Below are 72,089 nucleotides of genomic sequence, written 5' to 3' on the forward strand. Positions count from 1 at the left end.
AAAAACAAAGGAAAAACAAGCTTTAAGAAATACTCCCCATTGAAGGTCCAGCTTACATTGAAGAGAAGGCTGTGTGTCCTCTTGAGAGGGTTTGCCCCCAAAGAGCAAATTCCTGACTGTTCCCTCTGCTTGTCTGATGCTTTAATACTGTTGACATTAAAATAGGGCCAGTGAAGCAACTTCCATTTTCATTGACCCAGTCTTTACAATTCACCATAGATTCTAGAAACATACTCAAAATTATTTTAGCAGACAGTTCTTATTATGCATGCTACATGCATAACAACATTTCCGTATCAGAGACTTCTACCCCATGAGCAAATATTTTCAACCCAAATCCAGCATAAACAATCTAGCAAGAATTATTTTTCCAATAATAGACATTATGGTCTGATTTGTTTCCCCCACTCTGCAGTAGCAACTACACTATATTTTCTTGCTGATGTGGACAGGGAATGTTGCCTGCCATTCCAGTAAACAAACACTGTTGCCTACCATTCCAGTTCTACTAGGATCAAACCATCAGACACTGCAGACACGCCCCACCCCTCCTGAGGGTGTACCCTGAGGGGAATTCAGGATGGAGAAACACAGGAAGAATTCTGTGCTTTGGATACTGGCCCTAGATAGTTTGGATGCATATCTAAGGAATAATTTCAATGAGCCCATATTCTTGCATCTTTCCATACATGAAAAAGCACTAAATTCATTAACTTGAGATGTCTGCTCTTTGTGATCAGCAGTAATCTTTTGATATTTGACTACATGTTTTTTCCCAGCAAAACTCCTCTATATCCTGGCTCCTCTCTTACTTTTTTGGAGTAGTTTCTCAGAGCTATCTGAGAGGCTGTCTCCCAGGCTATAGTCCTCAGTACGATCCCCAAACAAAACTTAACTCACAACTTTTAGGTTGTGCTTTTTTTTTAAAGTTGACATTGCCTATATCATGTTAGGCATGAAAGGGCTAATCAGTAAAACTTCTGAGCCAGTCCAGCCTCGAAGAGGCTAATGACGATACATATGAAGTGTCACGGCATTCTCATTTCTGTCCAATGAGGGAAATCTGCTTTCAGTTCATACCCCAATAAGAAAGCTACTCTTCCAGACCAGCTAGGCTAAATAACCCATCATGACAGCACAGAAGACAATGGGCCAAGATCCAGAGGAAGCCTGAAAGAGAAAGGCAGTACTACCAGCGGAGAGAGACTGTAAGAGCTACAGCATCATGCAAACCCAGCAAAAAGACATGCCCTTTTAATAAAAGCTCTTAACCCTAGGCATTTTGTACAGACAGACTGGGAGGGAAGCAAAGCTTCCTTAGCAGTACTCTGCTGCCCTCATAGCAGTTAGTGTGTGGCAAGCTGGTAGGAAAGTCACAGCTCTGGAAATAAATGGGGTGTTCTAGAAGAGAAAGTGCAGTGGAACTTGGGGAGCGCAAGAAGACAAAGAGACCAGCCTGGGTTGAACAGAGGTCAATATATTAACTGGATAAATCTAGCAAAGTATTTTCACCAGTTCTTCAGTGAAGGGGCACCAAAAACTAACTGTCAATCTATATACTTGTACATGTATGTTGCTTATATCATGTGTATTAAAACAAAAGCATAATTCTCAAGCTATATTGTACGTTCAGCCATTGTCAAAAAATGCTCTTGTTTTCTTAGAATTTAATCATAGTCTTCAATTATCTGATTTATTTATGGTGTGTGCTTCCTGATTTTCCCTCTCCTGTATTAGAATGTAACTGCGGACTGGGACAGAGGCCTTCTCTGTCTTGTCCACCTTGATGTCCCCAGAATAAAGAGCAATGCCTGACACAGAGAGGGCACTCAGCAAGTATTTGTACTACAATATGTGCAGGTGTTCTTTTCAGTCCTTTAATCCTCACATCAATGATATGATTTAGGGTCTATTATTAGCCCCATTTACAGATGGGTAAATAAAAGAATAGAAAAATGAAGTCATTTGCCCAAGCTTAGGTGCTAGTAAGTGGCAGAATCAGGATTTGAACTCAGGCAGTCATTCCCTACCACTCATACTCCAGCAACTAACTTCTAGTGATTATGTATCTATTCATATCTGTATGTTTTTATTGCATAAGTAAATGAAAACTTATTTCTGCCTGGGTGCATAATACACAAAATTATAACTAAATCCTTTTGAATATAATTCAAACTCTTTCTGACCATAGACAAAGTAATGACTCATAATAGACATAATGATTATCCCATCACACACACATTGTACTGCATCAGTTTTTTTTGTTTCTTTTTTTTTTTTTTTGCAACCTCAATTATACCACTTTTTTACTATCATGATTTTTAAGAACTTTATGACTGGAAAAGGACCACATTCATAAAGAGTTGTGCCTCATATATGCTACATGTTCAGGCATTTTCATGAGTAGTTAAAATTTTTTTAAGGCAGCCAGATTGCCCCTGATTTGCGATTTCACATCTTTTGTGTTGCAACAGATTTTGTGACTGGTTCATTTTACAATGTTTACTGACTTAATTCAGTCAGTTATTGTTTTCTATAAATTAGAATTTGGGGGACACTTCATAGAATATGGAAAATCTGGAACTGAATATTTGAAAATAGAAGTACCTGAGAAAATCCATGGTGTTTGTACATTCCTGACATAAATCTCACAAAGAGTGACACATTTTCTTTCCTTGTCAAGTCATGCAACCAAAGTCACACTACCACCAAAACTGACTGAAAATTTAAACATTTAGATAATCGGTTTGGTGGATGCTTCACCAAATTTTCTGAACTACCAGTTACTTACCAACGAGTTACAGAACAGCAGTAGTTTAACATGATCTAGGGCTCCCCTGGTGGTGCAGTGGTTAAGAATCCATCTGCCAATGCAGGGGGCATGGGTTCGAGCTCTGGTCCGGGAAGATCCCACATGCCACGGAGCAACTCAGCCCGTGCACCACAACTACTGAGCCTGCGCTCTAGAGCCGGCGAGCCGCAACTACTGAAGCCCGTGCACCTACAGCCCATGCTCCACAACAAGAGAAGCCACCGCAATGAGAAGCCCACGCACCACAATGAAGAGTAGACCCCACTCGCCGCAACTAGAGAAAGCCCGCATGCAGCAACGAAGACCCAACGTGGCCAAAAATAAATAAATAAAATAAATAAATTTATTTTAAAAAATAATAAAATAAAATGATCTATACATCATTATTATGTAGAGGATCAAGTAATCATGCATCCAGACAACACCAGGTGTGACAGATAAACCTGCCCCTTCTTCCAAGACAGTCCCTGAGGGACTGGACAGCCCCAGAGCATTGTTGGAAAAACACTGAAGTAGATTTTAAATTCCTTTTCAGTGCTAAAGTTTGAGAAGCCCTCAAACTTGGAACAGTAGGTCATACAGATTAAGCTTAAAGAGTAATATACTGTAATTCATTGATAAATGGCTCTTGTTGTTCATTCAATGCAAACAGGTTTTAGAGCTAAATTCATGCTTTTGTGAATGGACTTTTGCACACATTAAAACATTTAGTTCAATGGCTATATTCCTGTCTGAGTAAATCATAGAATCCATTAAGCTCAACAATTTAATTAGTATGTCTCAAACTCCATCACTCATCACCTGGGTGGCCTTGGTTCAATTACTTAACCACTCTAAGCTACAGTTTCCTCAACTATAAAATGGGAGAAAAATCATAACGACTCATAAGGTTGTTAAAAGGATTAAATAAATGATGCCTGTGCCCTACCTGACAAGTAGTAAGTGCTCATTAAATGTTCATTAATAGAAGAACCAGTGGTAGTAGCTACCATATTTAGAGAGCCATCAACTCTGTTTTCCAAGAATTCTGTTAGTGGGAATTATGTTTTGTTTTGTTTCTGTTGCATTGCTATATACAAGAATGCAACTTCCATCTTTAAAATTACTCAAATAGTGAGTCAGGGAAAAATAAACTTAAGTCAAGAGTTTGACAGTCTGAATTGGCTGAAAACCTCTAAGGAAGATAAAACTGCATGCACTTTTTTGGTTGTTTTAAAGTAGATTTTGGACAAGAGAAAGAAATGAAGAGGTCCCTCTCAAAAGAAAGCCCAGTTTGGCGGTGAGAAAACTTTGGGTACAGCTGAGTAGAAGGAGAGTCAGCAACTGACTTTCTCTTTGTGTGGAAGAAACACTAAGAGCCCATCCAGAACTGGGGGACAAGAGAGGAGGGTGGAGGGAAGACCAAAGAAGAGGCAAACAAGGGGCTGTCACCATTCACCACTTCTGCTCTGAATACCTTTGAAAAATAAAGTTGTAGGAACAAGGAGAAAGAGAAAAGTCACCATTTTATTCCCCCCTTGAGATTCCATTAGAGGAAAACATGCAGACTGCAATAACCCCAGGTTGGGTTCTCTCGGTGACAAATTTCACTTGGTTCTATGGATCTCTAAAGTTCTAGCCAGCTGCTGCCACTAGAAATAAAACATGTGGCAACAGTAGCCCAAGCCCTGGAGACCCTTAGGGAGTCTTCTAAGAGGGTTCAGTATAAAGTTGGAAGAGTCTAGAGAATTCATATTTGCTCAATTATTGGGAAAGAATAAACTGGGTTAGATACCACTTGTTCCTAGATTTTGCATTTGTCCAAGCTTCAAGTGAGATTTTCTTTCAAATTTTTATCAAGAATAATGAACATAATCTGTTTTGTGCCACTTCTATATTCCAGGCATAGTGCTAACCACTTTATTACATTTTATCTTATTTAATACTCACAGCTTCATTGGGCAGGTGGAATTATTAGCTCCATTTTATAGCCCAAGAAACCAAACCTTGGAGATACCGATTAACTTGCTCAAATTCATACAGCTGGTGACTGGCTGAAATGGGATTTGTACCTATTTGATGACATATTTGATGGTGAACATACCCTTTTATATTTTACAATAACTTTTCATTTAATTTTGTTTTATTATCTTTGAAATATATGTTCATTGCAATAAAAATACAGGTAAGCAAAATAAGTATATCTTTGCATTAAGGGTTTAATTTGCTTACGAAAAGTTATTTATTTCAAAATCCTACGTAGCAGTTTTGCAACACTTCTCTTCCTGTGGAGGGTTAACTTTTTGAGGATTTTCTCTTGTTTACCCGCTATTCCTAGGATAGTTCTCTGCCCATCATGGGCAATCAAATGTATGTGGACCAAATAAATCCAAGAGAAAGCTGCTTGTTGGGGTTACCACCCCAGTTGAGATCACATTTCCTAACTGTAGTTCCCAGAGTTGGGTGGTAATAGTTGCCCAACCATCCCAATTTTCTGGATACAGAGCACTGCGATGTTATAACAGCATCACAAGTGCTATCAGAAAATTTGGTTAAGAGTGAATATCATGGAAGTGTTGCTCCATTTTTTTTTTCTCCTCTCAAAACACCTTTGAGCAGTAACTTATTCACAGATAAAAATGTTTTTCTCTTCAATTTTTTCTTTTCTTTTTGAATACTGTACTTGGTTTTGGGGGAAATATGCTCAGTGAAAGAAAGAACAAAGAGCATATAGTTGACAAAGACTAAAATAATAAAAAGTATCAAACTTAGAAAGTTTAGGTTCGGGAGTTTTACTCTTTGGGTGGATCCTTATTGAAAAAATAATTAGACGATAAGAGCAAAAATAATAATAATAATAATTAGAAAGGAGAAGCAAAAGATGAAAGTGTCCAAATAAGATTCCTCATCAGCTGTTTATTTTATTGATATATTTTATCATGTATTTGAGCTACAATATTTATTTATCAGGAATATGAACATTTTAATCATAAAATTATATAACATCATTCCAACATTGGATCTTGTTATTTTCTTCACAGGTATGGTGGAGAGTCATTCCTTTGCACGTCCAGATAAGATCTTTGCTGTCTTGGGGAGCTGCTCCTCTCACATTCCAAAATATGGTCCTCATATGGGGACCATATGACGGGGGCTGCTGATCACATTTTCCCACCCCCCAGGATGGGGCCTGGGTGCCAGACTGGGATCCATCACATACTTTTCCATTCTAGTCATGGCAATTAGCTGACAGACAGATGTAAGACTCAGGCGAATCGGAGTATTTTCATGAAATTTTTCTAACGGAATCTGGCAGGAAATAGCTTTGTTCCTTGTTAGTTACAAGGCTATAAGAATATAAGCCCAGAACTACCTGCTACCAGCTCCTGCCTCATGGAGATCACAGGCCTAAGATGATGAAGACAACAATCAGAAATGGGAAGAAGTGTGTGTGTGTGTGTGTGTGTGTGAGAGAGAGAGAGAGAGAGAGAGAGAGAGAGATCCACTGTCTCTGAAGCTAAAACTACTTTCCAAGATTTGCCTTTCAGAACAAATACACTGCCCATTTGCAGAGTTAGTTTGAGCTGAATATATGTTGTTTAACTAAAAGTCCTGACTGATAGCCAAAACTCAGGGTGCTAAGTAAACAAAGTCTGCAAGACATCTATTTTCTAGCTTCTATTCCCCTTGACATCTGTCCTGAAAGATTTATATAGGAAATGTTGAAGTCTTTTTGGCAAGTGCATAAAAATTATATTATTCAACAAATGTATTCCATGCCTCTTTGAGGCCAGGCATTGTGCTAAGTAGTAGAAATACTAAAGAAACGGGCAAGAAAGTACCCTATATCCATGGCAGAGGCATACATCAAAGCCAATTATTATAGAACTGTGTAAGAAGGGCTTTAATAGATGCCTGTGGAAAGTGTCATGGAAACTCAAAGGAGCAAGCAAGTTCAAATACTTGAACTCTGAGTATATTTTGAAGAATGGTAGAATTTTCCCAAGCAGAGAACAGAGAAAAGGGCACTGTGGACAGCAGAAATAGCATGCTGAAGGGCATGGACAGATGAAAAAATACATGCCACGTTTGGGGAATAACAAAACCTTTGATGCAACCACAACATAATGTTGTGGAGTTCGGTAATAGTGAGGGATTTGGCTAAACAATCAGGCAAAACTCAGATTCTAACAAGTCTTAAATGCCATGCTAAGGAGTGGACTTTTTACTGTAGGCTATGAGAAGCCACCTGAAGTTCTCAATCAGATGAATGACACCATCTAATTTGGATATACATGTATATAATGAACTCCCATGTACCCATCACCCAGTGAACAATTATATCAACTTGTGCATGAGGTTGGGCAACTTTTCATTCAGTTAAGAGTAATTTTCATATCTTTTTCTATGAATTTTCTGTAGATCAGTTCTTGGCCTTTTTCATCTCAGTTTTTAGAAGCTCTTTATATATTAGAGATACCTTTGTATTATATATCATTACACCTTTCACTGTATATTTTGTAAATATTTTTTCCCAGGCTCTTATTTGTATTTTTTACTTTGTGTCTGGTATGGTATTTTTACCGTGAAAAAATTTTTAATTTTTATATGATAAAATTTGTCAATCTTTTTTCTCATTGCTTCTAGATTTTGAGTCATATTTAGGAAAGCTTTCTCGTTCCCTGATTATAAAGGAATTCACAAGTGCTTTTTCAAATATATGCATGGTGCTTTTTTATACCTTTGATTTAAATATCTGATCTGCTGGGAATTTATCCTGGCTTATGGTGTAAGAAATGGATCCAATTTAATTTTTCTCCATATGGCTACTCAGTAATCAGAACAACACTTATTTAAAGGTCCATCTTTTACCCAGTGATGTGTGATGCCACCTATAATGTATATTAATTTCCATATGCAATTGGATATATTTCTGGATTTTCTCTTTTTCCTTCGGTTTGTCTTCTTATTCATGTGCTAATATCGAATTGTTTGAATTACAGAGGCTTTACAGTACTGTAAGTGGCTTTTTCTCCCAGCCCTTAAGTTAGGGAAAACTGACATCTTCATGATGTTGGCCTCTCTTTCTCTCCCAGAATTGATATGTCTTTCCATTCATTAAGATCTATTTTTTTCCAAAAGCAATTTCCAGTTTTGCTCATATAAGTTTTGGACATTTCTTGTTAACTTTATGTTAAAGTATTTTTTTTTTTTTTTTTTTTTTTTTTTTTTTTTTAAATTTTTATTTATTTATTTATTTATGGCTGTGTTGGGTCTTCGTTTCTGTGCGAGGGCTTTCTCTAGTTGCGGGGAGCGGGGGCCACTCTTCATCGCGGTGCGCAGGCCTCTCACTATCGCGACTTCTCTTGTTGCGGAGCCCAGGCTCCAGACGCGCAGGCTCAGTAGTTGTGGCTCACGGGCCCAGTTGCTCCGCGGCATGTGGGATCTTCCCAGACCAGGGCTCGAACCCGTGTCCCCTGCATTAGCAGGCAGATTCTCAACCACTGCGCCACCAGGGAAGCCCCTGTTAAAGTATTTTTTTCTCTTTATTTTCTATCATAAATGGGGTCTTCTCTTTAATTATATATTCAAACTATTTTTTATTTATACAAATAAATGTTTATGTATAGGCTTGTAAACATATATACATACATATGCTATTCATTTTTATATCCTTATTTTATAACCTGTTATTTTATCCAGATTCTCTTGTTGATTATTGTATTTTTCCATGGATTCTTTTGAATTTTCCAGCTATATAATCACATCCTCTCTTAATAAACATAGTTTTACTTCTTTGTTTCCTATTCATATTTCAGTAATTGCTTTCTCATGTCTCATTGCACTGGTTAGTATCTGCAACATAATGATAAATGTTATGGATATGGTAGGTACCTTTGCTCTTGACTTTAGAGGAAAAAATCTACAATATTAAATATTAAACAGTAAAGTTTTCCCATCTTTGGGGAAACTGATTTAGGGATGGTAATGTATTGATTTGTAAGATTTGGATCTATCATCTTAAGCTTTTTGTAAGACATCAGAGTGAGGATCTCCATTGTATATGGCCCTATTTTCTGAGAAAAAGCCCTAGATGGAATATTTATTAGGTCCTTACTTTTTGCCAGATACTGTGCTAAGTGCATTACATGAATTGCTTCATTCTAACCTAACAACAAGATTTAGAATTATCATCATTCTAAAATTCCAGGACAGGAAACTAAGACAATGAGGTTAAGTAATTTATCAATATCACCTAACCATTAAGTGGTCAAACTAGTATTTGAGCCTAAGCAGTCTAATGCCAGAGCTTAAATATAACCCCTATGTGATGCTGACTCAGGATTTAGAGAGAAACTAGTTATTCATTGCAGCTGAAACATTGGTAATGAATTAAATGCTCAAGGTTTTATAGAGCAATAGTGAAGAGTGATAAGAAAAATGTTGAGAGCCAAAGAATTAAAGAAGAGACAGAAGAGGAACCCAGGGAAGAGACTGAGAAGGGGCAGGCAGAGAGATGGGAGGAAAATAAAGGAGAGAGTACATATCATGGAATGAGAGAGGAAAGAGTGTCAAGGGTGATGCGGAATTCCAGTAGGGAATATGGTTTATTTTCTGACCCTGATTCTTTATTTTCAAGTTCCAAAATTTCCCATCACGTTAATCAATTCCTGTTTTTTCACTATTTTCCAAAAAAAAAAAAAAAAAAGATACCTGGTATGAAATATTGCAGGATATCCACAGCTATCTTAATAAAATGTTCACAAAATAGTCAAACAGAAAAAAAAAAAATCTCTTTATCATAAGGGAAGAACAGTACTTGCATTACCTTAGGAAAATTACAAACTTACAAAGGTTCACCTTTTGCTTAAATATATTTCAAGTTATCAGTCAAAATATAAGTATTATAATGTGCAACCGCACAAAAGGAATTTGATTAATTAGAATTATAATCTCTAGCAGATTCTAAAATTCAATCTTTGTATGTGGGGGACAGCATTAAACTCTGCAGATAACATTATTCTAACAGCTCTGGTTTCTTCCTCCTCACTGTACTCTTCAATTGCAACTGCCATATAAGGAACAAATAACCAACATAGTAATCAAATGAACAAACAATTTATCAAAGTTTTTAAAAAATCCTCTGTAACTAGTTTAACATAGCAGTAAATATATTAGCTTTGCTCTGTGATCTTTATTTACATCATGTCCTTCTTTGTAAGATACAAAATGCAAGATCAATGTGGTTATCCATTTGGCCTTGGTTGAAAACATTCCAGTACGACACTGCCATTCATCTTCATAGTCGTTTAAATGCAATTTGTTACTCAGTTTTGTGATTTAATATTATGTTTTATGGAGCTGATAGGATTCCAGAATTGCTTTCTGAATTATCCATCTTGTATATGTATACGGGAAAGCTTTTTCAAGCCCCCAAAATGAGCTCTTCAAGAGCAGGAAGGGTGGGGAGAACGAATCAATAGGGTTTTACGTTTCTGCAAAATCATAATTTTAAGTGATCTTATATCCAGTTTCAAGTAACGATTTGTTGACTATGGTAACATCTGCCATCTAGTGGCTGACTTCAGGTACTACAGACTGAACTCAAAAATTTTATTTTTACGGTAATAATAATAAGGAGGAGGGCAGGGTTTTGGTCGTTGTATTTCAACTACATTTTTTTATGTTGCTAGCAAAGTAGGAAACATACATGTTTTTTATTTAACAAACTGTTTTTTTAGTGCCAATTTGATCTAATTATAATTTACTCCATTTTGTGTAGGCATCTTGAAAGTAAAGGCGAAAAATAAAAACAGAAAGAAAATAAAGAGAAAGAAAAATAAAAGAGCATTTTTAAACCTGCCACAACAGAAGATATAAACAGTAATAATTTTAATTATATTTCTTAAATTGTTTCAGTTTTAGGGCGATTCCACTTTATCACTGAACAAATGCTAATTTATTCTCGAAACATAATTAGAATAAATACAGCTAATATATTTAAAAGAAAACATCACAGATAAAAATGAGTGTATAAACCTCCCCCTTCATTTTTACTATTGTTAAATTATTATACACGTATACATCACCATCTCTGACAGAATTGACTTTAACTGGATAGTCTCCATGCCAAAGGTAATGATCGATTTTCTGTTCTTATCTCACTCAATTCTCAGCAGCATTTGACATAGTTGACAGATCCCTCCCTCCTCCTGGAAGCACTTTCTTCACTTGGACTCCAGGACTCCATATTCTTCTGGTGGCACCAGCTCCGTAATTTGTGAGCCCAGAGCAAGACGAAAATGTGGGCTCCCTTGTTCAAAAAGCAAGGAAAAAAGGCCCTAAGGTAGTAAATCATAAAGCTTTTTCTTTTCTTCCACTGTCTCTCCCTCAACTTGTCATTTTTTTAAAAAAATTTGCTTTCTATGTTGTTCATAAATAAAGAAAAATTTAGAATTTAAATTATCGACATGAATTTTACCATTCAAATTTATATTATGCAATGCCAGATTTAATGAAAATATAAGAGCATTGAACTTGTATGAATCACACAGTTCATATTTTGTAGCCCATGCACGCATATATATTTTTTATTTTTTACAGAACAGTGGAAGTGCTGCACAAGACTAATCTAGATATTTTTATTTCACTTCTTGAGATGCCTGCATTCTATTAATACTCTCTATCCTTGGCTTATGGATGAGAAAGGAAAAGTCTCTATGGGCTCCTCTATCTTTCCCTCTCCTTCTACATTTCCCATTTCAGGGTGAGTGGTTGGCTAATACAGGGAAGTAATGTAAGCAGCTCTTTGCAGGAAACGACCCTCAGCAGGAAGTCCCTTTTCTTGTCACTTTAACAAAGCTATATTGTAACTAACTTTTAAACCAAGCACCTCCATGCTCTACTCATCTCTGGCCCTAGCATCTTCCCTAGCCCGGGAAGATGCCACAGAGCAATTAAGCCCGTGCGCCACAACTACTGAGCCTGCGCTCTAGAGCCCACGAGCCACAACTACTGAGCCCATGTGCCACAACTACTGTAGCCCGCGCGCCTAGAGCCCGTGCTCCGCAACAAGAGAAGCCACCGCAGTGAGAAGCTCACGCACCACAACGAAGAGTCGCCCCTGCTCTCCGCAACTAGAGAAAGCCCGCACGCAGCAACGAAGACCCAACACGGCCAAAAATAAAAACAAATAAATAAATTTATATATATAAAAAAATACCTTCCCTAACTGGTCAGTTCTTTCCGTAGATCAAAGAAGTAGAAATGAAGAATAAGTAATTAACAGATGACAAGATGTCTTCCCTAGCTTCCCCTTCAGTAATCTTCCAAACAAACTGTGTGAACAAGCTCTATGAACAAGATGATATCTAGAGGAAGATCACGAGGAGTGACAAGCCTGCACACAGTGGGGGATGGCGATGACTCTGACCCCCATCTCAATGATTAACTGAGATTGCTCCCTTCCTTTCCTTTAAAACTTTCGAGGCCGAGCAGAATCTTCAGAGGCAGTTTTTGGGGAACACTGAGTCCACCGTCTCCGCAGATTGCCAGCATTCTGATTAAAAGCACCTTTCCTTTCTACCATCTGTCAGTATGTAACTGATTTTGTAAGCAGCAAGCAGCAGGACCCAATTCAATCATAGCAGTAACATAAGTAAGAAAGGATAGGATAGGGTTCTTTGGTGGTTCATGCTTCTTAGATCACCATTGCCTTCTGTCTGTCCGAAAAGCAAATTCTGGTTTGAACAGAAAGCACCACCTCTCAAGGCCGTCAGCACCAACACCACCACTTGCTCTGCTGTCGGAGCCTCATCGAACACCCATACCTCATGGGTCCCCTAGAACTCTGTGCTCATGGGGCATCAGGAATATGAGTGGGGTGTCAAGGAATGGCTCACAACACATACTGTGTGTATCTTCTCTCCTCGCTTGCATGCTCCATTGTCCCATCAGACTTCACCTACAAAACACAAGTTCAAAGATAAAATAAGTAAGAATTGGTGGCAGCTTAGCAACCAAGTCTGGGGCCCTTCTGAGGGCAAAGCACTGTGTGCTGCACTGGTAACATGCCCATGAAACCTGATCTGCTTCCTGGGTTTCTTCCTATATCACTGGCTGCACCTTCTCAAACTTTCTCATTGGCTCTAGATATTATGACTTGGGTCAGCGCTAAGCCTTATTTTATTTATTTCTTCTTTAGGTGATGTCATCCAGCCCCTAGGCTTCAAATGTCATCTATGTGTGAATTACTCCCAAATGTGTTCTTCCAGCCCTGACCTGTCTTCTGAGCTCCAGTTGTACATATCAAACTGCCTGCCTGGCTTTTCCACTTTGATGTCTAAGGGGCATCTTAGGTCATCTCAATTTCCCACAAACTTCTGCCTACACTTACTGTCTTAGCTCACTATTTACTAGTCACTTCATCACTTAAACACAGGAGTCTTCTTTGATTATTCTCCTTCAATTCCCTTAAATCTAAATCAAACACAAATCCTATCAGCTTTTCCTTTATAATATATCTCCAATTTAACCAGTTCTCTCTACCTACGTGGAGAGAAATCTAAGACACTGTTATTTATTTCCTGAACTGTTGTAATGGCCTCTTAACCAAACTCTTTGCTTCCATTTGTTTCTCTATGGTTCCTTCTCCACATGGTAGTTGGAGTGATCTTTCTAAGAAGAGAATCATTTCACAAACTTTCCCTGCTTAAATCTCTTGAGTGGCTTCCCAGCCAATTTTAAATAAAATCCAAACTCATCAAAGGATCCTCAGATCATGCCTCCCCTCCAGACCTTTTGTCCTACCACACTCTACCTGGTGCCCTGCGTTCCAACTTCCCTTTTTCTTTGCTGAAAACACCCCAAGCTCAGTCTCATATTAGAGTCTCTATATTTGCTGTTCCCTCTGGCTGGAATACCTCTCCCCTCTCCCAATCTTCAAATTGCTCACTTTTTCAGTTTTTTCAGTGCTCTGTTCAAATACTGTCTTCTCAGAGTGGACTTTCCTGGCTATTCTACCTAAAATAGCATCCTTTCCCTGCTCCCCGACCTTATATACTCTATACTATTACCCTGTCATCCTTGCCCCGCTCTCCAACATTATATACTCTATACCATTACCCTGTCTTTCACTTTTCAGAGCACCTGTCTGTAACTGTACTCCTTACCCATTTGTTTACTTGTCTGTCTCACGCACTAGAATATAAACTCCAAGAGCACAGACACTTTGTTCACTAACTGCTGTGTTTCTAAAGCTTCGAACAGTGTCTGGCATGTAGAAGGTGCTGAATATTTGTGGAATGAATAAAGGAATGCTTTATCTTTGAATCCCTGGAGCCTAGCATAGCACAATGTTTTGCTCAGTATAACCACTCAATAAATATTGTGGAAGGAAGGAGGTTGGAAGGAAGAATCTCCATTTCTCAGTTTATTAGTTCTACATAAAATGATAATTAGCTTACTTACTTCTATGTGATTGGCATCTAAAATATTATTTCAAAGTTAGATGAATTCTGCCAACATACTTAAATATAAAAAAATTTAAATATATCTTATTATACTACTAATATGGCTAAAAACTGCTCTTCATTGGAGGGTGAATGGGATTAGGGCTTAAACTGGAAGAATTTTTTTTCATGGTCCAGGATAGGAATTGTTAGTCTTTTTGTTCTTTTACTTTCAGCTCTGATTTACCCTACTAAAACGTATATACCCAAAACATTTGATTTTCTATTTAGTTGTAATAATCTCACGGGCAAAAGTCAAAATGAGGTTTGAATTATGCTTTGTTGACAGGTGACTGATTGCCTAATGAATACCTAAAAGACATTTCATTGCCTTTGTTGATAAATATGACATTGTATTTTCATCTATTATGCATGAAAACTGATAAAATATCATTTCTGTAACTTTTGGAAAACAAGCACTTAGAAGATCTCTTTAAGTGCAACAAAAGCAATATTACTTCTCAGTAAGACTAGCCCTGTTCTAATAGACATTCAGTAAACACATAGTGAGTGAATTTGTGTGGCTTTTTCATTTGAACTCAGAATACACACGTTTAATGAAATAGCTGTCTTTTATGAATAAATTCAGAATTTGGAACGTAGATATAGATAGGTAGATACTATATCTACCTATCTTAAGGTAGATAGGTAGATATAGCTAAATGAGTGTAGCTATAATAAAATAAAAATTGGTTTCACTTGTTTGCTTATCTTTTAGCAATCTCTTTCTGAACCACCACTCCACATTGAACTATACACCTGCAGGGATAGTCAGCTGCTTTTGGGTTAAGTTCAATAAGCATTTGTTAAATAGCTCACATCCGCAACAAGAACTGTGCAAATACTTGGGAATAGAATCATGAATAAGATACATTTTCTGTTTTTTGAGGTTCACAGCCTAGTGGGAAAACTAACAGATACCTTCTTATTTCAAAAAAATGTAAGATACAGGGCTACAATAAAGATATTGCCAAAGTAATAAGAAAGCAATGCGGACTAAATTATCTTGAAGGACAAACGGGACAGAGTTAGGCTGAGTTAAGGTATGTGGAGGGTGTCAGAGAAAGGGGAGTCAGAATGAGACACAACACATGTGCTCTGGAAATATTCAAAATGTTCACAACAGGCAACCACACTGAGGGCCTTAGATATCACCCTGTAAGTAATGGGAAACCACTGAAGGGTTTGAGGCAAGGGAATGATGTAGGATAGAGTTATCATATAGAGCTGGGCTTCTCAACACTTCAAAGTTTATACAAATTACTTGGGGATCTTCTTAACTGTGAATTCTGATTCAATATGTCTGGTGGGGCCTGCGTTTCCTATGAGCTCCCAGGTGATGTGCTGGCTGTTCACCGGTCTGTGGGCCACACTGTGAGTAGCAACATTTTAGGGAACTTGCCTTTAGGAGTACCCAATAGGGACAAACATGATAGTTTAGGTAAGAGACGATGAGGGTTTAGGCTAAAGCAGTAGCAGTCACTAAAGGTATTTTGGGGGCAAATTGAAAGGATTTTTTTCTAACACATTTAATGAAAAAATTTGAAACATTCAATAATGTTTAAAGTCTTTTACAGTCAGTACGCATATAACCACCACCTAATTCTACAATTAAAATTTTATTATACTTGCTTTATCACATACCTAGTCATCTATCCATCTCTCAATCCTTTCATCTATCTATCTTTTTTATGTATTTCAATGTAAGTTGCAGATACCAGTATACCTCCCCCCTGCAATAAAAAAAAAAAAATTTAAGATTGATTGAAAATGGGGGTAAAGGAGTGTGGGTTGTTTCCTAAGTTTATGCTTGATGAGGAAAAATGTAGAAATAAAAGTTTATGGGGTGGATTGGGAGATGCTGTGTTGAGTTCAACCCAATATCACTGAACTAGAGATGACAATTTAATATATATATTATGCATATATACGTGTAACATCTACAGCTCTAGTTATATTTCTCAGTTAAAGATATGGACTGGGAATCATTAGCTGGTAGTTAAAATGAGAGGAGTAGATGAGAACGCTCATAGAATGTAGAAATAGAAGAGAAGAGGCTCAAGGATGGTATTCTGAGAAAAATGACATTTAAGACATGTACAGGGGTAAATGATAAAATAAAGGAGACTAGGATGGGATTAGGGAGACAAAAGAGAATCAGCAGAGGGGAGAGGGACAGAAAACATTTCCTTGTAAATCTCCTCACTGCTTGGGAATATTGTGGTTTTAAAAATGCCGACATTACGCTTTATATTTATGATAGAATCTATCTAAAATATACACTTATATTTTAAAATGCTGACATTATACTTTTAGTAGTCAATCTCAACTTCACACCGCTTTATGTACATACCAGTGGAAGTAAAGAGCCATTCAAAGCAGATTATATTAAGTCACTTTCTCAATTCTCACTTACTGAAATGTCAATAAATGTTCCTTGTTTTGTTTGGAAAAGGGAAGGCAACTAACTGGACCCCTGATTCTCGTTTCTCAGGTGAGAGGTCCTTTTCGTTAAGGGTCACTGACCCACAGACATGTTTACAACACAGTGAAAAGTGACTTCCAATTAATTTTAGGCTCTTAGAGCTTTAGAGGTGGTGAGAAAAAAGAGGTATAGTTTTACTTTAGATTTAGGGAGGAATCTAAAATTTCATTTGATAAATTATTTTTAAAATATTATATTTTAGTTCCATGTTACGGCTATTTAATGGAGAAAGAAAGAGTTAAAAAGGATGAAAAATATGAGAAAGAATTATAGATGACAGGAAGGAAAAAATGGGATAAACCAAGCAAAAGAAACAGAAGAAAAAATAGAGACAGGAAAAGTAAAAGATCTTCCCAGGAGGAATACATTTGTGTTTCATTGGAGAACCATGTATTGTCCAAGGAGGCATAGCCAAACTTTTCTTATCAAGGATCAGAGAGTCAATATTTTGGCTTTGCTATAACTATTAAATTCTGCCATTGTAGCACTAAAGCAGCCATAGACAGTAAATTTTTAAAAAGCGTGTGTGTGTGTGTCTATGTTTCGATAAAACCTTACTTATAAAACTCAGGGAGCCATCTGGATTGGGCGGCTGGCATATTTTTTGCTGACCTCTGCATTAGAGCAAAGGCCAAAAAATGGGGTCAGCAAACTTATTCTATAAGGGCCACATATGCCTCTAGCTTATTCTTCCTTTTTACCAATGTTTGTTTGTTTGCTTTTACAACCCTTTAAAAATGTACAAAGCATTCTTAACTACAGGACCTACAAAAAGTAACTGTGGGCCAGCTTTGACCAGTGGGCAGGTGGTTGCCTGGCACTTGTCTAGAGCACACCTTTCTGTCTTATCTGATTCCAGTTTGATGGGAGGTATTTTACAACTCCGTGCTTTGTAAATAACTGATACAATGCAGAATAATTTTTGTCTATAGACACGACATGCAAATTCTGTTCCATAGAGGTCCAACTGACTTCCATCACTCACTGTGGAAGAAGCTAGTTTTGCTTCTATTTGCACATTCATTTTAATATTCCAGATTTATGAATATAACTGTTTAGAGTTCCCTTTAAACTGATTGTAACATCTTACCAGTTTATCATTAATGAGTTAAAACAATTTTTAACACACGTTCATTTTTAAATCTGTATGAGAATCATGATCTCACTTTTTTGTAAATTACCCTTTGAACACTGGCATAACCCTTATTTCCCACAACACCTCCCAGGCTTTCACTAGAGACCTCAGTAGTAGAGTGAATTTTGCCTGCTACCTTGAATCTGACCTTTTATGACTCCATCCATTCCCTGACACCTTCCTCCCTAGTACCTGGTCACTCTTCCACACACCCCTCCTCAAACCAAATTGTTTGTTTGAAAAACCATCTCCTTCTAAACTTTGACTTAATATGGTCTTTTCTTTTGTATATAGGCATAATCTCACTCATAAATTTCAACTTTGGAAAGGCAAAGATTATTGAAACAATTTTCAAAAATCTTGGCAATGAAATAAAATTGAATTTAAGGCCCACTTTGACTTGGGAAGTGAATAATCCCACTCCTGGGTCTATGTAATGACTTAAATGTCCATATACTTATGGACAATTATTCGGAAATGAGAAGGAACAACTGCCACTATATGCAACAATATCAGTAAACCTCAAATGCATTATAATAAGAGAAGGAATCCAGATTCAAAAGTCACATACAGTATGGCTACATTTTCATTACATTCTGGAAAATGAGAAACTATAGGGACAGAAAACAGATCAGTAGTTGCCAACAAATGGAGGTGGAGGGAAGAGATTGACTAGAATGATACAAAAAGGAAACTTGAGTTATCATAGAACTGCTTTCCTCTTTTTTTTTTTTTTTTTATAAGCAACTTTTTTTTTTTTTTTTTAAGATTTCTTTATTGACTGATTGATTGCTATGTTGGGTCTTCGTTTTTTTTTTTTTGTGCTATGGCTTTCTCCAGTTGTGGCAAGTGGGGGCCACTCTTCATCGCGGTGCGCGGGCCTCTCACTATTGTGGCCTCTCTTGTTGCGGAGCACAGGCTCCAGACGCGCAGGCTCAGTAGTTGTGGCTCACGGGCCTAGTTGCTCCGCGGCATGTGGGATCTTCCCAGACCAGGGCTCGAACCCGTGTTTCCTGCATTAGCAGGCAGATTCTCAACCACTGCGCCACCAGGGAAGCCCTGCTTTCCTCTTGATTGTGGTAGTGGTTACATGACTGTACGTGGGTTTTTTTTTTTTTAATAAATTTATTTATTTATTTTTGGCTGTGTTGAGTCTTCGTTTCTGTGCGAGGGCTTTCTCTAGTTGCGGCAAGCAGGGGCCACTCTTCATCGCGGTGCGCGGGCCTCTCACTATCGTGGCCTCTCTTGTTGCGGAGCACAGGATCCAGACGCGCAGGCTCAGTAGTTGTGGCTCACGGGCTTAGTTGCTCCGCAGCATGTGGGATCTTCCCAGACCAGGGCTCGAACCCGTGTCCCCTGCATTGGCAGGCGGATTCTTAACCACTGCGCCACCAGGGAAGCCCAACTGTATGTGTTTTTTAAAATTCATACAACAGAACAGCCAAAAAAAATGAAGTTATTATATATAAATTATACCTCAATAAACCTGACTAAAAAATCTATCTATCTATCCACCTACCTACCTATCTTCTTCTTCATCATCATCATATATGTACTTTCCCGAAAAATCTGAAGATTTAATTTTTTAAGCCGGAAAACAATCTCTAAATATACAACTTACCACAAAATTACTACTTAAACTGATTTAAAAATTTACATTATAGAAATACTTCACTTTTCCTAGTTTACAGAGAGTTTTTATCATGAACGGTATTGGATTTTGTCAAATGCTTTTTCTGAATCCATTAATTTGACCATGTGGTTTTTCTTTTTCACCCTGTTGATGTGATGGATAACATTAATTGATTTTTCAGTGCTGAACTAACTTTACCTATCTGGGATAAATTTCATTTGGTTGTGGTATATAATTCTTTGTATATTTTTCATTGTTGGAATCAATTTGCTAACATTTTGAGAAATTTTGCATCTTTGTTCATGAGAAATATTGGTCTGTAGTTTTTTTTTTTTTCTTTTTTCTCATAATGTCTTTGTCTGGCTTTGGCATTAGGGTTAATGCTGGTGTCACAGAATGGATTAGGAAGTATTCCCTGTGCTTCTATCTCCTGAAAGAGATTGCACAGAACTAGTATGATTTTTTCTTTAAATGTTTGGTAGAATTCACCAGTGAACTATCCATGCCTGGCGCTTTCTGTTTTGAAAGGTTATTAATTATTGATTAAATTTCTTTAATAGATTTAGGTCTATTCAGATGGTCTATTTCTTCTTCTGTGACTTCTGGCAGATTGTGTCTTTCAAGGAATTGGCCCATTTTATCTAGGTTATCAAATTTGTGGGCAGAGAGTTGTTCATATTCTTGTATTATCCTTTTAACATCCATGGGATCTGAAGTGATGTCCCTTCTTTAATTTCAGATGTTAGTAATTTGTCTCCTTTCTTTTTTTTCTTAGCCTGGATAAAGGTTTATTGATTTTATTAATCTTTTCAAAGAACCAGCTTTTGATTTATTTCTTTTTTTCTTTTTTTAAATTAATTTTTATTGGAGTATAGTTGCTTTACAATGTTGTGTTAGTTTCTGCTGTACAGCAAAGTGAATCAATTTTATGTATACATATATCCCCTCTTTTTTAGATTTCTTTCCCATTTAGGTCACCACAGGGCACTGAGTAGAGTTCCCTGTGCTATACAGTAGGTTCTCATTAGTTATCTATTTTATACATAGTAGTGTATATATATCAATCCCAATCTCCCAATTCATCCCATTTCCTCCCGCGCCCCCCCCCCCCATATACAGCTTTTGGTTTTAATCACACTAAATTACCAAAGATGCCCAAATCACAATGCTCTCTCACCTCCAGCCTCTTGCCTGTGTTGTTCCTTCTCTGGAAACACTCCTATCATTTTCTTTGCCTACCTGACTCCTGCTCAACTCCCAGTGTCAGCCTAGATGCCAGAAAGTCATCTTTAACACTCTGCCATCCCAGTGCATTGTGTTCCTCCTAAGTGATTCCTAACTGTTTTATGGTTACTATTATTGTAGCACTTTTCATGCAAATTAATAGTTTCCTATTACTTCTGTCACCTTTACAAAAAGTTTCTTTTTTTAAGGGAGTCTGACTTGTTTACTATTGTACTTCTGTCACCTAGCATGATGCCTAGCACACACAGTAGAAGCTAAATGTCTTTTCTTATAAACCATGAGAGAATTTTTAATTAATCTGAAAAATAGTTTGTTTAAATGACAGCTCTTTATAAAAATTGATTTATCCTAAGGAGCAATGACCATTCAGCATTTTGGCCTTATTTACCATATTTATGCTGTCAAATTTTGCCATTGGAAACTATAGTGAACAACGAATCCTATTTGTTGAAGAAAATAAGAATAAATGTTTTAAATATAATTGAATTTTTCTTTGGTATTTATCATAATAATCCTTTTAAATCATTTCTCTCAGAGCTGCCAGGCTAAAGGGTGGTTTCAGTTAACTGAAATGATTTTAAATTCAATGAAATTACTTGATGCCTTTAGACTTATTTCTACCAGACTAGATATCTCACATTAAAACATAAAGCAAAGCATTCAGCACAGTAAAGCCAGAAATGGAATCTTACTGTTAGAGATTGTCACTAAGCACTTAGTAATTTTACTTGTAATGACAGGTTAATTGAATTCAAAAAGAAAAGTAACAAAAAATATTATGAGTTTTTAGGAATAAGTTGTTTTTAAAAAGTTGATGTGATATATGCCAACATCAGTATATTAGCCAAAATTTGGAGAACTAGAGTACAATAAAAGTATAGCATATACAGTGGTTTCATTAAATGTTGAACACCTATTAATCTCCTTTCCCCCAAAGAAGCAACTCATTATGACTGGGAAACATCAGTAATTTTAACAGCCATTGGCAAAACAAAGTAGAACTCTTGGCACATATTATATCATATTTTTTTGCAAATGTAAATTTTAAAAAATGAGTTTCATTGGCATTTGGCTAGTTGCTATTTCTACTGTAGAGAGTATAGTCTTTAGAATTTACCAGTTAGCATGTGTTAGGCTAAAAAAGATGATATATGCATGAGAAAAATTTTAATATTCCATGAATCAGCAGTGCAATAACATCAGATTTGAGGCAATCTCAAATACTATTTAGTTTATTCTCTTGCACCTTTTATCAGAACCATCCTGTACTCATGTTTTAGGTCTCTCAGAGTTGAGCTGTTAACTCATCCCATTATTTATCCAAAAGCAAAAAAGCCTTTCTTCATATTTCACATAAACCCCTTGTGTATACATGATGTTATCGTACTATAACACATGAGTTATATTAGCATGACATGCCCTATGGCCCTCTGTGAGTTTCAGGATGATAAATCCGCTAAATAAATAAAATGTTCCTACTCCATTATGCACACTCCAGCAGCCTGTTTCCTTCTTAGAATCAACTCCAGAGCAGTGACTGCCAAAGACCCAAAAATGAGTCTACAAGTGAGTATCAGCAAAGCCAAGAGCAAACAGGGAAAATAAAGAAAACATAATAGGGCTTTTTTTTTTAACAGAGACCTTTTGTTAATTTAATGCAGTATTTTTTATTTTAAGATAATTTTTTCCTATTTGGATTATTTAATAGATTTTTCATTTTAGAAATGATGATGAGGACTTCCCTGGTGGCGCAGTGGTTAAGAATCCGCCTGCCAATGCAGTGGACACGGGTTCAAGCCCCGGTCCAGGAAGATCCTACATGCCACAGAGCAACTAAGCCCGTGTGCCACAACTACTGAGACCACGAGCCACAACTCTGAGCCCATGAGCCACAACTACTGAAGCCCACATGCCTAGAGCCCGTACTCTGCAACAAGGGAAGCCACTGCAATGAGAAGCCCACGCACCGCAACGAAGAGTAGCCCCCGCTCACTGCAACTAGAGAAAGCCCGTGTGCAGCAACAAAGACCCAACGCAGCCATAAATAAATAAATAAATGAATAAATTTATATAAAAAAAGAGAAACAGAGTTACAGATGTAAAAAATAAACTTATAGGCGGCTTCCCTGGTGGCGCAGTGGTTGAGAATCTGCCTGCCAATGCAGGAGACACGGGTTCGAGCCCTGGTCTGGAAAGATCCCGCATGCCGCGGAGTGACTAGGCCCGTGAGCCACAATTGCTGAGCCTGCGCGTCTGGAGCCTGTGCTCCGCAACAAGAGAGGCCGCGATAGTGAGAGGCCCGCGCACCGCGATGAAGAGTGGCCCCCACTCGCTGCAACTAGAGAAAGCCCTCGCACAGAAACGAAGACCCAACACAGCCATAAATAAATAAATAAACAAATAAATAAAAAAGAAACACCTTGAGGAAAAAATAAAAATAAACTTATAAACATAGTATTTTTGTTGTTTTTAGTTACCACATTTAGAAAAAGAATTGTCAATTCAATGCCAATTAATTAATTTAAAAAATTTTGCATATTTATAAAAGACTCAAAATGGAAACTACTATTTTACAATATGACTCTGTAGTATTAGCTACTTTTAAGTAAATTAACTTTTTGATTAAAAATTTATATTGTATATAAACATACATATGCAAATATATATATGCTTATATAACTATGATAGAAGTTTCTTCATGAAGCAAGGATATTTATAAATTTATTTATTTATTTATTTATTTTTGGCTGTGTTAGGTCTTCGTTTCTGTGCGAGGGCTTTCTCTAGTTGTGGCAAGCGGGGACCACTCTTCATCGCAGTGCGCGGGCCTTTCACTGTCGTGGCCTCTCTCGTTGCGGAGCACAGGCTCCAGATGCGCAGGCTCAGTAGTTGTGGCTCACGGGCCTAGTTGCTCCGCGGCATGTGGGATCTTCCCATACCAGGGCTCGAACCCGTGTCCCCTGCATTGGCAGGCAGATTCTCAACCACTGCGCCACCAGGGAAGCCCGAAGCAAGGATATTTTAAAAGATCTAAAATGACAGAAACCTGACCTATCATCTCATGCTTTCTCTTAATCATTATTGCCTAATAACAATTTCTCTCAGTTTAAGTTTAGAACTCTCTTAGTCTGCTTTTTAATGGGTGCTGCTGAATTCTTTGTTCTGCCTATTTCTCTTTGGAGGTAAGATCTTGTTCTCAGCTAATTAGAAAAGTACTCTCTCGAAGAACTCCCAATTCCCTGGTTTCACCTCACCAGTGAGTACCTATTATGTGCCAGACCCTGGCCAGGTCCTCAAAATTTTGTTACATTAAGCACATAACTGTTCACACCACAGGAAAAAGAAAGGGCAAAACCTTAATTTGTCTCCAATTTAACCTTACAGGAAGGAAATGAACGCTTTTTCCATGATTATTTTCTCCCCAAAGAATAGAATGTGAGACAGGATCCATACATCTGTGTTAGAAATGCCGTGGAATTTTTCTCAGGTTTTCTCTTGTTTTCCGATCAGTTATTCTTCACATTCCTATAGGAAAATATGCACTTCCTTTTCTGAAGATTCCAGATCAATATGTTGGGAACTAAAGTGCATTTCTACTGAAAGAAGTCTCTTGAAATGTTTTCCATAAACAATGCCCATGTAAACACACAAACATTTTGCAGTAGTAACACTGTGAAGTATTCTCCAGTTTAATGACCACGTCTCAGCTGTGGACTGTTTCCATCTTCCGTATCAGTAGGATGACTCTAGACCCCATACTGTTGCTCATTCATTTAACCAATACTTATTTCATGCCTATTATATTCTAGTTACTGTGTTTGGCATAAGAGATATCAAGTAGTGAATGATGTAGACAGGGAACTTACTTATGGGTGTTAGTTACCTACTATAACGCGAAGACCATTATGCAGAAAGAGCAGAGGGGGGCTAGTTAGCTAGCAGTTCGCATATGTTTGTAAGATTTTGGTAGACGTGTTGAAGGCTATCCCCAAGTAATTTTGTTTGGTAGGTACTCATTACTGGGCATCATCTCCAAATCTACACTCTTCATCTCACGCTTCACTTCCCCAGAGCCCCTCGGCTTCCCACACTGCAGTTGTGCAAATTGGTTCACCCTTTCCTGGTACCATGTTCTGAGTTCATTTTTCCCACCATTCCCTTGTTTCCATTTTCATGGGAATTGCCAATGACTGATTTTAATTTTATCAATCTAAATCTTATGTAGAAACCCATTTATAAAATAGATAAAAGCACAACTCTGCCTAAAGTGTTGACAGGGATGAGGGAGCTCAGATGGATCACCTTGCCTGTCTAGGAATGCAAATCTCCACTCCATGATAAAGTCTGATAAGTCAAAATGCATCATCAGTACCTCTAGTAAATACACAGGTTCATTTTAGAAGGGTTTTCTGAGTATCAAAAAAAAAAAAAACAGTGTTTTTTCCAATATTTGTAAGCAATGCATCCCTGTAAAGAAATAACAACTTATGTGGAACTCTCATGTATAAATGAGATCAAAGCAGTAGTCCATTCATTTAATCTCATTTTAAAGTTCAAGTATATATTACCTATGAAGACAATCAGTGAGAAAAACAGGGCTATTTCCATGAACACAGAAATTTGTGACATGAGCTTACGTGTGACTGTTGTAGTTTTATTACACCTCCGCATCATTTTACTTCTCTTCTCATTCTCTTTCCTTTCTCCTTCTCCTCCTGCTTCTCCTTTTTTTCTTCTTCCTCTCTCTCTGTGGCTCTGTCTCTCTCTCTCACACACACACACACACACTCTTTCTCTCTCTCTGTGTGTGTGACTGACATATAATAAACTGCATGGATTTGAAGTATACAATTAGATACGTTTTGACATATGTATATGCCTGTAAAATCACTGTCACAATCAAGATAATATGCATATCCATCACCCAAAAATGTTTTTTTGTACACCTTCGTAATCCCATTCTTGCCCCTTCCCATAGTCCCTGCCCCATTCCCAAATAAACGTTGATCTGCTTTCTGTCACTATAGATTAGATTTCATTTTCATCATTAGTTAATTCCTTTTTATTGCTGAGTAATATTCCATGGTATAGATATATCATAATTTTTAATCCATTTACTTCTTTTGTTTAGACGTTTGGTTTGTTTCCAGTTTTTTAATTTTTTACAAATAAAGCTAATCGGACATTAATGTATAGATATTTGTATTGCATATGCTTTTATTGCTCTTAGGTAAATAACTAGGAGTGGAATGAATGGGTCTAAGGGTAGATGTACATTTAACTTGTAAAGAAACTGCCAAATTGTTTTCCAAAGTTGTTGTATCATTTTACATTCCCACGTGAAGTATAAGAGAGTTCCAATTTCTCCACAGTTGGTATTTTTAATTTTAACCATTCTAGTAGGTATGTAATGGTATCTTGTTGTGGTTTTAGTTTGCATTCCCTTAATGACTGATGAAGTTAAACATCTTTTCACGTGCTCATTCACCATCCACATATGTACTCTGGTCAAATTTCCTTTCAAATATTTTGCCAATTTTTTAGTTCTTTTCCCCCCACCTTGTTATTGAGTTTGAGCGTTCTTTATAAATTCTGGATATATTATATGTGTTATTTGCAAATATTTTCTCCAAGTGTCCTGTCATTTCATTCTCTCATGAGGGTCTTTTGAAGAGCATAAGGCCTTAACTTTGATGAAGGCTAGTTTATCAACTGTTTTCTCTTTTATGGATAATGCTTTTGCCTACATTCCTTGGCACATGGCCTCTTTCCATTTGCAAAGCCAGCAATGGCTGGCTGTCTTTTTCTGACACTGATTCTCTTTCCTCCCTCTTATACTTTTAAGGACACTTGTGATTACATTGGGTCCACATGGATAATCCACAAAATCCCCCGTCTTGAGGTCAGCTGATTACCAACCTTAATTCCATCTGCTACCTTATTCCTTTTTGCCATGTAAGGTAACATATTCCCAGGTTCTAGGTATTAGGATGTGGACATCTTTTGGGGGGGGTGGATATTATTCTACCAGACACAGGAGGGATTGTGAGTCCTTCCATTTAGTGACTTACTTTTTTTTTTAAATAAATTTATTTATTTATTTATTTATTTTTGGCTGTGTTGGGTCTTCGTTTCTGTGCGAGGGCTTTCTCCAGTTGTGGCAAGCGGGGGCCACTCTTCATCGCGGTGCGCGGGCCTCTCACTGTCGCGGCCTCTCCCATTGCGGAGCACAGGCTCCAGACGCGCAGGCTCAGTAGTTGTGGCTCACAGGCCTAGCCACTGCGCGGCATGTGGGATCTTCCCAGCCCGGGGCACGAACCCGTGTCCCCTGCATTGGCAGGCGGATTCCTAACCGCTGCGCCACCAGGGAAGCCCTAGTGACTTACTTTGTTTCATAAGACCCTAAGATTTCCCTTTTCTCTTCTTTTCCTCTCTATCTCCTAACTGTCAAAGGGAAGTTCTCACTTCCTTTTTACCTTTTTTCTCTCCCAGAAGTTATGTATTTCAAAGATGTCCCCTTTATATCATGCCTGTGCTTTTACATCTTGCATACTTTGAAGTCTCTTCCTTGTAGTCCTTGCTCTGATTTGCCTGGACATTTTTATAGTATATTCTAGTTAGACTGGACTTAATCTTTTTTGTGATTGTTTTAAATCTACTTTGGACTTCATCCTTTTCTGTCCTTCCCACAGTTTTTCTTGGTCTGCCTTTGCTTGCCCCAAAGTGCTGCTGTGCAATGAGGCTGGAGCTGGCACATGAGAGATCCACTCAACTTTTTTTTTAGTCATAGTTATTTTGAAGTTTTAGTACTCTCCGTGCTCAAGGTCTGCAGAATATATAGTTTTTCTGTAGATATATTTTCTCTTCTTTTTGTTTTGTATCATTTTTGGAGGACGTATTAAGGATCTAGTAACTAGCCTGCTGCCACTGTCTTAAGTTACCCACAAATTTTATCTTTTGTTTTAATTTCACAATACTGAGAAAAATACTCCATCAGACAGAGAAGTACTTGTAAACAGTAGCCTTCTTTAAATAGCTCACATTCCAAATTTGGGATACTTCTTTTAACTGGTCCTGAAGCTTAAGAGAAAAGTAGAAGGATTTTTTAAAAGTTAGTTGTCTAACATTATGTACCAACTGTTTAACTGTCCTTAACTGATATTAGTCAACTTGGAAGTTATCAAAGGACTTTACTCAGTTTGAATCTTGATTGTTTTGAGGACATTTCAAAAGTACTTTTAATTTTGAGATATTACTTTCTAAAAAGCATCAGATACATCAGTGCCTTGTAGTTCCTTGTAAGGATGCTGGTCCTTTCTTTGTAAGACAGCTAACCACTGAAGCGTTTGATCAGAAGAATGACTGCATACTAACAGAATCACGTGGGGTGCTGTGTTTGAGGAGAGAATGTGGGTAGTATGGTCTGAAGCAGGAGACCAGTGAAGTGTCTGTTGTAATAATACTGTTAAGAAATATGGGATCTCACACCAGTGTTCATAACAGCACTATTTACAATAGCCAAGACATGAAAGTAACCTAAGTGCCAATGAATGGATAAAGAATATGTGGTGTGTATACACACACACACACACACACACACACACACACACACACAATGGAATATTACTCAGCCATAAAAAATGGAACATTGCCATTTGCAGCAACCTTCTCTATGGATGGGCCTAGAGATTATCATACTAAGTGAAGTAAGAGAAAGACAAATATTATATGGTATCATTTATACATGAAAACTAAAAACATGATACAAACGAACTTATTTACAAAACAGAAACAGACTCACAGACATTGAAAACAAACTTATGGTTATCAAGGGGGAAAGTGGGGGAGGGATAAGTTAGGAGTATGCGATTAACAGATACACACCACTATATATAAAATAGATAAACAACGAGGATTCACTGTATACCACAGGGAACTATATTCAATATCTTGTAATAACCTATAATGGAAAAGAATCTGAATATATATATATGTGTAAATATAACTGAATCACTTTGCTGTACACCTGAAACTAACACAATATTATAAATCAACTATAGTTCAATAAATAAATAAATAAGTAAGAAATATGGGGTCTCATAGTAGCCATGGAGGGCGTGAGAGGTGGTCAGATTCTAACTATATTTTGAAGGTAGAGCTTATAGGATTTCATCCGGGATTGGGTGTGGTATTTGAAAGAAAGAGAGTAGTTAAGGATGATTCCATGATTTGGGGTTTGAATAGATGGAGGGTATGAAAGGGGCTGATCTGGATAGGAGATTTAGAAGTTTATTTTGGGAATATTAAGACTGAGGTGACTATAAAACATCCAGAGGAATTTCAAGTAGGCAAGTAAATATATAGGTCTGGGATTCAAGAGACAGAGAAGGGTCTAGGATGGAGTTATAAATATTGGAATCATTAGCATATAAATTGTTTTTAAAGCCATGAGACTGGATAAGTCACTAGTAGAGTGAGTTAAGAGAGAAAGAAGTCTAAAGACTGAGCTCTGGGCACACCAGTATTAAGAGATTGGTAGGATGAGTAGGGAATAGCAAAAGAGATTACAAAGTAGAAAGAAAACCAGTGGAGTGTGGGGTCCCAGAGGCCAAATGAAGAGTGCTTCAGGGAAGACAGAGTAACTCGAACTCGACATTTCAAATGCAGTGGATAGATCAAAGAAATTAGAACTAGGAACTGACCATTGAATTTAGTGGCTTGAAGGTCATTAGTGGCCTTGGTAAATGTAGTTTCAGTGGAGTAGTGGAGTGAAAACAATACTTGAGTGAGTTCAAGAGAAATGGAGAGAGAACTGGATGCAGCAAGCATAGACAATATTTGCAAAGCTTTTCCCCCATGTTGTAATGGATGTAAAGCAACGGGATAAAGCTGGATGGAGAAGTGGACCAAAGGACATTTTTGTTTTGTTTCTGCTTTAAATGGGAAAAATTACAGCATGTTTATATTTTTGTGGGAATGATGCAGCAGAGAGGAGAAATTGATGATGCAGAAGAATTTCTGGATCAATTGTCTTGAGTAGAGATGAAGTGATAGGATCTAGTCCACAAATGAAGATAGAAGCATTGATGTCATACCTGTTAATGAGAAGAAAGCAGAGTAAATGGGCAGGTAGATGAGAGTAGGTGGATAAATGGATGATGGGGCCCTCTGGAAATTCTTTTCTGATTGCTAAGTGAAAGTAAGGATGGGAGCAGAGATCTTGGAAGTTAGGAGAGACAGAAGGTGAGGATCAACTGGGAGACGGGGGGAGACACTGGATCTGAGGATTCTGGAAAAGTCAGAATCGAAACATTGGAGTATGAATAGGTTTTGCCCAAGGCAGTGGAGGTATGGGGTTGTTGTTTGGAGCTAGAAAGCTAAAAAGATAAACTAAGACCAGTTTTTGATTTATTTATCTTACCTAATTCATTTTGGGATAACATTGGTCTACAATTTTTGGACTTGGGGAAATTCTGAGGATGCTTAGAAAAGACAAGGATAAAGAAATGTCTGACATTTGGCATCTCTACCCCTATCATGGGAAAAATATCCAGAAAATTTGCGATGTAATGTTTTAGATATTTGATAGTTTTTAAAAAAAATTATACTAACTTGAATAGAAACAAATAAATTTGTAGATCATTATCAAATATGTTAAATTATATTTTTTAGCATAGAAAGTTTTTATGCTAAGTTTCAGCCTAAAGCATTTTGTATGTAAAATTAAAGTTCTAACAGAAACATAATGTGGAGGAGAATGTGTTTTCACTCTTTTGATATGAAGTACATCTCTAAGGTTACTGAAAAGTGATAGTCTATGGATGGATTACCACTGCATGGAAAAAGGAATGAAAAGGAAACATAATGTTTTTTCCAAGACATGCCAAATATCTTGTTTTCAAATGACGTTTTGAATAAAATGGTTTCCTAAATGTCTTGTTCTCTGAAGCAGTAAAGACTATGAAAGTGTTTACTGTGCTTTTGGCAAACAACAAATTCTCAGTACCCAGAGCTAACATTTTTCTATTTGGGGGAAAGGAGGCATGCAAGTAACAGGCTTAGAGAACTTTTGTTTTATCAGCTCCTGAAGTTAAAAATTCACAGCGCTATCTATACACATAGCAGGCACTCTGAGCAGACTTCTTGGACCAGTAAACGAGTATACAATATAATATAATATTCTCTCCTTTTTCTGTGACAGGTTGTAAAAATTTGCTTTGAAACGAAAATCTGCTATTTCTTTCCTTGTGCTGAAAAAGGCAGAATTCCGTACCTTCAATTCAAAGGTGTTTTGTTTGAGCAAGGTTCAAGCTGGAATTAGATAGCTTCCCTTTTGCCTCTTCTGCTTGTTCTGAAACTACAGGAGAGAAGTATGAAACCAAATACTGAGGGATACATTGCACGAGTACCACTTCAACTAAACTCAAGCCAGATGCAAACAATTCAAGAAATAATGGAGCTGAAGACAGCACACTTTTCAGGGATGCTAAGGCCATTTGTTCCCTCTGCTATAATTTATGTTTCTATAGTCAAGGTTCAGTTCTACCACAGTTTAGGCAACTCATTGGAAACAATGATCACCGTTAGCTGCTCCAGGAGCACAGGAATTCCTTAGATGAGCACTGAGAGATTGGTAACAATACCTACTGAAGGGCCAGGTTGCTAGGTAACAGGTTGTTTCCTTGGTCACAGTGAATACATGGAAGACCCCCAAAGGAGGCTGCAGATTCTTGGTGGACAGCTCTCATAGCCCCTCCTGGGAGGAGGATGAAAACTGTCTTCAGAAAAATAGCCTTATGAAGGCCAGAGGAACTTTATGCACCAGCAAGACATGTCTGAAAGGTAAGCAAATGAAATGCTAAAAAGTAGCCTCAGTCATTCCTTAAGAGAAAACAAACAAACAAACAAACATAGGTAGTGTTCCTGGATTAAATTTCATTTAAAAATGTAAAATCATGCAACCTGTGTTACTGATGATGCCTGCTCGGAGAAAGAAGCCACCGTCTCCCCTATAGCAGGCAACAGGCTACAAATGCAATTCAGGTGATCAATACTGTAACAGAGAGAGCTGGACCTCTGTCTAGCAGTGGTACATTTATAGCTACACAGGGCTCTTTAAGAGAACGAGTGTGAATTTCAGGGGGAAAAACAGATAAGACAGACAAAAGGAAATATCTATTAGTTAATATCTATGAATTATTAGTTAATATTAGTTTGTACCTATTAATTATATTTAAATGAAATTACTAGCACAAAACAGGACTTTTACTAGATCAATAAAACCACAAATGAGATTAAATAAGAGGGCCAAAACCCAATCCTTGTTTCCTCACTCCTAAACGTTATAGCTGTTACATAAATATTTCTCAAAGCATGCTGATAATGTCGACAATATACAATTAGGGGGGTTGCAAGTTTCTTGAATTTTTTTGTCCTTCTATTAGTGTTGAATTTGGCTCTCATCTTTAAAAAAAGTGAGATTTGCACCTTCAATTTTCAGGATGAAATACACTGTGGTTTCATGAGTGTATGAAACATATTTATAGCTCCCTAAATTTACTGCTTAGAGTTAAGATAGGAATGATGCTTAGGAAGAGGTTCAGAGGCTGAAGCAGTTCTATTACAGAAGTTTTGTTTTTGTTAGCAAACTGTGTACATCTCAAGCAGCGTCTAGATGTTATGTTGATTTTAATGTTAAAAACTGTGTCATAATTAGAACTGGGCATGTGAAACAATAGTTTTTAAATGGGTAGAAGTTCTGTGAGCAATTATAAACTTTATTTTTCCTACTTGCTAACACCCTTGAATACACTATACCAAGAGGAAGTTTACTTGTGAGCTCTGTAAAAAAGTGATCTTTATGATCAGTATTATTCTTTTTAAACTAGTAAGTTTTATAAAATTGTCTCTCCTTTAGAGACAGTGTAAAAAGTAATGCCCAGGCTACAACTTAAACTTTAACCTTCAACTTTTGAAGGAGGAAGGAAGGAAGGAAGGAAGGAAAGAAGGAAAGGAAAGGAAAGGAAAGGGGGAGGGAGGGAGGGAAGGTAAGAAGGAGGGAGGGAGGAAAGAAAAAGAAAAAAAAAAGAAAAGAAGTTTTCTTAGTGTCAGTATTTGTTCCATCACGTTTCTGCACATAATGAAATGAGTCTTAGTCATACTACTTTCCTAACATACTGTCACTTTCATCTGGAATTTTATTATAGTTTTGTCTCTGTTCACAAGATCTACCTAATCACATGTTGTCCTTTAGTGTCTACATTCTTCTCCTTTGTAGTGTTGTATGTGGTTGAATTTTCAAAATTATGACAACATAGGGAGTAGTAAAGCATTCTTTTTTTTTAAGTTTTGAATTTTATTTTATTTATTTTTTTATACAGCAGGTCCTTATTAGTCATCAATTTTATACATATCAGCATATACATGTCAATCCCAATCGCCCAACTCATCACACCACCACCACCCCCCTGCGGCTTTCCCCCCTTGGTGTCCGTACATTTGTTCTCTACATCTGTGTCTCAATTTCTGCCCTGCAAACTGGTTCATCTGTACCATTTTTCTAGGTTCCACATATGTGCGCTAACATACGATATTTGTTTTTCTCTTTCTGACTTGCTTCACTCTGTATGACAGTCTCTAGATCCATCCACATCTCTACAAATGACCCAATTTCGTTCCTTTTTATGGCTGAGTAATATTCCATTGTATATTTGTACCACAACTTCTTTATCCATTCATCTGTAGATGGGCATTTAGGTTGCTTCCATGACCTGGCTATTGTAAATAGTGCTGCAATGAACATTGGGGTGCATGTGTCTTTTTGAATTATGGTTTTCTCAGGGTATATGCCCAGTAGTGGGATTGCTGGGTCGTATGGTAGTTCTATTTTTAGTTTTTTTAAGGAACCTCCATACTGTTCTCCATAGTGGCTTATCAATTTACATTCCCACCAACAGTGCAAGAGGGTTCCCTTTTCTCCACACCCTCTCCAGCATTTGTTGTTTGTAGATTTTCTGATGATGCCCATTCTAACTGGTGTGAGGTGATACCTCATTGTAGTTTTGATTTGCATTTCTCTAATAGTTAGTGATGTTGAGCAGCTTTTCATGTGCTTCTTGGCCATCTGTATGCCTTCTTTGGAGAAATGTCTATTTAGGTCTTCTGCCCATTTTTGGATTGGGCTGCTTGTTTTTTTAATATTGAGCTGCATGAGCTGTTTATATATTTTGGAGATTAATCCTTTGTCCGTTGATTTGTTTGCAAGTATTTTCTCCTATTCTGAGGGTTGTCTTTTTGTCTTGTTTATGGTTTCCTTTGCAGTGCAAAAGCTTTTAAGTTTCATTAGGTCCCGTTTATTTTTGTTTTTATTTCCATTACTCTAAGAAGTGGATCAAAAAAGATCTCACTGTGATTTATGTCAAAGAGTGTTCTTCCTATGTTTTCCTCTAAGAGTTTTATAGTGTCCGGTCTTACATTTAGGTCTCTAATCCATTTTGAGTTTATTTTTGTGAATGGTGTTAGGGAGTGTTCTAATTTCATTCTTTTACATGTAGCTGTCTAGTTTTCCCAGCACCACTTATTGAAGAGACTGTCTTTTCTCCATTGCATATCCTTGCCTCCTTTGTCATAGATTAGTTGACCATAGGTGCGTGGGTTTACCTCTGGGCTTTCTATCTTGTTCCATTGATCTATGTTTCTGTAGTAAAAGATTCTTAAGTATTGGGAATCTTCTAAATAACAGCTATATATGTGGTTACAATAAAGTTCTAAAAATTTCTAAATATAATTTTGTTAATGGAACATAGAGGTATCTCAGTCTATCTTCATTGTTTTTGGTATTTTAATATAACTTCTTATTTCTATAAGTATCAATGAACCCACTAATAGGTATTGAAGTTTACAAGCTTTCCCTCTAGAGAAGTTTGATACACGTTTGTTCTTTTACTTTTGTTGTACCTTAATGTGGGGACCTGTTTGTGTTTATAAGAATGCACATGGGGTTGGAACAACAGGGAAAAGCAAAATTCATAAGAATACAAGGTCGCATAAGATCAAAACCTGACCCATTCAGATAGAAATAGAGAAATGATCATTTTAGTTGTATATTTTTCAAAATTACAATTAGTGTGCTAAGTTTTTAGAATCAACAATCTAAATAATTTCAGATATATCTGTTACAATCCTGGGCCTTGGGTACTAAAATTTGAGGGATATCTGTAAAACACAGTTTTTTAGAACAGTTCATTGCTATATGATTATTTACTCAATTTATGGGTTTAGTTCTGGGAAATTAATTTAGAGCCATCCCAAATTTGAACGTAATAACTTGGTATACCAAATTTGCCATTCCAGAAACTAACACATTATGATACCAAATTACTTCTTGATTTCATGAAACTTCCTTTCCCAGTACTTTATATTATCTCATCACCATCTCTAGCATGCAGATAGTAAAATCATCACCCGTTTTACAAATGAATACATTTAAATATAGGCATAGAGAGGACAGGGATTCTGGATTTTAAAAGATAAGAAGAATGGTCAAAGAAATCAAAGAGGCTGTATTGATATCTCCTTTCACCCAAATTTAATGCTCTAGAGTCCGTGGTAATTTTCCTCTAGCCAGTAACCTAAGAAGTACCTGGTTTAGCAAGATTCCACTAGATTTGAGAACCTAGCTCAATATTTTGGGAGGAGAAAGAGAGCATTTGAGGATTTGGGGAGTGTCCTTTGCTAACTGAAAAATACGATTGAGCTTTTTCTTCCTTTCGAAATACAAAGCTCTCAGGATGCAGCACTGAACGTAGATGGAACATTTAGAAATGGAGTCGCAGGCAGTGCAATTTAGACAACGCTGGGTGTCTGTAAGGTGCCCTCTGGCCTTCTGGTTGGTGTGTGTCCAATACAGCCTCCCTCACCTCAAGAGCTCGGCTTCACCTCAGAAACTAGGCCATCTGCCACTTTCTCCTTCACTCTCCTTACAAAGCTACATAATCACCAATTTGACATTTTAATTAAACAGCACCCTGTTGCAGCCGGCAATTTATGAGGCTTATAAATTCCTGATTGTAAAGGACATTGCAATCTTCCAATGAAAGGGGCTCATGAATTAATAGATGATATTATTATTGTTTTTCATCCTGCAGTCTCAGCTCACCCGATTCCTTCTTGTTGGCCATTCTACACTTTTTAAAACCAAGAATAGATGGCCAATTCAGATAATACCACATAATTTAAAGACACTATAAGTTACTCCTGACAAATGTACAGTTTTAGCCACGGCACCTCCTCTGTGGCAGCTTTATACTACAACATTAATAAAATTAATTTCTCTTTCATAAGGATTTAGAGTTGTAATTTATGATAACTGTTTGTTCACTGCAGGCAGAAAGATTAAAAATGAATAAACCAATATACCAACTAAACTGCAAGTCTAGCTTTATTTTCTTTTGGGGAGGGGCAACAGGAGAGGGTTTTAAAAACAGCTTGATGTTATCTGGAATGGTGTTCTCATAGGTTCTACTACTAAAGGCTTACCTTTTGTTTTCAGTAAATAGTCACTGCTAAGATTTACATGTTCTATTAACTAGTAAATTATCTGTAGTTAAGTGGAGCAATCAGAATAAGAAAAATCAATATTAATGATTTTCCTTACTAGCAACTGCACCCTAATAAATGATACAGATTTACAGTTATTTAAAGAATCATAGTAGCTTATCTGAATCTTAATTGAACCCTAGTAATTAAGAACACTTGGTCATTTACTTGTGTGACTTGGGCAAGTTATGCCACCTCTCTGGGCCTCAGTTTCCTCATCTCTAAAATCAAAATAATAATGTTACCCACTTTGTTTGGTGATTGTAGTGATTAAATGAGTTAATCTACATAAAGTTCTTAGTACAATGCCTAGCACATAGCAAGTGCTCAAGAAATGTTAACTGTAAAATTATAATATTAGTAATAGTTGTCATCATGGCAATAATGTTGCAAAACAAAACAGAAAACCTTTTCACTCAGGCAGAGTCCACATCATCTTCTGAATATTAAAGGTAAGGAACCACCAGAGGTGCTAAGTGACCCGAGGTCACAGCAGTAGCTGTTTGGAGACTCCTAAGACTCACAGGTCTTGCAGTTTCGACATCAGTGATGTGTGCATTAAAGCAGATATAGTAGAAGTTTGAGGATGATTTACCTTTTCTTTTTTTAAAACTAAAGGATCAGAAATTATATTTCTTTGCTGATATTTCTCCCCAAAAAGCAGACCAAAGAAAACTTCCGTATGGAATTTAAGATAGAAGTAACGGAACAAAGAAGATTTTCAGAATGTCCCAAAGGTTTTACTGCAAGATTCCAGCATACTGCCCTTCACCACTGCCCTCTGGTGTGGCGCCCAGGAAGCGTATATGAATGTGAGAGAAGGAATCCAGCCTTTGGGACCCACAAAAAGATATCACACTGGAAGAGAGTCAGACTAGTCATCTACTGGTTAGAATCTTCTCAGATCATCTGTCCTTAGCTGAAACTCTACACCAAATTCAATTCATTCCATTCTGGCAGGAAAAAAAAAAAAAAAAGGAGAGAAAAAGAAATAGTGGGGATGTTATTTGCGTATGTACGTGTGTTACTGAAGTTTTAATTACCTTCTGTTATTCATAAATGTCTAGTAGTAGTCAGGGTAATGGCGCAAGTACTTCTTTAAGTTATACTCTCAAATCATCCTATGTAAACTAAGATGATGAGATAATTTTCAGTATCTTGTAAACATGATATTACCTTGAAGCTGTTGGGCTTGGTCTTGCAGCACTACACAAGAAAAGTGTACTGAAAACCCAATTAGCCGGATCTCTCTCATCAGATATTTTGGTTATGTGAACTTATTTTTCCCCTGTTCTCTGCTTTAAGCAAAATAAGACCATTTCTCACACTTACAAGTCAGCCTCTCATCACTGTGTAACCACCACTGAAGTTTAGAATCACAGAACACCAGTCACTGAAGAAAGATTCAGTCATGTTCATTACCCTTATTTTCCTGATTTCATTTTGGCAGAAAATGGCTAGCATATTTTCATAAAGACAAGTGAACCAAAAAAGTCAGTTCAACTTTTGTCCTCTGTTCATCCCCTGAAATACTGTTCCATTTTGCCCCATTTTTTTCTCCCTGATTGTTGGCCAAAACTCTGGTCATAGATAGTAGGATTTACCTGCCTCAGGAATAATAAATTTTGCACAATGTAATGTTGTTCTTCTAATGTTTGTTAACTTGTTGCTATGGTAAGGTGTTCTTTGGTAATGTCAAGAAACATTATCCAAATTATTAAAGAATTGCTCAAGTGGAAAAGAACTGAAAGGCATATATTTTCTGACTTTTTCACATAATTGAGACCAAGTCTTTGATTTGTTATTTAGTAACAGATGGAGGAATAATTTTCTCCTTGATAATAGGACACAGTTTTATTTTCTTAATGGCACAGGTGTGCTATTTTTTGAATATGATGTAATGGCTATGCTCTTCTACTATAGCACATCAGTTAATGAATGAAAAATGAAAAACATTTCTACATTGTACTTCATGAAGGCAACTTCAATATACAAGAAGTGTCAGTTTCTTGTAAGTAAAATTGCTATAGAGCTACATAATAACTGTGTCATAAATATAGAATTCTGTCTCTTAAGATTCTTGGAGCCTGAAAAATGATCCCCGAAGAGTGAAAAGAGGTCAGAAATAGATACAATTTCTAGTTTTACTTAACGTGAAAAAGCATATTTAGATATTTTTTAATTGGCTTAAAATAATATATAGCACCAATTACAGAAAGAGAAACATATAACCATTGCTAAGGAGAAAGGGAAAAGTGCAAGAATAACAGTGAATAATAAATATAGGAGAGTGAAAAAGACATTTTATATGCCAGTGGCATAACAATGGGAATACAGAGAGAACTGGACTGTTGTTAAGTGAAATGTTTGAGTATTATTTCAAAGTGAGTAAAATTGATTAAAGAACCTGAATTTTTAATATATTTGCCACCAATTTGAGGAAATGTAAGAGGTTTGGGGGAAATTTCAGGGAAAATGGAAGGTCCAGATCAATGGAAAAACAGTATGGAGTTTAAGGCTTGTTTGTGCCAAATCTGCAATGATAGCTCTACTAGGAATGATATTCCAAAATTAGGGCTGACTTTCTCGTTCATATCCTATGAGCATGTATTCGTGTGTACCATTAGATTTACTTTTCTAAGATCTGCAATCTATGTAGACACCCTTACCTTGGGAGAGAATTTGTCTTAAGTGACTGTTAGCCATAAAACAATGTGCGTAGGACTATGACAGAATTCCTAGGGTATCATTTATCTCTCCTCTAATTGGAAAAGTTGATGTTTATAATTTGTTGTTATTGTTGTTTTATACAAAGGTATTTACATTTAAAGACTTTAAGCATTTTCTTTCATTCAGCTCTTCAGGTCAAAACACAAGCAGTCAGGAGATTCATCCATCTAATTCATCCTACGCCTCCTATCTGAGTGAGTCACACACTGGGTCGGCTCTCTTGAGGAACAGAACTTTTTATTCACGTTCGGATTCTGGAATATCATCCCTGGTAAATATTTTTGATTAGCCCTTTACCTAATGATAAGTTTAAAACTGTGTTTTACCTTGGATTTAACACTTTTTAATAAGTGTATAATTATAATACACTTTTAATAAGTGTATAAACTTTATATACTTATTAAATAAGTGTATTTTAATAAGTGTATAAACTTTTAATAAGTGTATTAAACCTATCCTTGTAATTGGGGGGAAAATAAAAGGTTGGTACTCTCAGTCCCAACTCAAAGAGGCAAGGGAAAGAATCTGAGCTGGAGGAAGGAAGACAAAAGAGACCAAGATGAGTAGAAAAGATAATGACCAGAGAAACAAAAGTGGCGTCCCTTCCTTTCCCCCACTGAGTTCAAATTCTGTCCCTAGTCTAAGATTTATCTCCTTTCTTTCTGGAATGTCCTTTGGCCACAAGATAAAATTTTCTCCTCCTAAACTCACCACTTCCAAGACTTTTCTCTAACACATCTAAGTGGAATCATCCAGGCTTTTTCTCCTTTCCTTCATTCAAAATTGTTCCACTCATCCCACTGGATCAAAATGAGTTATTTATATGTCTGCCTCCCAAATTCCAGAAAATGAGTTTTTCAAGCACAAATGCCATATTTTATTTAACTTCGTATCCTCAGTGTCTGACAGAGTGCCTGACACATAGCAAGGGTACAATATATATTTTTGAATAAATGAATGGATTGAAATTCAAAATATTCAAAAATATTTATTGAACGAATGGATTAATCAATTGGTCCATCAGAATTAAAAAAGAAAAAAGAACAGGGTAAGACACAAATATTCACTGTTCCTTTAAGAAGAAACAACGGTCACAGAACTGCAATACATTGACAGCCTTACATAGATATAAACAAAGAAATGCAAAGGCTCATTTTCCTACAATGTCAGAAATCCCAAAATCAACCTCATAACTCCTTTCAAAAACAGACAGGGACTGGTGGTGCAGTGGTTAAGAAACCACCTGCCAATGCAGGGGACACGGGTTCGATCCCAGGTCCGGGAAGACCCCACATGCCTCGGAGCAACTAAGCCCGTGCACCACAACTACTGAGCCTGCACTCTAGAGCCCATGAGCCACAACTACTGAGCCTGCATGTCACAATTACTGAATCCTGTGTGCCTAGAGCCCGTGCTCCACAACAGGAGAAGCCACTGCAATGAGAAGCCCACACACCACAACGAAGAGTAGCCCCGGCTCGCCGCGACTACAGAAAAGCCCGAGCACAGCAATGAAGACCCAACACAGCCAAAAATAAATAAATAAAATAAATAAATTTTTAAAATGGAGGAGGCAGCATTTGCAATGAATATTAAAGGATGGATGCAATTTTACAAATAAAATAAGATGAAGAGTTAAAAAAAAAGACACGTTTTTGGACAAAATTAGATGTCAATTGAAAAATGGAAACTTTATTCTCAAATACAGCTTTAGCTTAGATTCTTTGTTTCCCAGCAAGAGTCTCATGAAATAGCACCAAAAGGTAAATGGGGTGTGGCAACTACAGGAAATTTAACTTAAGAAATTTTTGTTCTATGATAGGAGCAAGCAAAAAAATTCCAAAAGCACATAACAGGTTGGGAAAGAAGCTTCCCTAAACATGTAAACTGAACAACCAAGAATGGGCCAGAGACTACATTTTTCAATAATCTGAAATGTATTTGTACTTCTTGTTTTTTTAAACTGTAGTTCTGAAGAATGAGTGAATTCCTTGAAAGTATGTTAGCCAATCCTCAAATTATCTCAAAGAATTGCTCAAGAATTAATTAACTTTTAAATGTTGCTCTTAATAAGGGAGAGAGCTTTTGTTATTTTTAAAATGAAGATATTGAAATATTTATGGAACAACTAAGGTCATTCAGTGATGAAGTAATGAAGTAAAAGATCAAAGCTAATTGATTATTAAAAAGCCACCTCTTCCCAATTTATTTTGAGGCAGCTTTTCCCAAATTCTGCTTTACAGGATGCACTAGTCCCATGTGCTGCTCTAAGAATAAAAGGTTCTATGGTTTAAAAGTCCAGGGGAACACTTTGTAGTACAGACTCACAATATATGCTAAGATACTAAAGGCTCAGAGAAGTCCTGTAGTAAGAGAAATGCTTAGTTCGGTTTAATCTAGAGCCTCATAAGCTTATTTAATGGTGGAAATGTTTTTCATGTTAGTATTAGTCACACAAATGTACAGCTCAAGCAAAGCATAAACTATGCAAAATGCTGCTCTGTGAAACGAATGCAGTTGTTCCAAATATTGTAATGACATTTCTTCAAATCAAATATTCCGGATTCATTTATATATGTGCATAACACTGGCTAACAGAAGAATGAATCTATGGCGTATGTATTTAACATAATATTCCTTTCTGAGTAATATGCCTTTTTGTTTGTGTTAACCTTGAAACTGTCATAAGCTATGTAAAATACAGGCATTTTGATTGATTACAACCTCAGTAATAGTAAACAACATAAGATTGCCCTAGATGTGATCTTGGCACATATTCTGGTCAATAATATACTGTCCAGAAAAGGAAGATGACCAGACCTGAAATATTTCATTCAATACTGGCTACACATTTCAAGAGCAATGTCAATAAAATGGAACTCTTCCCAAGGAGAACCACGTTTTCCCTGGATATTTAATAATTTGTAAACCATGATCTGTTAGTAATAACTAAATGACAGAGAAGATGACAACTATTACCAAAGACTTAAAATAGTAGTCACATGTGGAGGGATTCTTCTGTGTAGTCTCAAAAGGCAGAACTTGTACAACTGGACTAACTTAGAGGGATTACTTGGGGTCCATATAATGAAGAGCCATTAACAATTACAAGTCTTCCAAAATGGAATGAGATTCTTTATGAGCTATTCAATAAATATTAAAGGACAGTTTATCAGAGGTGGTGTAAAGTGGATTCATGAATGGGTAATATATTTATTTCTGCTGTCATTTGTCATCAAACATAAATCAGTTGCAGGTGTTGGAGATGCAAAGTTGAATAATACATAATTTAGATTGGACTAAGATAACGTTTATGAGCACACCATTAGGTAATTGGAGTTCAATTTGGCTGAATGTTTGGGATGGGTTTGCATTACTTGCACCCATAAAAGTAAGTGAACTATATATTGCCAGATGATATTTCTCTTTTCTCTTATTTTAAAGCTTCCATCAGATTCTTTTAAGTACCTTACTTGGCACAAGGTAGAACAAAATGACATCAAAGGAAGTCAACTGCGTTGCCCAGGAGTAAGAGAAGGTAAAGGAACAGAAGTGTGTGGTCTTTGCATACATGCTCCTAGTGGATGTTTTTTGAGGATCACAAGACATTACTTGGGGATTAAAAACCTGTATTACTTGGAGGTAGAAAAATTTCCCGTTTTAAGACCATAGAGTTGTTAATATAGTGAAGCCACCTTTAAAAGTATATTCTTATAGCAGATTATATAAATAACAAATGTTCAGTATTAAATATTGGAAAATAGAGAAAGAAGAACCTGTAATTCAATTATCCAGAAATAGTCACTGTGAGTTTTATTTCCAGTTAGTCTTTTTTTGAAAAGCATGTATATATTTCTTTACAAAATTATGTGAACAATTGTGTTTCTTGAGTTTTTTCACTTTATATTGTGCGCCTTTCTTTCCGCCATGTTATTAAACATTACCCCAAACAAGTTTTCTAAAAGTTGCAGATATTTCCATCATAAGGATATTATTAATTTTACTTAACCAATGATCTTTGTTGGAATTTTATGGTCATGAATAACACTGTCACTTCAGTGGATGACTTTAAGCTGATTAATCCTACATCGGTTTTTTAAAAAGCTTAAAAAAAATCTAAATAAACCAGGTAGTCTCATTAGTATGTTCACTAAGCATTTTAAATTTGGTAAAATAACCAATGTTTTACTATTCCTTTTTCATCCTATCAGATTTTACAAGTGTACTGGTGTGACAGTATGAAGAATTTTTTATCTGCAGCCCCAATATACATAATGTTTGATTTCTATAAGTAGCTTCAATAGATAAGTTGTATAAGGACAGAGAGTGTGCGTTTCTCTTGTCTCTTTTGCATCCCCCATAAGCTGATGAAATAATATTAGACATAATTCCTGCTGCAGTGAGTATTTATTCTTTACAAAACATCAAGTATCTTGGCTACCTTATATCTGTATTTGCAGACTTGCAGATACATTGTCTATCGTACAGTTGTAATACTGATTTAAGAAAAGTTGCTTTAGATATACTCATCTGCCCATTTCCCCACTCCATTGCATTACTTTACCCACCAATGTCTTTCTTCTTTCACTCAAACTCAATTGACAAAGGGTGATTAAAATAACATCATTTTCTTTCTTATGTTTTAACTCTGCCGTATCTATTTGCAGCTAAGCACTGGCTTATATAAGAAAACATTATTTTATATTATAATGATTTATATTATATATTATATTAACTTATTTTATAATAATAAAATATTATTAGATAGTACTATTAGAGGTAAATTAGAACTTCCCTTTGGAGAACTTAGAATATTTTTCAAAGAGCAAAAAATTATGGGGAATTAGTGACATGTACACACTTCTATTTTTAAAATAGATAACAGGGACCTACTGTAAAAAATTTTTTTTAAATGAATAAATAAATAAGTAATAAAAAAGAAATTATGGGGAATTAGGAAGGAAGGAGACCAGAGGCCGTGGAGGCCATGTGTGTCACAGGTACAGAGTTCATCAGCAAAAGAAAGAGAAAGGGTTACATCAGGGGCTAACGAAGGCACGGTTTAATTGGCTCTTAAACTTCAGTGTACAGACAAATTACCTGGAACTGTGTGGAAAACACAGATTCCCAGGCAGCACGCCCAAATAATCTGATATAGTTAGTCTGGAGTGGGGCCCTGGAATCTGCATTTATTAAAATTATCACAGGCAATTCTGTTGCAGATGATCTGAGGGGCATGCTATGGGAAACACTGGTTTAGGGGGCTTGGGGAGAGGCAGGAAAGGAAGAAATTTGAATAGGAAGTGAAAATTTGAGAAAGTAAGGGTGTTGGCATTTATGCATGCATGCATGCGTGTGTGTGTGTGTGTGTGTGTGTGTGTGTGTAAGTGTGTGTGAGGGGAGTGGTTGATAATTGTGGCAAGCACAACGAGGCAAAAAGAAATTGTCTTTGGAGCACAGGTGGAGAGTTGAGGTTTAGAGAGAACTGTAGAACTGAAGAAACTGGAAGACATGACAGAAGAATAAAATCTAGGAGTAAACTGAAAATGAGCATGTGTAAAGAGTCCTGTGGTCTCCCTCCTTCCCTGATTTAAGCAGCCAAGTCATGCCCTGAGGTCGTCACTCAGCAAACCGAGCCTTTGTGATGACCACGGTGGCCATTTATGCAGAGGCTATCATTGCTCTGCAGAGATAAGACACATTTTGCTTCTACAAATCATTAACAACACCCATTCTCTCGCAAGTGGCTAGTTGTAAAAAGAATGGAGCATGATCTAGGGGATGGGAAACAGTGGAAAATCCCATCACCTCAAACCGTGAAGAAAATAGATGTCCTTTGTTTGTTGCCCTAAATTTTGTTGAAGTGTTTGGTTTTTTTGCTTTGTTTTTTTTGGGTTTTTTTGTGAGACGGAGAACAAGTGCATTTCAGAAGCATTCTGATAAGAATGACCCTCTTTCTAGATTAGATCCTGAAACACCCATGAGACTACTTCAGTTGATCTCAGTTGCTCAAATTGTACATCCAGGAAGAGTCCCTAAGAAAAGAAAGGTTAGCTGGTGTGTGATAAACAGCAATTTCCCAAGGCTTTGATTGCCAGATAGAGACGGACTTAACTCCTCCCAATTAAACAAAGCAAAAGAGCAAACTGTTGGCAGAATTCTTTTAGAGAATAGATTCTTTCTGTTTGAAAATCCCCCAGCAAGTTAATTCAGTCACTGCTGTTAGGAGTTACAAATCCAGTGAGGGGACAAAGAACAAGCTCAGAGATGGCAGGTGAAAGCCAACATCCCTGGGCTGTCAGGTATTCCAGAATTTAGTTCTCAGCTACTAAGATATATCTTCAATTATCACCCAGGTCTGAGTTTAAAAAGAAGAATCCAATTTAATGGAACTCCTCACAGTGGAAGAGACCTTTGGCTTCCGACTTCAAAGAAATCTTTGAAAGTTGCTTTAAAAAGAAATAATTGAAAGAACAGAAGATCGATAGAACTCAAACAAACAATACAGGGCAGAGTTTAATAACGCTGGGGCATCTATTGCACAAAGAAAGCTACCAAGTTTGAGGGGGTATTGAAGACAATAAATCCTGAGGTCTCCCCAGTCAATTAGGTGATGGTTCCAGTTTTTCCAGTTCTATAACTTTTAACTCCGATCATCCTAATCAATGAACAAGATCATTTCCTAGCACAAGGATATTTTATTTGTAAAGGGGTTGGGATACTACCACCTTCAGGGGTAAGTGATTCCCTGGGTGGCAACATTACAGTTTATTATGAGAGAAATGTCTAAAAGGACAGGTTAGATTCTTGGCTTCCACCTGTGCCTGATGAAAAACTGATGTTTTTGTCAATAATGGAATATTGGACTGTTGCTCTTATCGCCTTCCATAAATCCTTCACAAACGGACTCATTATCTCCCATCACAGTCCAGATGAACTTGCCACAAAAGCAAAGTTTGTTCCTGATACCTTCAATATCTTTTCTGTGCTCTTTTCACCTTTGAAATTAGGGGAATCGTGCATTCCAGAAAAGTGGAGTCGGGGGGAAAGGGGTACAAATGGTCCCAGGTCTGACTCAAGAAATACAATATATTAGAGTTGGAAGGGAATTGAAATCATTTAGTTTAGGATTGCTGTCAGGGGCTTGGTTGGCATCAGAGCTGAATGAAGTTTGCCTGGGGTAGCATGATAAGAGTGTAGGGGTCTATGGCAATAAGAAGCCTATGTTGGTGTAAAAGTATTAGAAATCAGTATTTTTTATAAAACATTATCAACTTCAAACATAAATTTCTCACCAAATTCAGCCCTTGATGGGCCCTTGATGCTAGTCTTCCCCATATTTTTGCAAACTTGGAAAACTGAGGCTCAGAAAATTAAAATTAATCATCTGGAGTCACACAATTACCTGCTACTTAACTCCAGACTGGAAACAAGATATCCTTTCCCTAACCCTGGAAGTTATGTGCAAACCCGATTTGGAAGACAATAAGGTTGGAAAATAGTAGGAAATGAGTTTGGAAATGGAGATTGGGATAAGATTGTAGAAAACCTTGCTTGATGAACTAAGCTTTTTCATCTTTATTTGGTAAGCAATAAGAAATCTGAAATGTTTTGAATATGTCAGTCCTATGGTAAAAGCTGTGTTTTACGAGAGCTGGATGGCAATTTGTGTCATTTATGTTGAAGGAGAGAAGATTGCAAACCAGGAGATCCAAGAGAAAGTAGTTTTGGTTCAGGTAGGAAGATGTGAGGGTCTGGACATTGAAAGGGAAGGGATAGGTTCTCAAGGGGAAAGCTGGTAGGACTAGGTGATTAATTGAACTGAGAGACAAAAGAGAGAGAAAGTCAGGAGTGACGTCATGATCCCTAAAGAGAAAATTATATGAAAATTTAAACCATTATACTGATGATTTTTCTCACTTGCCTGGGCTAGAAGTAATTTATGTAAGATTAAAAGTTAACTCTACATGTTGACTTTTCCGAACAGTTAATAGAGGTCATTCCTCCCCTTTAATCACTCTAGAAAATCATCAAATTATCTCTGAACCTCAAAATATTTGCCCAGAATTAAAGAGTCTAATAAAGAATACAGATATTATATATTTTAGCTAGGACATTTTTCCTAGCAATGTGCTAAATTGCATTTAAAAAGAAATCTATAGGTAAGAATTTAAGCTAAAGCTGACATTTGATCCTCTGTAGAAACCTAGACCATAGATAGCAAACTTGTGAACAATTTAAATTAAAATAATCTGCAACCCTATTTTTTTTCTGATAACTGTATTCACTCTACTGTAAACTTTAAAAAAGTAAAACAGATGGAAAAGAATAAACTTGCTAATTTGTTTGCTATTTCCTCTCTCTTGTATAACTCATCGTGTGATGGGAGGGCCTAGGAAGTCAGCCCATCAGAAATGCCACAAGGCTTCCTGCAGCAGGAAGAGAAACAAAGGAACTGGTGGCTTAAATGTTTAACAATCATCTCGTGATTAATTTACTCTTGTCACACCTGCGCGTCTGATTTAGTGTTCTCAAATCAGAGGTTTCACTTTATTTTGTTTGGAAGACATGAGAGGAAAGTTATTCAGCAAATTTCACGAAAAATGATTTTCAACAATTAGAAAGTGTACAAAGTGGTCAAGTCCTGGCATCTTTTCTGTCCCCATCTCTTCCCCAACCCAGTTAGGCAGGCAAGCAGGAGTGTGTTAAATTGCATAAATACATTTTGTTACTGCTCACACTATGTGGGCATAAGAGTCCAATCCTGTCTCCCTCAATCCAAATACCTAGTGGAAGTTTAAAACAACCGGCCAAGCATCCAGTGAGGCTGTCAATCCTGTCTTCCTAAACCTACTTCCAAGATCTCACCTTGTGATTTCTGCTCAGGACCCTCTGAGGAAGAGTTGTTCTTCAGACAGGAGTGTACCTTGCCTCCACGGAAAAGAGTCCTTGAAAAAAACAAATGGGAAACATGGCTGCAAGAAAACTGGGAGGACTGCACGGTGAGAACTTAAAAACAGAAGAAGAAAAAAAAAGCCTATTTCCCTCATTGATTAAATTACGACACTTTTTTTTTTTTTTAAGGGTATTTGCCAGCATAAACATCAAAAGTTTAAGCACATCTTTAGAACTTTCTCTGAAAATAGTGGTGTTTGGGCTCTCCATCTCTTTTTCCTTCCCTTCTCTTCATCAAGACTTGCTACTTATTCTCTAATCTTTATTTTATCTTGATATTGCTGAACTTTGGAAAAAGTTTAAAAGAATTGAGAATGAAATTGGGTTTTTTTTATAATAAAAAAGTCAAATGTTGAACAATAATCCTTATCAGTGAATTTATGATGCAATCTGGAATCCTTTGAACAATGCAGTAAGCCAAAAGTTTTGAAGATCTAGGGCAGCCAGTTGGGTCTGAACAGAGCTATCCTGGAACAAATCGAACTTTCACCAGTGAAGGATATGAGCTGTGGTCTCTTGGTGCTGAAAATGACTCAGCTGGCTGAGCCACTGGCATTGAAACAGTCCCTATAGTTAGCCCGACCACTACCAATCTATGGGGCTGCCATCACTCAAGCTTCTAGTTCCAATTGGAGCAAGTCATGTTTAAGCAGAGGACTGAAGATTTAACTGGGAAGACTAAGCCATTGGTAGCAATAAAAGAATAAATCAACTTCTTTTTAGCAGAATAAGATGTCAATATTTTTTTTTGAAGTGATCAAATTGTATGTGAGAATTTTAGGAAATCTTCCCAAAATGAGACTTATTGGGATCTCCTGTTGCCTCTTTTGTTTCACAGATTGATCTTGTTTGTCGTAGAATTATAGAATTAGGGCGTGGGAAGGAGCTTCAGGGAGGGTCTGGTCCAAACTCCTTCCTTTCAAAAAGGAAAGGAAAGTTTAGAAAGAGAAATGATTCGCCCAAGGTCACACAGCTTATTAGCAGAAGACAGGAAAATAGAATATTGTTTCCCAGTACAGTGTTTTCTTTCTAAAATTAATTTTAATTATTCTTATATAATGGATGGATACATTCTACTCTTTAAAAATTTAAACAATGCTCCTATTTATTTATTTGAAAAATTTAAACAATACACTTAAAACTTTGACCTCCACTCCCAGGATTCTTTTTAGAGGTAATCATTCCAGTGTATACATACATTTGTTCTTTATAGCTGTCATTTAAACCATGGATATATTGTAAAGGCCAATGGAGCCTTGCTAATAAACTATCATAGAAAGTTTAATTGGCCTTTAGATAACTATACTGTCAGAGAATGACTAAATAAACTTTAAACTATCACAGAAAACCTTATTGGGAAATAGTGGTCAAAAAATCCTATTTGAGAAGGTGATATTTAACGTAGAAATGATAAATATAATATCTTAATATTTCTTTGGTTTTATTTTAAATTAAGACCTTTTATACTTTGGGAAAATAAAATTTAAAGTAATAAATTTTATAATGTTTAATGTCTAAAAATATCAAGACCATATCTTTTTAGATAGAGATATCCATATTTCCCTAAAATAGTAAATTATTTTGCTTCAAATTTTTAAAAAAAGTCATTTTATGCAATAATTTCTATTCACAGAAATTGATGGTAAAATTTTGGAAACAAAAAGTTAAGTTGACTTTTAGCAATAGAGTTTACAAGAGCAATGCTACCACTGAGAGTGGTTTTAATTTCCTTGAGATCAAAGTTGACTGATGTTAAAAGTAAAAATAAAATACCCACTATCTCTGAAATATGCCAAGTCATCTTTATGTATGTATCCCAGGTTATTTTGAAATAAAATCTTATTTTCCATCTTTTGAATGATGGTATCTTACTCTGAAATGCGCATAAATGTGATTTCTGAGTATTTCCAAGGAGGCTAAAGATAACTAATCATTTAAAGCCAAACAGAGCTTTACCTCCTCTACTTTTTACCCCTAGAGAAGTTTCAGAATCTATTTGAGGGTCTTTCCCTCTCTCCCTGACACCCCCCCTCCCCACCAACCTTGTGTGTAATTCTAATCAGGATCCAGTCAGGATCTTCACCTTCCCTCCCTACCTTGAGAAGCTCTGCAATAATTGTGTGTTTGGATGTTGTGAATATTTTAGAAGACCAAAACACAAAACAGTAAAAACTGCTGGTTTAAATATGCAACACATCTTAAATTAATAACTTTTTAAAAGTTGATAAAGCACTTGCTTTTTCTTTTTATTTGTTTTTCCTTCAGAATTTGAACCTTTCATTTCAGGATTTGGGGGACCCTTATCAAGTTGCAAATTTTAACAGGATTCTTAGAAGACTAATTCGAGTTGAAACCCTCTGGTTAGTGGATAATTCACTGGTGGATTTAAGTGCCGCAAGATTGCCAAGGTATCTGCTCCCTAGCATGTCCAGTTACTAAGTTAAAGTGAAGTCTTTGCTATATGGGTACGTGACCATTGTCTGTTTATACTGTGACTCCTCTCATGTGGTCAGGTCTTAGTGAGAGTGCTAAGCGATGCCTGGGCAAGGCAAAAAGGGAAATTTATACATCAAAATGTCATACTTTAGAGGGAAAGATCTATTCTTTTTCAAATTAATACTGTTATTATCAATTTTTAAGGGAGTAATTTGTAATCATAGAACATATTGGCAGAAAAGCCTGCTATGTTCCTTGCATTGTCAACTGGAAATACAATTACATTATATATACATTATCATTCTAAGTTAGTGATGTTTTGTCATATTCTTTGAACACTTGTGGGGAAAGACTCTACAGGTAGTTGACAAGAGTCTTGGCTTCAGGGTCACATTCTAATGGAGGGGTAGGGGTTGCCAATCAGAACAGTGACAAAAACAAACTAAAAATTTTAAAATTTATATGGCCTCCTTGATATTCCAAGGACCCTAAGCTCCTGAAGTTAAAGATAATCTGTCTCTTTGCTCAGGATTGCTTGAGAACTCTGTGGAGAGCTGCCCTTTGCTTCACCAGGCAGACGGGTAGCTGGAGTGAGCTTTGGTAGCCATCAGAGGGGCAGACAGAGGTTCTCAGAAGAGAATTAGGAGATGAAGGAAATCAAGCAGCCACAAGAAGGAAGGGTAAATCCCAGAGCAGGTTAAGATACATCTCTGAGCTGGGCTGAGGTAGGGCAACAAAAAGAGATCATCAGGGGTGGGATAGGGAGGGTGGGAGGGAGACGCAAGAGGGAGGGCATTTGGGGATATATGTATACATATAGCTGATTCACTTTGTTATACAGCAGAAACTAACACAGCAAAGTAAAGCAATTATACTCCAATAAAGATGTTAAAAAAAAAAGAGATCATCATAGTTGCACAGGAGAGGGAAACAGGCAGACAGAGGAAGTGTCAGAATATGCAATGGTCCCTGGGTATCTTCGGTCATTTTCAAAGCCCCTTCCCAACTTTAGACAAACTTGGATAGCATTTGATTTTACTTATGTTCTTTTCAAATGACAAATTTAAAAATACCTAAATAAAAAATTTCAGAGGAATGTTAATATCACTGCCATCTTAACTTATTCAGTTACTTGATATTAATTTGTTCAGTTTTTTTTCCCCAGACTCTCTTCTAGGGATAAAATAGTGACGCATTAGTTATATTTTTCTAATACACATTTAAATAAACAGACAACAACGACGAATTTTAACAGTAACATAGCCTACTTTGGAAACACTGAACTCGAAGACCATTAATTTGGAGTATGTGAACTTGACTTGATCCAGATCAGTAAACTTCCAAATCTTTGCTATCATGTAAAAAAAGAAAAGAGAGAGAGAAACTCCAATGATTGAAGAAAAGACTTGACCGAGCTTTAGTATTCTCTGGATGTATTCTTTTGTCCTTTCTTTCTTTAGAAATAGGATGTTTCATATAAAATTATATAATTGCAATTCAAACTTTACGACTGTCAAATCAATGTATCAAGAGAGAAGAAAATTGATGCATGTATATTCATAGCCTCCTTCCCTTCTGCCCCAGGGGAAAAACCACACTTGGTTTGCCACTCGTCTCCCCTAACATTATCCGACTGACTAAGGATGTGTGGTAGGGTGAATCTGAGAGGCTGAGAAAGTGGCAGGGTATACACTGAAAATGAGAGAATGACAAGCAGATGAGAAAACAACAGATTGCAAGGAGGACAGAGAGACAGGATCTGCTTGGGCTGGGTTTTCAATTAGAAATTGCAACAGTACTAACGTGCATCTAAAGGTTATGTATAGGGACTTCCCTGGTGGCACAGTGGTTAAGAATCTGCCTGCCAATGCAGGGGACATGAGTTTGAGCCCTGGTCCGGGAAGATCCTACATACCATGGAGCAACTAAGCTCGTGTGCCACAAATACTCAGCCTGCGCTCTAGTGCCCGTGAGCAACAACTACTGAGCCTGCATGCCACAACTACTGAAGCCTGCATGCCTAGAGCCCGTGCTCTGCAACAAGAGAAGCCACCACAATGAGAAGCCCGTGCACCGCAACAAAGAGTAGCCCCCACTCGCCGCAACTAGAGAAAGCCCGCATGCAGCAGCGAAGACCCAACGCAGCCACAAATAAAAATAAATAAATAAATTTATTTTAAAAAATAAAGATTATGTATAACCTAGGAAAGAGTGGAAACCTAAAGTTATCAAAGATATGATTAAAAGACTGTAAAATATCCATATGGAGAGGGAATGGAAGAAAACAAGAAAAATGACAATAATGGATGTGAAAAATTACAATGAAATCTGGGTGGGTTCAAACTGAATTTGTGTTTTTCATGCTGCTTTGTGGCTGTCCTTTCTCAGTTTAGCACCATATTTACCATTAGCAATAATTATTTACCAAATGTCTTTGTGGGGTATGAGGTTCATAAATAAGTACCATGTCTCAGGGTATTAAACCCCAGCTTATAAAGGAATTTTTCCTTTAGGTAAGGTGTCAGTGATAGATTTGGAATGATTGTCTCTACTTGCATGGTTTTATATAATTACAGTTTTAAGGCAAAAATATTAAGAAGCATTATCTGTCAGGAAAATGTATTCAACCTAAATGCCTAACACACATTTCTTTTCCTAAGGATAGCTTTTAGTTTTTTTTGGTATAAAAAGGCCTTTTTTTTCCTGATTTAAAATGCTATTTCTCAATATAGAATTTAACTACAGAAAAGTAGAAAGAAATGAAAATAATTATAATCTCACTACTTAGGGGCAATACTCTTCAGAAGTTATTATGTTTCTTTGGGTGAACTTTTATATTGCTGAGATTACATGCAGCTCTTCACTCTTTCATTCAGGACTTATTGAGAATCCACCATGGACCAAATACAATGCCAGGTACTGAGTGTATACATTGGAAAAGAAAACAGATTCCTGCCCTACACAAGCTTACAGTCTTATATATCCTGCTTATTTTCTCTTAATATTTTAATATACATATTTCTCTTTTCTTCCCAACCACATTTGTAGAAAATATCACTGTCGCACCTTTGAGGGGCTATGGTCTAGGTGAGGCATGCTAGTGTTTTGCAAGATTTAGTAGTTTACCATCCTCTTTAGGAGACAAATGACAAGATGTTTATATTTTATATCCAGCTGCAGAGTTTTAAATATGAACAAAAACCATCTCACATCTTTCAAACAATTGCCAAAGATACCTCAGATACAGTATTTATCCTTGGCTGAAAACCATATTGAGACTCTGGCTGGGCTCTCCAGTTTACGGTGCACGCCATTGGAATCCCTTACGCTCAAGAGGAACCCTTGTGAGTTTCACCAAAACTACCGGAAACGGTGAGGCCCCAAACGCCTTGTCACTTTTTGTACTTCATTGAATATTATACTTTTAACAGGTGTTCCCCTCTTGATTAAATTTGCTCAGCAAGTATTTATTTACCATGTGTTGAACTTTTCATGCTTCTAATCTCACCTAAAGAACTTTGAACTGATTTGTGTGTGTGTGAGTTTAATCTTGAATACACTCTTCTCTCAGTTAATTTATGACTGCTGTACAAACTTTAGGCTCCTCCTGTAATGTGACTTTACATACACTAAGATGTTTCATTTTAGACTTTCACATCCTATGCATTTTCTCTCATAATGTTTAATAGATACTATGTCTTTTAAAAAATTTCTAAATATAGGCTCCTATCAAGGTCCATGTGACCATCTTATAAATTGTTTATTCTCTGGCTTTATTTTCATCCCTTTGGGCCACAAGGGCACCACTAATTAAGTGAGTACAAAAAAGTAATTGATTTGATCTACTCTAGTGGTGGAAAGAGCTGGAAAACCTGCCAAGAATAAACCATTTTTATTTCTTTGTCACTACTGGGAACATTCTTAATGATAATAATGTAATCTAAACAACCTTGGAGTGTGCACCAAGTAATATGCCCACCTATTTATCTCCAGCTAATTCCCAGCACCACTCTTAGGGTACTTATAGGAATTAAAAGGGTGAAAACAAGCCACTGAGTTCTAGAACCTATATCTGCCCCCAGATGACCACAAGTCATCTCCTCTCTCAGTGTGAATCTGTCATACAGAGGCTTAGATCATCTCTAGACTCCATTTCTAGTCTATTATTATAGTCCTACCTCCACATCCAATTTCAACAAAAGACAGTTCTCATTACCTTCCTTTCTCACACTGCCATTTTCCTAAGACAGCAACTGTATTCCAGAGGCCTGTATAATATTAGACTCTTCAACTCGTGATGAACAATGAAAATTGTCAAAGTAAAAATTCTAATCTCTGTTGGTACTACATAAATCTCATGACTGCCGTTGCCTTCCCTCTGATGTAGTCTGAAAGCAAAATTTCATATTCTGTGACAATAAATTCTCAAATTGCTTTTACATAAGTGAAAACTAGCAGCACAGTTGCTTTAATAATTGAACTAATATTTAACCATAATAATGTTTTGAAGTTTAAAATTCTATTTCCTACAGTCAGAGGAGATTTAGCTGGACTTTTCAACATTATTCATAAAAAAGCACACTTCTAGTCATAGAGATAATTTATTAGTATTATATTTCGGTTTGGTTAATTTATATGTGGGATTTTAGAAAACATCTTGGTCCCAACTCAGTCACTTGCCTCCCTTCAAAGAATTCCTTATAACAGTAGTGTTAGATTAATTATCTGAAATCTGATATGCCCTGAGGTCTCACTATAAATCTGTCTTCAGAATTCATGATGTGGTATAGAATTATGTGGGAATGAGGGATATAATGAGGTTTTCCATTTTCCTAGTATTCACTCTATTGGATTGAGTCCAATATGGTGGATATATACTGACACTCACACTATAAAAAGCCAGGTTGTATTGACTGAGGTAGTGCAGGGTTGCTTTAAACAGAAAGATGTGGTCATTTTAAAGTATGAGGGAAGGATTTAAGTATCCACTCCTGCTAAGGAACTAAGCTGAAGTCCCAAGTTCATCCAAATTTGGGTTTAGTTATCTAGCCTAAATTCCACACGAGGATTATAACAGCATTCATTTTGTCACTGTCATTCATTTTGTCATTTTGTCTCTGTCGAGGATTTAGGCCAAACTTTCAATGGCCCTTTACATCATGATCAGAATTATTTAAGTATAAGCTTTTCTTGATCACTGACACCTAGAATTGTGACTGTCTTTCCCTTCCTCCTTTGTTTCAGATCCTCCAATAAGAAGACAGCACAGTTCAAAAGAGAAAGGACTTAACGATAGAGCTAATAGTATAAGTCCCAGTAGGTAGAGGGCAGCCCACTTTCTGGGACACCCACAGGCAAACTCTTCTACCATTCTTCAGAAGTCAGTGTTATCTTAGTTCACCATAGTTTGACTTTTTAAAAAGAAAGTGACGAGGAGTTCCTGCCAGCTAAGTCTGAACATTGGAGCCAGAAGACTTAGCTTTTAATCTTTGCTCAGTCATCTACAGGCTTTATGATCTTGGATAAGTTACTTAAAATGGGGGATAAAAACTAACTTGACAGAATTGTTGTGAGGATGAGATAAAGTGCAGGAAGCATTTAGAGCTAAGAAAGTCATGCAGCCAATGGGAGCATTCGAGGAGGTTGGCACCATCATTAGTTGACTCGGCACACCACCTGAGAGGTTTCAAACATCTTTCATCCTGGGCCAATGCCAGAGCCATGCATGTCCTCTGGCCTGAGCCCCCAGAACTCCCCAACCAGGAAAGCTGTCCACTTCAAAGAAAATGCTGCTTTGTAACACTGCTAGGCATACAACTACTGTTTAACTGGGTTGACATGAAAGACTGCTTCCTGAACCTGGAAGTGACTGTCTAAATTGGAAATGTGAGCTTCAAAAATGCTCTCTGTCAAGGCAAAAATCACTCAGCACAAAATTATTTCCCACTCCTTCTTATAACTCTCAGCCAGAACTCTTCCTTAACCTATCACTAAACAACTTGGACTTGCTTTACTTTAAAAAACAAAAAACAAAAAACTTTTAACTTTATAATGTGTACATATATTGTGACCTCATTCTTTCTCTTATGGTTAGTTGGCTAAATCCACTCATTGATTTTGTTTTTTCTTTATAGGACTTTGTAAAAACTGGAATGACATTCTTTTATAAAAACAGACTATGCAGTTCCACTCCTCTGCTCAATACTTAGAATCTGCTGAACTATCTAGTAGCTCACTGAGAGGGCAAGCTATGGGAGGGTCATCAGCTCAGTGAACGTGAATAGTATTTTACTGTAACCTCATTGCAGAGACAAGGAAAACAGAATAAAGTGATAGCCACTCACCTTTCTTGTAACAATAGGCAAAGTCTACTCATTTATAAAGAGAGTAAGTGAAATACAATACTTTTGTTCAGTATAGTTACTTTTATTTTTTCTTTAACTTTTGCTTTAGAGTGTTCTCCTGTTTGCCAAACTTAAAAATGCTGGATGGGATCCTGAAGCTACCACAAGACACTTCACCACCAGAAACCAATATTTTTTCAAAAATATGTATTGTGTCCTAATGCAATCTGTATAGAAAGAAAGCAATCACTATTGTCTTTAAAAATTAATAAACAAGAAATGCATGACTAAATATTGCAACATATATATATATACTCATTATGTATTTATGTATATTGATTTCCTTTAAACCAATTATCTCCAGTTTTTTTAATTCTATACCCTATCAATAAATAAATTTTAAGCACACACATTTTAAATGATTTATTTTATTTTATTTTATTAGTTAATTTAGTATTTAATTAATAATTTTTATGTAGAAATTATATACATAAAACACTAAATAAATATATAATATATATTTTAAAATATAAAATTAGAGATTTTTAAATGATGGGATAAAAATTTAACATGAATAAGGGCTCTAAGGTTTTCCCACGCTCCAGGGACTCATCTGGTCCACTCTCAAGACTATAAGCCTGAGTGTGCTTGGAGCGTGCTGCTTTAAATATCTGAACCTATCAAAAGGAAAAGGGACAGTTGGAAGTACCTTGTACAATTTTAAGCCACATTCACTGAATTCTTCATTTTAAACATTCTGTCATTTATTAGTGATTTTCACACAACAGAAATTTAGGGAGGTCCTAAGCCTTATGTTATTCATTAAATACTTAGAAAGTAAACAATAATGATAAAGCTTATTTTTGATCAGAGAATTTCACGAGTGTGATTTTAAAACTGCCTTCCCTACATGCTAATAAGAAAGAACACAATTCAATTTAATTGCTTTCAAAATTTAGAGAAAGGTCAACACCCAGATCAACTTATGACCTTATATTTGTCCTTATTTATAAAGATCAACTTAGTTGCAGAACTAAGGTTTTCCCAAGATGGTTTATTGATTAACTAGGGATCCTAGCATGAAATAAATAAAATATTTTCTGGATCATTCTGCCAAGAGTGAATGCTGCTTGTAAAATTATATAACAAAGATTCTAACAAGACCAAGACACAGGTCCTTTCCTCAAGAATCTTATGAATGATTGAAGACAGCACACACATAAGACCTTAATTTCAATGAAATGTGTTATGAATATCTATTATATGAATAAGTGGAAGAGATTTAATTTTAAATTATGGAAAGCTATCTGAGATGGATATTGAAGAAGAGTAGACTTTTCACAGGTAGCAGGTAATAGCAGACTCTTCCAGACAGGTGACACAACAGGAAAAGGGGCACAAAGACCAGAAATTGTATGTGAGTTAGGAATGGGCTGGCTGCAAAAGTCAGAGAAGCATATTGACAATGGCTTAAAGAGTAATATTAATAAAAATAGCTATAATTTTTGAACATCTACTATATATCAAGCATAGGACAGATACTATGTATCCATTATTTAAATCCTCAAAAAACTATGAGGTTCTAGTTATTCTTATTTCCTAGGCAGGAATATCTGAGGCTCAGAGAGGTTAAGTAATTCGCTCAAGGTCGGTGACACAAAAGGTATGTCACACAACTATCACATGACAAAGCCAAGGTTCAAACCCTGAACACCTTTCAACACTCTTGCTGCCTCTTCTAATAATTTGGTTCTAATTTTAAAATTCAAGATGGTATTTTTGTGTTTCCAGGGACACCTTCATCTTCCAGATTCCATCACAAATCCTAGCATTTAATCATAATCAAGGATTCACTATTCCTTGAACATACCTTAAACTTTCCTTCTTCAAGTTTTTGCTTCTTTCTGCAATACTTTTCCCTTGAAGCCACGCCTGAGAACATATTTTCTCCCTTCAGTGCTCGCTTTGGATTGTATTTCCTCCAAAAATCTTCCCTCATCTTTTCAATCAGAACTGTTTCCTCTGCAGTTCCAAAGTACTTTTTAAAAAATATTGGTCTTATGGTATGTTTTCTCATTAATGCCTCAACTTGATTAAAAAACAATTTTTAGACATTGCCTGCTTCCAGAAAAACAGGGGCTTTAATCATGAAGCAAATAGGAAAGTGGGATACATCTCATTTTAGATGTTTACACATGTAACCTGCTGCCTCTCTAACTCAGGCTGGGAAAATGTTTTCAGTAAAGGCCCAGAGAATAAACATTGTAGGTTTTCTTGGCCATATGGTCTCTGTCCTAACCACTCAACTCTGCCATTTTTAGTGCAAAAGCAGCCATAAACCACATGTAAATGAATGGTGTGACTGTGTCCCAATAAAACTTTTGTTTATGAAAGTATGTGGCAGGCTCTAGTTTGCTGACCCCTGCTCTAAATTTTAAGGTCATGCGGTTGATTGCTTTACTCGTTATCAGTATTCACTGTCCTCTCTGGAAGAAGTGTATACTTCCTCTACTCCTTGAAGTCAGATATGTCAAGCAACTTGATTTGGCTAGTGAAATATAAGTGAGTCTGACATATGTCACTTATAGGCAGAAACTTTGAGAACCAGTTTGTGCTTTGTCACACTTTCTTTCCTTGGGCCACACCAGCAGGCAAATTTCCATTTAAAGTCTGCTCCATCAGTCTAGGTCCTGGGGTGAATATGATGTGGGGCAGAGCTACAGTCATCTTACAAAGGACGTATAGCAAGAGAGAGTACACTGATGTCATCAACCTAGAGGATTCCATTTGATGCTGTACCGTAGCCTAGCCTTTCCCAGCTAATATAGCTCCTTAAATTTAGGGACTGCAATTTAACTTATTCAATGGTGTGTTTTCCCCCCCAAATAGCAGAGTAGGCATGCAAAATGTTGAATAAATGGATAAATGCCTATCATGGGAAACCATGAATGGGGTAGTAGAATTACTAGGTAGGACACAATTATAATACTTTAGGTGAAATGTATTAAAATTTTTTAATTAGAGCAATAGTATTAGAAATAGACACAAGTTATGAGAGCATGAAAAACTGGGGAGTTATGACAGCCAACAAAGTGTTTTATTGTTTGAACTAGTTTGAATTGAGTTATTACCTGCAGGCAAAAACATTCTAACTGCAAGGAAAATCATGGGTTTCATAAGAGGCGCTGGGTGGATAGCTGTGAAGAATAATGGCTAAATGCACTGCAAGCAAGGGTCTCAAGATATATATCACACTATTTCTAAGAGATAGCTTGTGTTGAGTTGCAATCTGATTTCCTGATCTTAAGAGGTACAGATTCTATGGGAAGTGTGGCCAGAGGGGGTTGACTTAAGTTGGTGATGCTTACCTACGCCAGAGGGAACCGATTGGACCGAGGCCAATGGACTGAATAAAAATGAAACCCAAAATTGAGTCTACCTATTCATTGTGGTGCCAGCAGCTCTAATAGCTATCAACGATGACAGGTCCAATAGTGGTACTGCTATTATTTCAAATAAATCTGTTCACTTGACCTGTGTAAAATACTTCCTTGCGTCTTCTATAATCCCCAGAGATATGAGCCACTCACTCCCACAGCCTAAACACACTAACAGACATACTTTGTTAGGAAATATGCAGGTTTGTTGTTTTTTTTTAAGCAGCAGTAGAGCTATGTTTGTGGGAATTTTGTGCATAGGTGCCAAAGATGGGTAACTTCTGGCCATATTCTATTTAACTCAATAGAACCATACCAAGCTCCCAGTCTGAAAAATGTTAGGTATATCCATCCTTCTGAAATATTCAGTTCCTCTTCAATACACGGGGCCATTGGCATAAAAAGATTTCCTAATGCCACTTAATATTTCACATCTAAGTTTGTGTCCCAATTTCATTCTTACCCTGAATGGCGCATGTGTGTTGGTTCATGATTATCTGAATGGCTTAGTTCAAAACAGTGGCAGGAGTTAATTGTGTAGATCCTACACCTACAACTTTCTGAGACAGGGCACAGTGCAAATAACTACTTTGTTAGAAAATAATTTCAGGGAGAGAAGCTCATTCAGTGTATGAAGAAACCTTACATATCAACTAGTCCAGCTCCTCACCAATATCCAATGAATGCTTGGATCAACTCTATGTTAACCAGTAAAAGATTTTCCAGTTCACATTTGAACAAATTGAGGCATTAGAAATATTTGAGAAAACTATTTTTGATCCATTCTAATCTTTAGGCAGTTCTTCCTTGTATTGAACTGCTATCTGCCTTCTGCAGTTCCCAACTAATTGTTCAAATCTTTCAAATAAGTATAGTTAATTCCATCTTGTAGGGAATTTTTCTCAGCTTCCAGGTTCTTAAAAGTACCCTGATATTTTCTCTTACATTACAAGGGAAATGTAAATGGTTAAATGCAGATTCTGTGGGGTGAGGATTGTGAAAGAAGGGTAGAAAAGCTAACTAGAAAGCCCAAAGTAAGAAAAGAATTTTATCTTCTTCAAGTTCTATATACATCTAAAGAGGAAGATTCCTAAAATGAATTCCCTGTATCAAATTGTAAGAATTGTTAGCAAGCTTATTTTTCAATTCCTTTAGAAGTCATCTGCTTCCAGTTATTATTTCTTTCCAGAACAATTATAACTAATTGCTTGTCATTATATTCCCAAGCTGCGTTAATAGATGCCTATCTTTTTAAAGGCTAAATGCAGTCATGAAACAAAATTTCTAATTAGTTTTAGAGCTCTGGAGAGATGCATCAGTATTTGAATTGTGCAGGTGTATATTTGCTTATCTGCTTCTTTTCTCTTCAAAAAAGTATTCTATGAGATCTGTTCAGAATTTCTAAAAGGTTACTCCAAAACTTATTACAATACTCTACAAATGTCATAGTAAAATCTAGTATTGCTAAATTTAAAAAATTTTTTCTCCAAACTCTCAGTGTCCTTGAGCTATAATTATTTTAAGGTACTTTTCATTCTCTAGCTTATAGTCTAATTATTTTTGACAATGTCTAAAATGCAAGTTTCTCCAAGAGCAGGATTCATCTTCATTCTTCTTTATACCCCTCAAAAACAAAACTTTGTTCTCAATGAGTATTAAGTGGACAAGTGTGAAATTCGAGTATATCCTCCTTGAGGTTAAATCTCTAGGGCTGGAAAAAACTTGTATCTAAAGAAACAACATTATAGGGCTGAAAAAATATTTTATGAATACCAAAAATCTCACTGAGACAAGAATTCTTCAGTGGGAGAGAGGTTAGCCTTGAGATTGCTCCAGCTTCTTTTCTGCCCATTTCCTCACTCCTTCCCCTGACCAAATCAGACCTCAAGCTAGAATTTCTGTTCTCCCTCTTTCTCCAGGCCAAGGAAAGAGGGCTGAACTACTTGGACACTGATTACTGACTCCACTGCATTTTTTATGGGTGGAGCTTTCAAGGGGGCTTTGATTTTCCTTTTCCTAATTTTCCTCCTTCTACACTTGGAAAGTGGTAAGGGCTCCAGCTTTCTCTCCTCCCTTCCCTCCCCTCCCCCTTCTCTCTCTTTCTCTCTGTCTCTCTCTCTCTGTCTCTCACACACACACACACACACACACACACACGCACACACTTTGCCTCTGTCACTGTCCTGCTCAGCAGGAGACTCTGCCCTGGTCTGGGAGGGGTGCCTGTCCGGTGGTCTAGGCCTACTCAGTGCTGGGCAAATACAGCAAATGCTCTTTTCTGCTTCTTGTCTCCACGCTTTCCTGGGCTGGCAGGCGTAGCTTTTTGTTTTGTAAAGATGGTCATTTCCTAATATTAAATCTGGGCTCAGTAGCATGCCACCCACTCACATATCTAACTGGGGTGAAAGTTCTACTCAATCCCAATGTAATTTACTAGACTTTGCCAATGGCTTTTGGGGCAGAGACTTAATTTATAATAAAGTGTTATTTTGTTTAACTAGTCATTGCTCTCTTCATTTATCACCTTCCAGAAAATTGTCGGAGGTATTTTTCTGGGGAAGGATTCTGGCATTCCTGAGTCCCACGGCCAAAATACCATTTTTTTTTTAAAGATTTAATCTTATTTATTTTTGACTGCGTTGGGTCTTCGTTGCTGTGCGCGGGCTTTCTCTGGTTGTGGCGAGCGGGGGCTACTCTTCGTTGTGGTGCGCGAGCTTCTCCTTGCTTTGGCTTCTCTTGTTGCAGAGCACGGGGTCTAGGTGCACAGGCTTCAGTAGTTGTGGTGCGTGAGCTCAGTAGTTGTGGCATGCTGGCTCTAGAGAGCAGGCTCAGTAGTTGTGGCGCACAGGCTTAGTTGCTCCTTGGCATATGGGATCTTCCCAGACCAGGGATGGAATCTGTGTCCCCTGCATTGGCAGGCAGATTCTTATCCACTGTGCCACCAGGGGAGTCCCCAAAATACCATTTTAATAGCATGCCAATCTTAACTCTACTCTCAATATTAGAGTATGTGTTTGCATATATACATACAAATATGCTGATAGATTTCGTATTAAACATTAAATTGAATTCTACCTAAGTAAAAATCTATAAACAATCAAAACAATATCTTGATTAAGTTCTATAGATCCCACTCTTACAGATTCTCAATCTACTGCCAATCTGGTCAGAGACAGTTAATGATATTCTCTCTGCCTATTGTATAACACAGAAAGCTAATAACACACAAAGCTTTGTTGTGTAAATTAAGGATTAAAATAAGGAACCAATATGAATGTACATTTATCTCACACAGAGCTGTGAAATTCAAGCAAATAGCTGAATATTGGTCTGTATTATTCAGGAGAATTATGGCTTCTCTCTTTAGCTTTTTAAAATAAAAATAAAGACAAAGCAATTGATCACTGGGTAAAAAGATCTAGGATGCCTTTCAAATGAATTTATATTAAGTATCCACAGGGTATATCACCATCATTTTTTAAGAAGTAAAACTCATTTTGATGAAAAACTGTGTTTTAAAAGGGTCATTTATTTTGCTTTTGCAAGCACACACCTGTTCAATGACTAGATATATTTCCCTTGCTTTAAAAACCATTATCTGGTACTGAGCTCTGACCGCCACAGCAACAGTCAGCTCTACCCACCACCAGAGCCTCCCATCAAGCCTCTTAGATAGCCTCAACCACCAGAGGGCAGACAACAGAAGCAAGAAAAACTACAATCCTGCAGCCTGTGGACCAAAAACCACAGTTACAGAAAGACAGAGAAGATGAAAAGGCAGAGGGCTATGTACCAGATGAAGGAACAAGAAAAAACCCCAGAAAAACAACTAAATGAAGTGGAGATAGGCAACCTTCCAGAAAAAGAATTCAGAATAATGATGGTGAAGATGATCCAGGACCTCGGAATAAGAATGGAGGCAAAGATTGAGAAGATGCAAGAAATGATTAACAAAGACCTAGAAGAATTAAAGAACAAACAAACAGAGATGACCAATACAATAACTGAAATGAAAACTACACTAGAAGGAATCAATAGCAGAATAACTGAGGCAGAAGAACGGATAAGTGACCTGGAAGACAGAATGGTGGAATTCACTGCTGCGGAACAGACTAAAGAAAAAAGAATAAAAAGAAATGAAGACAGCCTAAGAGACCTCTGGGACAACATTAAACGCAACAACATTCGCATTATAGGGGTCCCAGAAGGAGAAGAGAGAGAGAAAGGACCAGAGAAAATATTTGAAGAGATTATAATCGAAAACTTCCCTAACATGGGAAAGGAAATAGCCACCCAAGTCCAGGAAGCGCAGAGAGTCCCATACAGAATAAACCCAAGGAGAAACACGCCGAGACACATAGTAATCAAAGTGGCAAAAATTAAAGACAAAGAAAAATTATTGAAAGCAGCAAGGGAAAAACGACAAATAACATACAAGGGAACCCCCATAAGGTTAACAGCTGATTTCTCAGCAGAAACTCTGCAAGCCAGAAGGGAGTGGCATGAAATACTTAAAGTGATGAAAGGGAAGAACCTACAACCAAGATTACTCTACCCAGCAAGGATCTCATTTAGATTTGATGGAGAAATCAAAAGCTTTACAGACAAGCAAAAGCTAAGAGAATTCAGCACCACCAAACCAGCTCTACAACAAATGCTAAAGGAACTTCTCTAAGTGGGAAACACAAGAGAAGAAAAGGACCTACAAAAACAAACCCAAAACAATTAAGAAAATGGTCATAGGAACATACATATCGATAATTACCTTAAACGTGAATGGATTAAATGCCCCAACCAAAAGACATAGACTGGCTGAATGGATACAAAAACAAGACCCATATATATGCTGTCTACAAGAGACCCACTTCAGACCTAGGGACACATACAGACTGAAAGTGAGGGGATGGAAAAAGATATTCCATGCAAATGGAAATCAAAAGAAAGCTGGAGTAGCTATACTCATATCAGATAAAATAGACTTTAAAATAAAGAATGTTACAAGAGACAAGGAAGGACACTACATAATGATCCAGGGATCAATCCAAGAAGAAGATATAACAATTATAAATATATATGCACCCAACATAGGAGCACCTCAATACATAAGGCAACTGCTAACAGCTATAAAAGAGGAAATCGACAGTAACACAATAATAGTGGGGGACTTTAACACCTCACTTACACCAATGGACAGATCATCCAAAATGAAAATAAATAAGGAAACAGAAGCTTTAAATGACACAATAGACCAGATAGATTTAATTGATATATATAGGACATTCCATCCAAAAACGGCAGATTACACGTTCTTCTCAAGTGCACACGGAACATTCTCCAGGATAGATCACATCTTGGGTCACAAATCAAGCCTCAGTAAATTTAAGAAAATTGAAATCATATCAAGCATCTTTTCTGACCACAACGCTATGAGATTAGAAATGAATCACAGGGAAAAAAACGTAAAAAAGACAAACACATGGAGGCTAAACAATACGTTACTCAATAACCAAGAGATCACTGAAGGAATCAAACAGGAAATAAAAAAATACCTAGAGACAAATGACAATGAAAACACGACGACCCAAAACCTATGGGATGCAGCAAAAGCGGTTCTAAGAGGGAAGTTTATAGCTATACAAGCCTACCTAAAGAAACAAGAAAAATCTCAAGTAAACAATCTAACTTTACACCTAAAGAAACTAGAGAAAGAAGAACAAACAAAACCCAAAGTTAGCAGAAGGAAAGAAATCACAAAGATCAGAGCAGAAATAAATGAAATAGAAACAAAGAAAACAATAGCAAAGATCAATAAAACTAAAAGTTGGTTCTTTGAGAAGATAAACAAAATTGATAAGCCATTAGCCAGACTCATCAAGAAAAAGAGGGAGAGGACTCAAATCAATAAAATCAGAAATGAAAAAGGAGAAGTTACAACAGACACCGCAGAAATACAAAACATCCTAAGAGACTACTACAAGCAACTTTATGCCAATAAAATGGACAACCTGGAAGAAATGGACAAATTCTTAGAAAGGTATAACCTTCCAAGACTGAATCAGGAAGAAACAGAAAATATCAACAGACCAATCACAAGTAATGAAATTGAAACTGTGATTAAAAATCTTCCAACAAACAAAAGTCCAGGACCAGATGGCTTCACAGGTGAATTCTATCAAACATTTAGAGAAGAGCTAACACCCATCCTTCTCAAACTCTTCCAAAAAATTGCAGAGGAAGGAACTCTCCCAAACTCATTCTATGAGGCCACCATCACCCTGATACCAAAACCAGACAAAGACACTACAAAAAAAGAAAATTACAGACCAATATCACTGATGAATATAGATGCAAAAATCCTCAACAAAATACTAGCAAACAGAATCCAACAACACATTAAAAGGATCATACACCACGATCAAGTGGGATTTATCCCAGGGATGCAAGGATTCTTCAATATACGCAAATCAATCAATGTGATACACCATATTAACAAATTGAAGAATAAAAACCATATGATCATCTCAATAGACGCAGAAAAAGCTTTTGACAAAATTCAACACCCATTTATGATAAAAACTCTCCAGAAAGTGGGCATAGAGGGAACCTACCTCAACATAATAAAGGCCATATATGACAAACCCACAGCAAACATCATTCTCAATGGTGAAAAACTGAAAGCATTTCCTCTAAGATCAGGAACGAGACAAGGATGTCCACTCTCACCACTATTATTCAACATAGTTCTGGAAGTCCTAGCCACGGCAATCAGAGAAGAAAAAGAAATAAAAGGAATACAAATTGGAAAAGAAGAAGTAAAACTGTCACTGTTTGCGGATGACATGATACTATACATAGAGAATCCTAAAACTGCCACCAGAAAACTGCTAGAGCTAATTAATGAATATGGTAAAGTTGCAGGTTACAAAATTAATGCACAGAAATCTCTTGCATTCCTATACACTAATGATGAAAAATCTGAAAGAGAAATTATGGAAACACTCCCATTTACCATTGCAACAAAAAGAATAAAATACCTAGGAATAAACCTACCTAGGGAGACAAAAGACCTGTATGCAGAAAACTATAAGACACTGATGAAAGAAATTAAAGATGATACCAACAGATGGAGAGATATACCATGTTCTTGGATTGGAAGAATCAACATTGTGAAAATGAGTATACTACCCAAAGCAATCTACAGATTCAATGCAATCCCTATCAAATTACCAAGGGCATTTTTTACGGAGCTAGAACAAATCATCTTAAAATTTGTATGGAGACACAAAAGACCCCGAATAGCCAAAGCAGTCTTGAGGCAAAAAAATGGAGCTGGAGGAATCAGACTCCCTGACTTCAGACTATACTACAAAGCTACAGTAATCAAGACAATATGGTACTGGCACAAAAACAGAAACATAGATCAATGGAACAAGATAGAAAGCCCAGAGATTAACCCACGCACCTATGGTCAACTAATCTATGACAAAGGAGGCAAAGATATACAATGGAGAAAAGACAGTCTCTTCAATAAGTGGTGCTGGGAAAACTGGACAGCCACATGTAAAAGAATGAAATTAGAATACTCCCTAACACCATACACAAAAATAAACTCAAAATGGATTAGAGACCTAAATATAAGACTGGACACTATAAAACTCTTAGAGGAAAACATAGGAAGAACACTCTTTGACATAAATCACAGCAAGATCTTTTTCGATCCACCTCCTAGAGTAATGGAAATAAAAACAAAAATAAACAAGTGGGACCTAATGAAACTTCAAAGCTTTTGCACAGCAAAGGAAACCATAAACAAGACGAAAAGACAACCCTCAGAATGGGAGAAAATATTTGCAAATGAATCAACGGACAAAGGATTAGTCTCCAAAATATATAAACAGCTCATTCAGCTCAATATCAAAGAAACAAACACCCCAATCCAAAAATGGGCAGAAGACCTAAATAGACATTTCTCCAAAGAAGACATACAGACGGCCACGAAGCACATGAAAAGATGCTCAACATCACTAATTATTAGAGAAATGCAAATCAAAACTACAATGAGGTATCACCTCACTCCTGTTAGAATGGGCATCATCAGAAAATCTACAAACAACAAATGCTGGAGAGGGTGTGGAGAAAAGGGAACCCTCTTGCACTGTTGGTGGGAATGTAAATTGATACAGCCACTATGGAGAACAATATGGAGGTTCCTTAAAAAACTAAAAATAGAATTACCATATGACCCAGCAATCCCACTACTGGGCATATACCCAGAGAAAACCGTAATTCAAAAAGACACGTGCACCCGAATGTTCATTGCAGCACTATTTACAATAGCCAGGTCATGGAAGCAACCTAAATGCCCATCAACAGACGAATGGATAAAGAAGTTGTGGTACATATATACGATGGAATATTATTCAGCCATAAAAAGGAACGAAATTGAGTCATTTGTTGAGAAGTGGATGGATCTAGAGACTGTCATACAGAGTGAAGTAAGTCAGAAAGAGAAAAACAAATATCGTATGTTAATGCATGTATGTGGAACGTAGAAAAATGGTACAGATGAGCCAGTTTGCAGGGCAGAAGTTGAGACACAGATGTAGAGAATGGACATATGGACACCAAGGGGGGAAAACTGCGATGAGGTGGGGATGGTGATGTGCTGAATTGGGCGATTGGGATTGACATGTATACACTGATGTGTATAAAACTGATGCCTAATAAGAACCTGCAGTATAAAAAAACAAACAAAACAACTAATACTAAACTTTCATTGGGTTATTTGTATGGAAATATGTTAATATAAATGTTTCAGACATTACATGAAATTTCTAAAAATCTTATATTTGTATTTGTATGGAAATATGTATGGAAATATGTTAATATAAATGTTTCAGACATTACATGAAATTTCTAAAAATCTTGTATTTGTATGGAAATATGTATGGAAATATGTTAATATAAATGTTTCAGACATTACATGAAATTTCTAAAAATCTTATATTTGTATTTGTATGGAAATATGTATGGAAATATGTTAATATAAATGTTTCAGACATTACAGGAAACTTCTAAAAATCTTATATGTTCTGGTATAATGTTATAAGTAATAATCCTAGTTATTACTTTAAAATGTATATCTCAGAAATAACTAATTTTCTTGTCAACTGCATTATTATGAACTTTCATCAAATCTTTAACCATGGTCATTTTTAAGTCTTTTGTCATTTACAGACAGTTCTGGGTGTACTCTGATGATTTTGCAAATATGTTCCTATAAAAGAGTTTCATCTTCAAGAAATTCATGGAAAAGACTCTGACAAGTACAGGTTTCTGGTAACTGACTGTACTGCTGAACTGAATGAATAAGCATTTTCAGAACTCTAATGAAAAACTGATGAACTCATAAAACTGCTAACAAAAGATCAAGATGAAAAAAAAGAAATTAATTACATGGGACTGAGTGAACTGATGAGGATGAGTATAATTTTTGTGACTTTCTGTCTGAATTAAAAAAAAAAATCCCACAAGGACTCAGAGGAAAAGAATATACAAATCAATTTTCACTGCAAAGTAAAGGAGCTGTTACAGTGGAGGATTACTGGACTGAATGTCAATATTATGACATAGTATAAGTGTGTCTCATGTTTGGTAATTGCAATCATTGTTGCTTTTGTGGTGGTCATCCATGTACAATGCTTGGTGTCAGTCTATCTATCTCTTGTAAAAATAAAATACAGTGTGTGTGTGTGGAAAAAAAAAAAAAATAGTAATGGAACGTGCCTTGTTGGATAGGCACTCAGAACACAAGCTTGCACATAGTAGGGGCTCAATAAGTGTTTGTTATATTGTTATCTGTTTGAGGCAGGCCCTCACTGGGCTATGGGAACATAAAGATGCAGAAGACACAGGCTTTCCCCAAAAGAACCCTTTGGCTACTAGGGGAAACAGACCAATAAGCCATCATAACCCAGTCATTCTTTAGAAAGTGAAAAAGTGCCTCTTTGATCAATAAGATCTTGACATTATTTACAATAGAAATGCTAATCAAATTAAATACACACACAAATGAGTGCATGTAATACTTGTGACATCTGAATAAGGTCAACGAATTGTATTAATGTTAATTTTCAACGGATTGTATCAATGCTAATTTCCTGATTGTGATATTATACTATAGTTATACAAGATGTTACCCTTTGGGGAAACTGGGTGAGGGGTATATGGGATCTTTTTGTATTATTTCCTGCAACTGCATGTGAATCTATAATTATCTCAAAATAAAAACTTTTTAAAAAAAAAAAAAAAAAAAACCATTATCTGTCTAAAACACATTTTTTAAAAGCTGTGTGTTTTTTCTCTCAGTAAATTATCATGGATAAACATAGAAAATGGCCCACTGGTGAGAGGAAATAAAGTTATAAAAAGCAAATGAATTTTATCATGCATTATTGTTCTAAGTTTTGGGTGAAGGTTTATGCATATCCCACACTTAACTCTCCACAGCCCTTTAACCTACACAAAAGAGCACATGTACTCTACCTCTGATTTAAAAGCTGTAACAGTGGGCGGTTCACTAGATAATAATCCGATATCTTACAATATTTTTAGGGCAGCTAATATTTATTTAGCAGCCACAATATGCAAGACTCTATGCCAGGATTTTTAGATCCCATGCTACCACATGTGTAACTTCTACCCCATCATATTTTTAAAATGTAATTCTAGAAGTAGATAAGATTTTGGGATTTGAGGATCCTCATATTGGCGCTTCAGTCTACAAATTAGGATTTGTAATCCTACAAATTTGTAATCCTACAAATCCAAGTCTCTTAGGATTTTTTTTTTTTGCATTTGGGTCTTCAGATCCACCTGGGAGCAGATATTCTTCTCCCCTGAATCTTGATTGGGGCAGAGTGGAAAGGAGAGAGAAGGAAGTAGGTGTGGTATAAGCACAATTGGACATATACCGGGTGTGATGGTTAATTTTATGTCAACTTGACTGGGTCATGGTGCCCAGATATTTGGCCAATCATTATTTTAGATGTTTCTGTGAAGGGTTTTTTTTTTTTTTCCTGGATGAAATTAATATTAAAATCAATGGACTCTGAGTAAAGCAGATTACTGGTTACAATGTGGGTGGGCCTCATCCAATCAGTTGAAGGCTTGAATGGACAAAAGACCACCTCCTCTACTCTCCCCCTCCCACGCCCTCCCCACCTACCCACCTCCCAAAATTCTGCCACCAGGTGGGCTTCAGACTGGAGCTGCAACATTGGCTGTTCCCTGGGCCTACAGCCTGCCAGCTCACCCTGCAGATTTTGGACTTGCCAGCCTCCATAATTGCATGAGCCAATTCCCTAATAATAAATACATAAATACATTATCAATAAATAAGTAAATAAATACACACACACACACACCCTATTGGTTCTGTTTCTCTGAAAAACCCTAATATACCCGGTAACCAGCCTATGATGTGTATCTCTTGTTTGCTTCCAATTCTCTCTGAGCCTTCTACCCACCAGCCCAGGAAAGTGGTCATCATTTTTGTTTTTACTCTAATTTCTGTGTGGTTGGAAATGACTCCTTCAACATATCCTTAATCCTTTCTCTCCTGTGGTTCCCTTATACGCCATGCCTGAGTCCATCGACATCTGACTTTTGATACTTAAAGATTTTGGAATTCAGAAAACTCTTTTGCCTAGTTCTTGCCATTGAAAGTCTAGTTTTTAAAACTATTACTTTTCTATATACTTTTTAAAGTTTATCTTGAAAATCAAGGCTG

General features: G+C 36.7%; 1 protein-coding gene across 1 annotated transcript; it reads left to right on the plus strand.

Moving 5' to 3' along the window:
- Positions 1 to 31,615: 31,615 nt before the first annotated feature.
- Positions 31,616 to 55,807, plus strand: LOC103013543 (uncharacterized). Its single transcript, XM_028162675.1, has 7 exons — positions 31,616 to 31,641; positions 39,253 to 39,397; positions 42,571 to 42,664; positions 48,013 to 48,128; positions 50,347 to 50,489; positions 53,692 to 53,889; positions 55,762 to 55,807. The coding sequence occupies exons 1-7, from the start codon at positions 31,616 to 31,618 to the stop codon at positions 55,805 to 55,807; spliced, it is 768 nt and encodes a 255-aa protein (XP_028018476.1).
- Positions 55,808 to 72,089: the final 16,282 nt, after the last annotated feature.

This window comes from Balaenoptera acutorostrata, chromosome 4 (genome assembly GCF_949987535.1).
Source record: "Balaenoptera acutorostrata chromosome 4, mBalAcu1.1, whole genome shotgun sequence".
Taxonomy (NCBI): Eukaryota; Metazoa; Chordata; class Mammalia; order Artiodactyla; family Balaenopteridae; genus Balaenoptera; species Balaenoptera acutorostrata.

What these genes read in the sequence shown, in the direction of transcription:
- LOC103013543 (XM_028162675.1), top strand. Translation starts at nt 31,616, where the DNA reads ATGCACCAGCAAGACATGTCTGAAAG. An exon ending in CAGCAAGACATGTCTGAAAG is followed by an intron (nt 31,642 to 39,252) that starts GTAAGCAAATGA and finishes TCTTTCATTCAG; the next exon opens with CTCTTCAGGTCAAAACACAA. An exon ending in AAAACTGGGAGGACTGCACG is followed by an intron (nt 48,129 to 50,346) that starts GTGAGAACTTAA and finishes TTTTTCCTTCAG; the next exon opens with AATTTGAACCTTTCATTTCA.